The following is a 69,153-nucleotide window of genomic DNA, read 5'->3' as shown; positions in this document are numbered from 1 at the left end:
CTAGTCACCAGATTTTGCCTCCTTGAGAGATTTCCTAAGAAATGGATGGGGCTACTTCAATGAGGGAAGTACTGTTAGTTCATTGCATACAGTCATCTAATGCCTTCCCCATATAGCCATGTAAGGCCTTCCTAATAAAGACTGTGCTGGTATGAGAAGGTACACGATGAATTAGCTATTCTCCCCACCCACACACTATACTGTAAGACAAAATATGATATAGTTTTGAGCCGACGTTGGAATGGTCCAATGCCTGGAATGGTCCCATGCCTGGAAAATGCATCATATGATACCTGGCATGTGGTAAATACTCAATACAGTTAAAAAAAAAAATTCCAGATGATGCAAAAGAACTGTATTATTCTAGTGAGTGAAGTTGTGTTTCCACTACTCCCAAGCCAAGTGTCCGTGAGCATGAGGACCCTACCTGTTGTCCTCCATTCCTCTTCATATGTTCCTCCCACCAGTATCCCAGCTCAACTCCTTGGCATCACTCAGCTCCAACAGTGGTGGTGCCTCCAATCTCTTCCCTCTTCCATCCTTCTCCCTCTGTCAAAGAACAAATAGGATCATGGCATTCTCCTGCCTAAGGGCCTGCGATTTTAGAGGATAAATTTGAAATGCATATCACATTCTAATACCAGTTCTCCTGTAAACCACCCCCTCCCCCAACACACACACATTCTCTTATCTTGTGCCTTGTTCCTAACCAGGCCTTCTTGTGCAGTATCTCTACTCATTATCCATTTCTTTCTTACAAAAATAGAACTTTTTAAAAAGATTTAGTTCAAAAACCATCTCCCTCTAGCCATATGACATTTATGTGTCTAGAGCACATGGCTATAAATTTTCACTTACAGGTTATAGGTATGTGTGTATGCATTCGTACATGCATGGGTGTGTGTGTGTGTGTGTGTGTGTGTGTGTGCATGGATGCATGTGTGTGTGTGTGTGTATGTGTGTGTTATTATATGGAAAAGTTACTGAAGATAAAGGTGTTCCCATTTGTATGCACATTGAATTCTGGCCGTCAATGCATTCTGATGAGCCAAATTATATTGCCCAGGTCACAAAGGGAAAACAAAAGGAAGATTACAAATTAAGTTATTTGATTCCTAGCAAGCTACCTAACTTTCCCTTGACATAAATTTTCTATTAGAGATGTGATGTATTTTAGATTCTGCATTGAATTCTTTTTTCAGTGCTGGGGCATTGAATACCTAGAACAAACATTCGCATTTACTACTTAGAAAGTGAGGTGATGAGGTTTTGGAATCCCTGTGGTGGTGAGAGTGGCAGATCCCTTGTCTACATTGTGGTTCAGTTTAGCTAATTCCTTCCTACCTCCAACAATTGTCTGACTTTCTCAGAACTAGCTACACCATGCTGAAAGTAGTCCTCAAAGTTTCTTGTCATCGTCACCACTGTGTGCCCAGCATATAGAACAGTAGATTTTCCATATGTTTATTGAAATATTTTTTTGTGACCATCTTCTCATCATCAGCACGTTCTAACACTAGTGAAAATAAATTTTGCTAAAGGGCAAACTACCTTCCCGTCCCTGAGGAAAAGCAACTAAGACACACTTATATCTTAGAAATTCAAGAAATAATTCTTACGGGTTTGCCAAATCCAAGTTAATTATTTATAAATTTGAGAGTCAAGCTTTGACTCAAGAAGTATCTTGAGAAACCAGAAGCAAGAAAAGTGCAGATCTCAGAGCTTCCTCTGACTTAGAGTGGGACATCACTCTGTAACAGGACACCATGGTGCTCAAGAGCATGGCCAGGAGGAAGTTGAGAGTGGAAAGAAAAAGACACTTGTAGCTTTGAGCCTGGGAGACTGTGACTCTACCGCACTGTGAGCTGGTAATGTGGCCTGAAGATAATACAGAAGACAGAGACGCCTGTTCTGCTGTTTTAAGGAACAGACCCACCCAGTGAATGGCGGGCAAAGCTTAGTAAATAACCAGTCAGCTATGCTTCTGGGTTTTTGGCTTTTGGGAAACGTCCATATGCCTTCTTTTATTTCCTCTGACCTGGGTCTGGGTTTCAGTCTGCGAACTGAAATCTTAGAAAGTGAGATCCTATTTTTCCTTCCCGGGTGGGTCCTCTGTCCTCACCTTCCCCTGTCCCTTACTACCCCAATAGCTATAGAACAGCGTAAGTCACTTCCGCTTCACTTTTTAAAAAATAGAGCAGATAAATGCATCATCCAGCTGCATTTTTAAATTAAACACACAGCATAGAGTCCTCATGTAAAACAAAAGAAATAGTGTTGACAAGACAGGAAATGAAAACCAGTGCTTGGCATATAGCTAGTATACTAAGCAGAACACTGTGAGCTTATTTTATTAAAAAAGACGCACATCTTATTTTATAGAGGAGTATTGCTGTGTCATGGCTTTGGGACATACTCTTTACTTTCAAACCTGTTGGGTATGTTTTAAATTCTAGGTACATATGAGACTAAGGAGAAGAGTCTCACTGGTGGCCCTCTGTGGGTAGTGACGGTGCAAAGGAAAAAGTCAGGGGCTATTTTGTGCCACTCTTTAGCTCCTTTGTGACAGTACCCTCATGCCCCAGCAGGAAATCTGGACATTGCTAAGAGTTTAGAACTGTAGAGTTTCTACTAGCTGCCTCTTTTTGTTGTTGTTGTTATATTAGGATTCAGGAGAGAGGACAGAGCAGAATATTGTTTCTTTTGCAGTTGACAAAAATTAGAGCAAGTTTGCTGAAATATTTGCACTATTTTTTAGAGTGTGGTTTGCAGACCATCTGCATCCAATCACCTGTCATGTTTGTCCAAGTAAACTCCCCCATGGAATCAGAAACAAAAGGACGACTGGGAGGAAGGATGGCAGCCTTCACTTTTCAACAAGCTTCCCAGGCCACTTGTACATCCTCTAAAGGTTGAGAAGTATTGATAGGGACTTACTGACTGGGTCTATGTGATGGCTTGGAGGTTTACGACACTTAGGTATTTTCAGCTTTCTTCTTCATATAAGATGCATTAAATGCTAGAATTGTACCAAAGAGTTGAAACACACAGTTAGTAAAATTCTATACTTTCAGTAAATGAACCATTTCAGAATGTACTCTACTCCATCGTTCCTACTCACCACGTGGAGGTGAACCAGAGGTATAATCTTAAGATATGATTGTGGGACCAGGACAGTTAGTAAACAATCAATAAAAATTAACTGATTTTGCTACATAAATGTGGCTAGCCAATAAGATGCATCCAAATTATATGGCGTATATTCAAAAAATAAATCAAGATTGTCAAATCTCCAGAGACGAATAGGAGCAGAGAGGCCAAGAGTAAGAGCATCTGGTGTCTCTGTCCATGAAGTGACAGCTCTTTGGCCGCACTATGCTGATGTGTGGAAGCCGTATCAGGTAGGGTGACAGGTAAGGTTTGTAGGGTGACCATCATGGCCAGGATGTTCAGAGAGGCCTATGAAACAGGAAAAGGATATGCAGGAAGAGTCAAGAGTTTTCAGTTCAAGGTGTGTTTCCATGGAGGAAGGGCCAGTTGGAAAACTTCTAGGAATCAAAAACATGAGGGGAACTCCTAGGGAATGAGATGTTCAGAAAGCCAGAGGTGGAGGACAGGGGGTGGTTGTCAACATACTAGCTTCAGTGCAAAATTACCAGTCAAATCCAATAAAAGGAATTTATCCTAAAGAAGTAATATAATGGTACAGGGGTGCCTGGTGGCTCAGTGGGTTAGGGCCTCTGCCTTCGGCTCAGGTCATGGTCCCGGGGTCCTGGGATCGAGCCCCGCATTGGGCTCTCTGCTCCGCAGGGAGCCTGCTTCCTCCTCTCTCTCTGCCTGCCTCTCTGCCTAGTTGTGATTTCTCTCTGTCAAATAAATAAAATATTAAAAAAAAAAAAAAGATAATGCTACAAAGATCCCATACAAGGGTGTTTGTCTCAGTGGCATTAAATATGTGGATAATTGGAACTAAATCAAATGTTCCATAACAGGAAGTAAATGATTTATAATATGTTATTGTGATAACAGTGTACAACAATTGAGGGTAATGTATAAAATGAGCATAGGTACTGACTCGTAGTCAGGAAGACATGAATTCAAGTTGTAGTTTTGTTCTCACTAACTAGGTAAACTTGGAAAGTCACAGAAGCCTCAGATTCCCTACATACAAAATGGGGACAAAATAGGAATAAATGAGGAAATCGATATATAGTTCTATCTTAGTGTTTCACTCCTGAATTTATCAATAAATGATAGCTACTAACATTTTTATGGTAATGATGATAAGGGAATGTCATGAAATCATTTTATTTTGAAGGCTAATTAAATAAGAAGGGCATAAAATATAGTGTTAACAAAAAAGTAGAATAATCCTACAGGTCAGTATAATCCCAAATTCATTTAAATATCAGAATGTACGTAATATACTAAAATATTGAACAATAATCTCAAGGTGATGGGAATATTTCTTCATATGTTTCTGTGTTTCCATTTTACAATGAGTATTATTATTTATAAAATCAGGGGAAATTAATGGAATGAAATTTAGAGAAAAAAAAAACAACAAAAAACCTCGTAAACTTTAGGATTAAGATTTGCTGACCTGTGTAGAAAAATCGTAAATCTAAGCCTTACTATGTCAAGCCTACAATGAACATCTATCTTATACTCATAGCAAATGACTGAATTGAAGCAAAAAAAAAAAATTCATCATCTTACATTATTATAATTATGTTTTAATGTTTTCTTTTACAAAGTTTTTAATAAACATCAGTTAAATCCCTTTATTTGCATAACACATAGAAATCATATAAAGATCATTTTAAAAAACCTTCTACATAATAAAATATTTCTAAAGCTCTATATGATTCTTTGCACATGAGGCTTCAGAAAATAAACTATAGGAAAAAGAAGAATTTGGATAGTTTCCTAGAAATCAGAACAGAGTTTAACTTGCAGATACAGTTTTGTTTTTGACAGTTATAGTTGAACATACCATTTCTTCCAAGAATAATAATAATTTAAACCCTGCCAAAACATTTTAGTTTTAAGCAGAAAAGAAAAGAAAAAAACAGCAGTATTACTTTCAACCATTTTGATTTTGATTAACTCATTCATTTATCTCTGTAAAATTTATCTAAGAGAAAGGAATAGGAGTCTAAAATTCTGGGGTTTTATCTCAACCTTCTTATTTTCAGGTAAGTCACATAACTCCTTCTTTGGGTATCTATCTTTCCTCAGTAAAATCAGGAGTTGTACTAGATTCAGCAGAGAATCACTTTCAGTTATAATTTTCTATTGATTCTATTTTATTTAATTAATTTATTTTTTAAAGATTTTATTTATTTATTTGACAGACAGAGATCACAAGTAGGCAGAGAGGCAGGCAGAGAGAGAGGAAGAAGCAGGCTCCCTGCTGAGCAGAGAGCCCGATGCAGGGCTAGATCCCAGGACCCCAGGATCACGATTCAAGCCGAAGGCAGAGGCTTCAACCCACTGAGCCACCCAGGAGCCCCAAAAGTTCTTATATTTTAAATAAAACAAGTCATTATTCTAATTGCTAGTAGGATAAATGAAAGATGTCAAACACAAAAGCAAAGATATCTGCCACCCTTTGGTTGACTTAAGAGTATCCCTGGTGACTTCTAGCCAACAAAATGAGGCAGAAGTGTAAGAATATCACTTCTGATACTGGATTAAAAAACAACCGTGGCGTCCGCTTTGGTCACCTTATACCTTGCTGGTTTTGAGGGAAGCTAGGTACCCATGTTGTGGGCTGCCCTGGAGAAGATCATGTGGCAAGGAACTGATACCTCTGGCTTACTGTCATCAAGGAAAGCCAGTCAAAAGTCGCAGAAGTGAACTAAGACACAGATCCTGTGGAACCTTGAGATGGATGCAGCCTCAGCTAAATGCCTTACTATACAGTCTTTATAAGAGCTCCTGAGCCAGAGATGGCTAAGCCACACCTATGTTCTCCAGAAACTGTGAGATAACCCATTCTTGTTTTAAAACACTAAATTGAGGAATAATGCAGAATTGACGTCCAACAGATAAAAAGAGGTGCATTGATAGATAACAATGTGTGATGGCAATACAGTGTGTGATCCCATTTGTGTGAAATTACAAGGAAGTCAAAACTACTCTGTGATTGAAAGCAGAACAGTGATTGCCTCCATGTGGGGATGGGTATTGACTTGGGTGAAAGAAATGTTCTATATCTTGATTTGAATGATGGTTAACACCAGTGTATATACATACATATTTGTCAAAAGTTACTAAAATGTCCATTTGAGGTCTATGAATTTTATTCTATGTAAATTACACCTCAGTAGAGAAAAATAAAAGGGTCTAGGAGCATCATTGCTTGACCAGCTAGGGGAGGTAAATTAGGACCTACTCAGGTGGTATAGATCAATGACATGGTTGGAGCAAATCGATAACAAAAAATCTTTTAAAAATTTTTATATTTTTACAAGATGGAGAGGCCAGAGATTATAAAATGACATAGGACAATGATGTCAAATACATTAACAAACAATTTAAAACTTTATTTAGAATCTCTAAGCAAATTGGGGTTAGAGTACCCAGGTCAGGCTGACATGTATTTTTGGTTTGTTTACTTTTCTTTATTTTCTAAATAATCTCTATGTCCAACATGGTGTTCAACCTCATGACCCTGAGATCAAGAGTTGTATGCTCTTCTGACTGAGCCAGCCAGGCACACCTTGAATTCTTGTTATTGTTGAAGTGGTTTTCTTCATTTTACTATATTATGTCATTGCCAAAACAGTCTTTTTTGTCTCAACAGTGGCAAAGTACAAAGATTTTTGTGAACTAAAGAACATTGCCCCCATTTGTTCAAAAGCAAAAGAGGGATTAAGGGGAGAAGTGAACTAGAGGCCTTTGGACAGACTTGGGGGGAAAAGACCTAGCATATTCCTGGCCAATTGCCATAATACAGTATGTCCTTCTGTGAATAGATGAATTTGGAAAACCGTCATGGGAAAGCCTAGAAGAGCAAAGCTCAGACTGCCTTATTCTCAGGGAACCATTTATATGTTATCACAAGGGAACATGACAGAAAATAAGATGTCCTTTGTCTTCCATTATGTCATAAAAACTCGTGTGTGCCTATCACTTCCCAGTATCTCCGGTGAGAGAAAACATGAATCTTAGGGTACCAAGTGAGAAAGGAAAAGTTGAGATTGGGCAACACTGTTCTCAATTATTTTGGAAATATAGAAAGGCAGGTCACCATAAAAGAGAAACGATGTCAAGGCCACATCCATATAGCTTGTTCCATCCCAGCTTCTTCTTGTCCATCCATCGTGGATGAGAGGAGTGTGGCAGACAGCAGTATCTCGTCTCTGCCTAGACCTGTGGAACAATACAGCAGTTGAGATCAGATAATTCATCATTAGATGGTTGAGAAGCTGTTCCAGATCATATCTGATTGCCGCTTACTGTTCTCTTGAAGAGGAAATAAAGAATTTCTTATGGATGCCTCTGAGTTTAGAATCATTTATTCTGACATTTATTAAAAAAAAAAAAAACATTTATTACTTTGGGGGCCTGGCAAGGAGATTTAGATCTAAGATTATCATTTTAAAAGTAAAGTGTTACAGTTAAGATTAGACCTTCCTCTGACCACCATCTGAGCAGAACTTGGAATCTGGGAAAAATAACCAGTTTTATTGAACATGTTGAGAACTCTGCAAAGTTAGTAATAAATGGAGGAGGGAGTTCTAGTTGGCTCAGCCGGAAGATCATTTTACTCTTGATCTTGGGAGTTGTGAGTTTGAGGCCCAATGCTGAGCTTACTTACTTAAATAAATAAATTAAAAAAAAAAAAAAAAACCCAAAGTAGAAGATGACAACGAAATAGGTTTCTTGGTACATGCCCATATGCCTATTGGAATATTACTAGCTCTTCAGTTTTTGCATTTTTGCTTTTGTAAAGGTTTGGGTAGGACCCTTGCCTTAGGGTTGTTTAGAGGAGTAAGAATCTGGCATAAACTTACATAGGTACGCATAAGTTACCAGTTTGGAATGTGAGTAGCTTATAACATTGAAAGACAAACACAAATATGACGCTTGAAAACTGCGCAAGAAAAGAACCAATTTTTATGGTGGCATCAGTTAAATAATTTAGTAAACACTAAATAGCTCATTGGTGGAAAACCTCATCTAATGACAGAAAGGCTTGGGAAACCGGGCAGGCTGAAAAGAAAAGACAAATCAAGAATAATAAATCTTAAGTAAAAATAATGACTAGATAATTGATAATACAATGAATTAATAACATAAATGAATAATAGTTGAATTAAATAATTTACTGCCCATAGGGAACTGGTGGGAAAGGCTCTTCCTGAGCTAGCTGATAGGCATTTCGGCCGGGGAATACACTGCTTCCCCAAGCTGGTGTTGAGAGACTGTCCTAAACGTGTGGGAGAAAAGAAGGCTCATGGGGCAGTGAATCAGACAATGATGTGGAGATAAATGACACATGGGATCTGGAAGTCAGCCCACTCACACCTGTAAACCTTCCTGCTTGGGCAATGCCCTTTGAACAGACAGATGCACACAATGAGCTCCTGGGGACATGAGAATGTTCAGGAGAAACTACAGCCTCACCCACTGGGTGGAGATTTCCACTCTGAGGAAGACTAAAGTGAAGAATTACGGGATGATTCCACAATGAGAGGGACTAAAATTTCACCCTGAGTCAGGGCTTTGTTATACTGCTTTTGGCCAGTTCCTGGTGGAAGTTATCACCCATACAATGGTGTTTTGTTTTTTGTGTGGAAATCACCGTTCCTTCTGGTACAGTGAGAAGTCACTGGAAGACCACTTATTGCCTTAAAAAGGTCCGTTTGTAGAAGATATTTGTAAGGGAGTCTGAAGATTTTAGTGGAAGAAGAATAAAACTGTTAAAATAGTTCTTGATTCATTAATTAATAAAGACAAACTAAAAGGAACTTTTCTGAGCCTGGCACATTCTAACTAGCTGGACGATTGTCATGGTGTTATTTATATTGGATAATTCTGAATTTGAGAAATGTACACGTCTGAATTTTGTATGACTGTTGCCAAGGTTAGAGTAAAAAGCCACACCTCTGTGGATGGGAGTGAATTTTCTCCTGAAGGGAATGTAGAGTCCTTCTTTCAATTACTCTGGGTAGAAATTAATCCTTGAGTGTCACCTGAGGACCTTACAGACCTCACATAGAAAGGGGAAAGGGGACACTTCTCTGCCTTGGGAGGCCAGGGTCATTTTGGTCTAGACATGAGGTTCTCTTAGCTTCCTGGAACATTTCCATGAGGGTGGAGATAGAGCTGGGAGGTGTACCTGCCATGGGAAGACAGGAGAGGAGGGAGGCAGACAGGGATTCCCGGATGGCTCTTGTCCTGGGCAGCAATGCAGTATTAGAGGTTCTTCTTCTCCTCCTCCTTCTCCTCCTCTTCTCTGCTTCCCTCCCCTCTACTCTTCCTTCTTCCTCCTCCTCCTCCCTCTTCGTCCTCTCTTCCTCCTCCTCCTCTTTCCCCTTCCCCTCCTCCTTCTTCTCTTTCTCCTCCTCCTCCTTCTCCTCCTCCTCTCCCTCCCCCTCCCCCTCTTCCTCCTTCTTCTTCTTCTCCTCCTCCTCCTTCTGCTCCTCCTGCTACTCCTTCTTCATCTCCTCCTTCTTCCTCCCCCTCCTCCTCCTCTCCCTCCTCCTCCTCCTACCCCCCTCCTCCTCCTTCTCCTCCTCCTGCTCCTCCTTCTCCTCCCCCTTCTCCTTCTTCTCATCCTCCTCCTTCTTCTTCTTCTCCTCCCCGTCCTCCTCCTCCTCCTCTCCCTCCTATTCCTCCTTCTTTTTCTCCTCCTCCTCCTTCTTCTCCTCTCCCTTCTCCTTCTTCTCCCCCCTTTTTCTTCTTCTTCTTCTTCTCCTCCTCCTCCCCATCCTTCTCCTCGCCCCTTCACATTCTTCTCCTCCCCTTTCTTCTTCTCTTCCTCCTCCTCCCCCTCCTCCTCCCCTTCTCCTCTTCTTCCTCTTCTTCTTCTTCTTCTTCTTCTCCTCCTCCTCCTCCTCCTCCTCTCCCCCCATATCCTCCTCCTCCTTCTATTTCTTTCTGCTCCACCTCCCCTCCCCTCTTCCTTCTTCTTCTTTGTCTCCTCCTCCCCCTCCTCCTCCTCTCCCTCCTACTTCTCCTCTTCCTCCTCCTCCTTCTTCCTCCACCTCTTCTTCAGTATTATAGGTTTTTCTTGACTTCAATTGCCAATTTATCCCCAAGTCTCCAGCAGTCTTTTCAACGGACCAAAAAGTCAAGGCTGCTCTCAATGGTGTTCTGGGAAATTAGCTGAGGGCCTCTAGTCACACTTTGGAAAGGTGATACAGGAAAAGCAGCACCTTCTCCTGGAACCTGAGTGGCAGGAGCAGAGATGGTTACTCCTGGAGGAAAATTACTGCTTGGTTCCCAAGTATGAGGAAGGAGTCTCTCTCTGAAAGAGCAAGTGGGTAGATTAAGGAGAGCTAATTTCCAAAAATAAAGTCTGCAAGGTCTTCTGGCATTTGAGCACACACATGTACAGTATTCCTCACTGCTGGTCCAACAAATAATTTGCCTGATTACTGCATATTACCATGACCATTTATTCAAAGCAGTATTCTCAAGCTACTATATCATGGCAGAACTGATTTTATGTCTCAAGAAGGATTATTCAAGATGAATCTTTTACTTGATTTTAGTTTAAGGTTCTTTTCACAAATTTCTCTTTCTGTACTAGCAGGTTTACTCCAAACATCATACAGTTGCCCTGGTTGTATTTTATAGGCGTGTTTGGGGAGACCCACACTTGCCATGTCACCGCCCACATAAGCCACAGAGGCAAGTAAGTGTGTGAGATCAGCACCTGTTGGCATTGAGTTGTGCAAAGCAGGTTTCTCAGTGGGTCTGGGGTTAGCTCCTGCCTCTTAAGGTCATTACCCCTTCTATGGCCAGAGGTTCCTCCTAAGTACAGACAACTCTTCTTAGTAATCTTAGGTTTGCTTTCTTCTGAAAATTTTAGAACTTACTTGGGTTGCTGAAGTTTTGCACTTCAACCTAAAATCACTTCCCATTTTGATCCTTTATTATTGTTGCTCTTACCCTTCAAACTAAGAAATAACAAGGGACTATAATATGTTTCTTTTCCATTTTTGTACATTATCCTACTAGGAGTGACTTCCAACTGCTTCGGAAGTTTGGGAAATAGGGTATTAAAAGAAAGACATTTCAGAATAACTCTTTATGCTTTACGATGTCTCATGATGATATAAAGTTAACTTTATAGAAGGATTCAGTTCTCACTATACTCAAACTGAGGCTCATATTTTAAATAGATTTTCAACGAACTCATTTCATATTATAATTTACATAGGAAAAAGCAAAGCAATTTTAATTTATCCTCAAGTCACATTTATAATTTTAACTGCCTAGGATATTCCTTCTAAACTATAAAAATGCATTTTTCCTTCGAACTTAGTCTAATCTACTTATGATGGACAAGCACATGCTGTAGCAAAAGAGGGCATAACAACTCAGTGACTAAAACTACACCCAGTTATTCAGTATTCTTATTGCACTGAAGATTTGCAATATAAATGGAATATATCCCCAATATGCTTTCTTACAGGATTTCTGGAATAGGCTCCTATAACTTTTATTTTGTAGAAGCTAAAAATGGAAGCTCAGAGTACTGTTCCAGAGTCCGTAGGCTTAGCAATCTCCTCAGTCACATTGCACAGCTGAAACAACCAGATATAGCTATCTCATGGTTTTAGGCATTTGGATGACAGTAATGAACAGGTCGGACTCACGCACATGAAATTGAAATCATTGAAAAGTAGGGCCACTTAGAATAGAGAAAAACATTTCAAAGACTTTTATTCCCTAAGTATGAAGGGAAAGCTGTGTGAAGACATAAACAGGTTGTGAATGAAGCTAATGAGTTCATTAACTCACCTAAAGTGATGATTGCGTAACTGTAGTTAGTAACCATTTCTACAGGTTGAGTAGAAGGTTCTTCGCCTGTTCCGGGATGAAATTCAACTCCTCAGCGTAGTTTGTTATAAGCCTACCTTTCTAACCTAACTCCCAGGCATAGAACTTCTGAACGCCAGGGATTCTGAAAAATTCCCTTTCTGTTTCCCCATGAAGGAAACTGTTACCAGATTCTCTAATGCTTCAGCACAGCACTTGCCTTTTTGTCTGGAACAGGCTCTGCCCTCTGCTTTTCTCTGTTGGTTCTCTCTCTCTCTCTCTCTCTTTTTTTTTTTCCCCTCTGTTGGTTCTTATCTCAAGCATTAGTTCTTAGTTCTGGAGGCTAAGGGTCCAAAAGTAAGGTGTTGGTCTATTTGATTTCTGGTGAGAACTCTCTTTCTGGTTTGTAGACAGCCACCCTCTCACTGTGTCCACACATGGAACAGAGAGAGAGAGAGAGATAGAGAGAGTGTGTGCAATAGAGAGAGACAGAGACAGAGCTAGAGAAGGGGAGCTCTTCTCATAAGGATACTAATTCCATCAGATCAGGAGCCTACCATCATAACCTTGTTAATGTTAATTACTTCCTTATAGGCCCTATCTCCAAATACAGCCATATGGAGGTTAGCTCTTCAACATACGAATTTTGAAAGCACACTGTTCAATGGGATCATCTATGTTACAGGAAAGCCATGATTCATTTGTGTTTCTAAAGGCAGGCTGGGGCCAGAGGAATCCTCGAGAGACTTCCCCTGAGGTCTTGGGTGGGTGAAAATGATTGGAGTGGAGAGAAGTTTAGAGACCTTTCTCTGAGACTGGGAAAGCTCTTTCATACAGAGGTCCTCTAGAGGTAAGACAGGATTTTCTTTCTTTCTTTCTTTCTTTTTTTTTTTTTTTTTTAAGATTTTATTTATTTATTTGACAGAGATCACAAGTAGGCAGACAGGCAGGCAGAAAGAGAGGGAGAAGCAGGCTCCCTGTTGAGCAGAGAGCCCCAGATGCAGGGCTCAATTCCAGGACCCTGGGATGATGACTTGAGCTGAAGACAGAAGCTTAACCCTCTGAACCACCCAGGTGCCCCTAAGACAGGATTTCTGATGGGTGCCTTGAATGCCTCAGAGATGGGACTGGATGCTGAGCTTACTGTCCAAATTTTAAGAGCCTGTGAATCTCAGGCAAGCCCCAGACTTCAGTCAAGCAGCCTGCTGGGATGACCAGGGCAGGACGAATGAAGGCCCTGGCACCTTTCCTGATTAATCTGGAGTATCTGAGGAATCTGACCTTGGAATTTATACACGAACTTTGAGGAGCAGCAACACATCCAAGGAGTTCCTTCTCAATCTGCCAAGTGGGGGATTTGAGGACACAAAATTTCATCTAGAAATGAAAGAATGTGCTTACATGTTGTTGTAAGTGGCCTCTCTATTAAAACATTTACCATGTTGGGCTGTAATGCTTGCCTTTATTCCCTTCTAGACTTTGGGTTACTTGGGGGCAGGAACTGGGTTTTGTACCTTCTCTTTCCTCTAGCCCCCTCACTCAATGCCCCTGGAAACTGAGCCTTGATATACTTTTGTTGAGTCATATAGGATTGCAAGCCTCCTTTTAGAGTAAAGGGTTTTGTGTGATAGATTTCCCTTTTAGGGCAAACTGAAAAATGGCACCTTAGTACAATTGCCGTGTAATTACTAAATCAACAATTCACATATAAGAAGAAATTCTTAGATGGCTCATATAAGGTCACCAGATTGACAGTAAAGAAAGCTCTAAATGTAATCATTCATATTTTAGTTACTTAAAATGGCCAGATATCAGAATTTCTTCCACTTGGTTTTAATTTCTGGTATACCAAATACCAGCTTATTCATGCCGCTTGGGATAATTCTCCTTCCGTCCTTTATCTTACCATGTTAGTCAAATTTGGAAAGAATATATACATGTTGTATTAACCAAGAGACGCGGCCCAGCATTTGATCAGAAGCTAAAGGGAGGCTCCCCTGATCCAATCACAAAGGTGTTCCTGGCACCCCGGAGCGCCGGTGTTGGGGCAGGAATACCTGCCGGCGGACTTGGTTCCTGCCGCGGGAATGCACAAGCAGCGCGGGTAAGGGGTCCGCCCCGGGACAATCCGGGAGGCCTGGGCCAGGCGGACCTGGGCGGGGCGGGAGCGCCGCTGGGCAGACGAGGGGCGTGGGAAAGCGGGCCGAGGGTGGGGCTGGGACCGCTTTCTCGCCAGCCAGCACTCGGCGCTGGCCCCGGGGGAGCGGAGGGGCAGGCTAGGGCAGCTCCCCAGCTCCCCGCGTGATAAAACTTGAGAAATAACCAGGAGGGGCGGCCCGGCGTCTCCTGGGTCCAATCCCGTCTCTGGAGCGAACGCGCTCCCGGGCAGGAGAGCCTGACGGAGGCCTAGGAGACTTAAAGAGGAGTGGCAGCGAGGCAGGCTCGCACCGCGCGCCGCTGAACCTCCGTGGGCTCTCACCTCCGGCCTCCTGCCCGGCGCCTGGGTTCCCCCTTCCCGCCCTGCGCCGCGATGGCCACCTCGCAGCCTCGGATCCCCCCGCGCGGAGCCCTCGGCAGGCTGCTGCTGAGCCTCGCGGTGAGTGGGAGCCTGGGCGGGAGCCGCGCCGCGGCAGGGCTGGACCCGCCCTGGTCCCGCCGGGAAAGCGGAACCGGGGCGAAGCGGACAGGGAGCGGACGGCCGCGGCTCCGCTCAGTCCTGCCTGGCAGGACAAGCCAAATTTGGGCTCGGACGGGTGAGAGCAGAAAACGAGCCTTGGAGGGACGACTCGGGCTGAGTTTTGTGTTCGGGACTTCACGTCCGACGGTTTGAATTACGAGTGGCGCTCCGGCGTGGCTGCGCTCTCCTGGTCCTTCGTGGGCGCCTAGGGCTCGCCCTCTCCCCTGGCTCCCCGGGGTTGGGAAGACGATCCGGGCACGTCTGGGTGGAGAGGGTCGAACAGTACTGGGTCAGGTATTTCAGGATCAATGAGTGAGTAAAAGACGTGAGTTGAGGTTCAAGAGGCTGCTCCACCCCAGGGTAGCCTGGGATGGGGACGTTAGTGAGCGGAGGGGCTGGAATGGTGCCCTCGGTCCCCGCGTGGAATTAACTCTGAACACCGGCTTCCAGATTGTCACAAGCCTACCTTTCTAACCTAATTCCCAGCTTCTGCTAAAGGCTATTCAGAGCTCACCCACGAGTCTCCCGGTCCTGGGCGAAGCGTGCCTGAGGCACAAGGGCGTGTGAAGGCTGGATCCGGACTCGGATTGGGCGGGGGAGAGGGGCTGTTGGGGTGCAGCGGAGAGGCCAGAGTCGGGGTGGGTGGGGGGGTGGGGTAGGCGTGGGTTTGAGTGGTACTTTGTGTCTCTCCGGGAAGGACTGCGCAAGCCCGGAGCCCAGCTTCGGGTCTTCTGTGTCCTGGAAACCCGCAACTCAGAACGAGATTCACCTGGAGAGGAAATTAGGGATAATTCTCCGAGAATATGGGAGACATACAGCGAAAAATCCGGAACTCCGAAGGCGCGATTACGCTTCAGACTAGACCAGGGTTGCTCTCGGGAAGGGCCGTGGAGAGGAGCCGCAGACCCACTTCCTCGCATTCAGGGATGGTCGTGTGGTCCCGCACAGGGAGGACCTGCCTAACTCGGGAGTAGGTCAGCTCTGGCTACAAGGATTCCTCTGCCCCCAAGCAGGGCGAGTGGATGGATCAAAAAGCCTTGTCTTCTCTTTGAATCAGCGAGTTATAAATATTGGGTTGGTACTTATGATCTAAGAAATGTTTAGGGACAATGACTTGTACAAATGAGGACGTTGATTTGCAAGGCAGCTGTTCCAACAAAAGGAGCTGATGAAATGACTCTTTACAAATGGGACCTGGCCTTAAAGTGTGCTCTTTTGTGATAAATTTGGAAGAATTTCCAGTTTTTATGTTTAAAAGCATGAATTGAGTGTTTTGTGTTTTCTCTGGGAAAGGGATTGGGGAATGGGGAGAAGAAACTGCAGAGGTACTGTGCTAGCAAGATCTCTCCTGTATTCCCTGGAGGGGAGGGTGTGGAATTCAAGCCACTGTCATGGTGACAGGAATGGCGGTGCAGGTGTTGGGGCGTGGCAAGGCAAGAAAGCGCGTCTGTCCAAATGGAGATAGCGTCAGCTCTAGTATTAGACATACTCGTTTAGGATTATTTAAAAAAAGAATTTCCTTAAGTTTAGACTGAATGGGATTATCTGGAGACTCGAATACTGGAGAGTGTACATAGTATAATTTCTTTAATCCAAAACCCTCAGTGCACAAGTACCTTCAGTTTCTGCCCTAATGGGTAAAGGAAGACCTCTGTTGACCATCCACTGTATTTCCCTTTGACTCACAGGACAGTATAGTATTAATGGTGTAACACTTTAGAGACAGTTTTCATTTTATAGACACTTTAATGGATCTCTCAAAAACAATTCCTTGTTTGAAGTGAGAGCTCTTCAAAGCAAGTCTTTAACACAAAACTGGTAGTTTTAACAGGTTAGCCTTCCCACTCAGCTGTCCCATAAGCAGAGGCATCGTCCCATTTGCACCCTTCTCCTGCATCTGCTTCCCTTTCAGAACTCTCTATTCTCAGTACATTCTAAACTACTGTCACAAAATTAATTCCCAATAGCCTCCCCACCCCCAAAACACACACACAAAAATAAAAGAGTAGAGAAGCTAGGCCGGAACTAGAAAGTAAACACATCAGACCATCCCATTGTTGTTGAAAGTACTGAATGTCTGTTAAAACACTTCTCCTCTGAATGCAACTAAAATTGAGAACTAATTTGCATTAGGTCAGTTGCTCAACTGTCCTACCACATTGCAAAGAATAGTACCTTTCAAATATATGTTTAATATTGTTCAGCATACCCAATCCACTTTGGGAATTGTCATCGAGTATATTTTAAATAGTATGTTCCTGAGCATAGTGAATCTTCAATTTTGCTAAAAGGACTCTTCAGAAGGAATTTAAATTGTGTTTTCCTTTCTAGCTTAACATACTGTTTTCCTTTGGAGTATCAGAATCCTATCTGCACCTATGCTGACAAATGGGCATTCTATCTTTTCAGATTTTATTGCATTAATTAACAAGAATAATGTGACTCCTTTAGCAGACTTTTTGTTGTTGTTGTTCTTGATGACATTTGACGTATGAATCTTTTAAAAATAAGAGTACAATAATTTCTATTAATTTTTGCATTAGTGACATAAAGGCTAAGGCAAACAAAAGAAGTAACTATTTTATTTATTTTTATTTATTTATTTGACAGACAGAGATCACAAGTGGGCAGAGAGGCAGGCAGAGACAGAGTGGGGGAAGCAGGCTCCCTGCTGAGCAGAATGCCCGATGTGGGGCTATGATCCCAGGACCCTGGGATCATGACCTGAGCAGAAGGCAGAGGCTTCTGCCACACAGGTGCCCCAACTAGTTTATTTTAAAACCACTTCCCTGAGAAAGTCAGAATTTTGATATCTATTTGATGGGTGCATTATCAGTTAGCTTTTTAAAAGGAGATTGTTGATGTTCATTTTGAGATACAGCTAGATCCTGAAACACCTTCTGAATCACTAAATATATGTGAACCTATGCACATTTTTGTGTCCTGTTGTAATCCCCTTGGTAGTTAGCGTTCCATATATGGAATCTGTGGTCACCTGCGGTTAATCATGCTTTCCATTTAACTAGAATTCCTGTCTTACAAAGAGTTTGGTTAGAAAGAAATTTATTTGCATGATCTAAGGAGTGAGAGTACAGAGGTCAATATTTTGATTTACCTATGAGCTGGTAAGAATCTGAAAGGTAATATTTCCATTTTGCAGAAGGCAAGTGTCTACAGGAAAAATGACAGTTTTAAAATTTCAAAACTGTTATGCTCAGCTAAGTTGATCTTGTTTATTTTTCAGACTTTGCATGAATTTCCATTGTTTAGCTTCTTTTCCCTCTTGTTGAAAAAGGGTGTCATTTTAGAAAGCTTACCGGTGTATTCACAGTAAAACTATACACAGAAGAAAAGTAAAACAATTTCAGATAACTCTTCTCATTTTCATTCTCCATTTGGCATTGGATTTTCTTATCAGGATTTAATTATTTGTATGATAAGCTTTCTATCACACAATAAAATTTGAATAATACTATAAAATGAAACAGGGTAATTAATTTTTCTCAGACCACATGGACAATACTTTATGTTATCATTTTTTAAAACTCAATTTGTTACAGTTTCATTGAAAGTTCTGTAGCTCCAGGCTTTATAAGTCAGATATTTAAAGCTGACCTGGAGTATTTTCCATTAAAAGACAGTCTTAAAAAAAAAAAAAAAAAGACCGTCTTTTATACTTCAAATAGTCAATCCATAATTCATTAATCTTAAAATTATTTTTGGATGTTGCTTTTTTTAGTGGGCATTCTTCTATACAAAAGTTATTTTTAAAATACCTTTAAAGGTCATTAATTTGCCATTACTAATCAAATGGTGGCTTTACATTTTTATTTTATTTTCCATAACATAGCCAATCTCCACAAATAGAAAATCTCCACAAATAGTTATAGTGTCAAGAAGCATGACATAACTGAAAATCTATATATGAATATGATCCTTTTCAAAAATTATATTAATGAATTAATTGTACATTCTAATGATGTACTATATAGCATAGAATATGAATGAGCTACTACTCTAAGCCCAGCATGGATAAATTTCACAAACATCATTTCAGTGAAGAAATGAAGTAGCAGACAATTAGCATGACTGCATATATGTAAAAGCCAAAAATTGACAAAATAAACCTGTATCTTCTTTAAGGACACATATACATGAGATAAAATTAAGCAGAGGTGGGAAAATAAATGGTTAACACAAAAATTATCCATTATTTTTAGGGGTTGTGGGAACAAAGAAAATACACCTCAGAAGAGGTATATAGAAACTTTGAAAATAGTAACATTCTATTTCTTAACTTTGAAGGTGAGCACCCTAGTGTTCTAGTAAAAAAAGTTACTATTTTTTAAAACATATGTACTAATTATATACACACACACACACACACACACAAGTGTGTGTGTGTGTGTGTATAGTACATATGTTTTAAAACATATGTGTGTGTATGACCTTTTGTATTTATGTCTTACAAAGGATGTTAAAAGAAAAAAGCAATAGAGATGATCAACAAAACCAAAGCTATTCTTTGAAAGTATACATAAACCCTGCTATGGTTGAACAAGTAAGAAATAGAGAAGCCACAGATGAAGCAATATTAGGACTAAAAGGAGACATAGTCACAGAGAAGACAGATCTTTTAGATAAATAAATAATAATATTAATGTATTACTTCAATTAATTTGAAAACAGAATGAGCAATTTCCTACAAAATACAAATTACCAACTGGCCTTAAGCCAGGTATACAAAACCTAAATAGACTTAAAACCATTAAAATATTGAGTTAAAAGTTAAATGTCTTGACCCACAGACACCTTCATATCCATCAAGCCCAGGACTATGATAGGTAAATTCTTTCATGATTATATGGAACATATAATCTCTCCTGTATATAAATTGTTTCAAAGAACCAAAAAAGTGGAATAGTCTTTAACTCATTTTATAAGGATTGTATGATATTGAAGAGTTGTAACCTGATTTCACTTATGGACATATATTTGAAGTACCAAAATAAATAGCAGCAAGCCATACCAATAATATATTTAAAAGTTATCATGTCCATGTAATATTTATCTCAGGAATGGAAAGATGGTTTTCTATTATCAAATTTATTATTGTTTTGTTTGTTTGTTTTTAGAGAGAGAGAGAGAGTGTGCGAGGGTGGGTACATGTGCATGCATGAGCCAGGGTTGGGGGGGAGAAGGCAAAGGGGGGCAGAGAGAATCCTAAGCAGTCTTCACACCCAGCACAGAGCCCAATGCAGCTTGATGGCACGACCCTGAGATCATGACATGAGCAGAAATGAAGAGTTGGTCACTTAACTGACTGGGCTACCGGGTGCCCTAGAAAACCATTATTGTATTTTAACATAGTAATGTATTTAGAGAGAAAAACTCTATGTTTCAAAATAAGTGGGAAATTACATTTATTGTTATAAAATATTCTTAGTAGACTAGGAATGTAAGAGAATGAACTTTTTTTTTTTTAACTGAACCTACCAAAAAATCAATGAATTAAGAAAGACAGGAAGAAAGAAAGAATGGAAAAGAAGAGAAGAAAGGGAAGGAAGGGAGAGAGGGACAGAAAGAAGGAGGGAGGAAAAAACTAACTCTTAATGAATGGTGAAGTGATAAAAGCATTATCTTTAAAGTTAGAAACAAATCCATAGTGGTCACTATAACTACTTTGTCCTATTCAGCATTCTACTGGAGGTCTTAACAAGCACGTATCAGATAAAATATGTAATAGCAATAATGAAAGAGGTTAAGGATTTGAAGAAAGAAATCTGACTGCCATGTTGCTAGCTAGAGGATTAGCTACATGTGAGATCCTAAACTATCTTCACAAACAACTGGAACAAGTAAAAGTAAACAGTTTCCCAGATAAAAAATGTAGAAAGATTTTTCATGGAATTGGTCAGATGATCATAAGAATTTTTTGAGAGTAGGAAGCTTACAAAGCAAACCTAATTTAAAGGAAGATAATAGGGATTGGGGTCACCATAACAAATACTACAATCTGTAATAAAGCTATAGTAATTAAAACTATATAGTTTTGATGCAGAGATAAACACATATGCTGATGAAATAATGCAGAGGGCCCAGAAATAGATTCTATAACTGGGGTCCATACAGAGGTTGTATGCAGCTTTATCATTTTTAGTTAAGGGAAGAGTCACTCAGTGATGGTTCTTTACAGTTGTCTATCCATACAGGAAAGGGTAAGATTAGATATCTACAGTGACTCACACACTAAATACATTCCTGATGAGTAAAAGGTTAAAATGTTGAAAGTAACTTTAAAATTTTTATAAGAAAATACCAGATAATATGTTTATGACAGGGTAGAGGGGGAGATATTAATAAACAAAAGTATAAGCTAGAAGAAATGTTTAATGAAATTGACTACTTAAAAAAACTAAAGGAGGGGCACCTGGGTGGCTCAGTTGGTTGAGTGTCCAACTCTTGGTTTTGGCTCAGATCATGATCTCTTGGGCTGTGAGATGAAGCCCTGAATTGGGCTCCACACTCAGTGCGGGTGGTTCAAGATTCTCTCCTTCTACCTCCTTTGTGCTCTCTCAAATAAATAAATAAATAAAATACATGGGGGGTTAAGGGGGTAGGAGAAGAATAAATGAAACAAGATTGGATTGGGAGGGAGACAAACCATAAGTGACTCTTTTTTTTTTAATTTTTTTTTTTAAGATTTTATTTATTTATTTGACAGAGAGAGAGATCACAAGTAGACAGAGAGGCAGGCAGAGAGGGTGGGGGGGAAGCAGGCTCCCCGCTGAGCAGAGAGCCTGACGCGGGACTTGATTCCAGGACCCTGAGATCATGACCTGAGCCAAAGGCAGCGGCTTAACCCACTGAGCCACCCAGGCGCCCCCATAAGTGACTCTTAATCTCACAAAACAAACTGAGGGTTGCTGCGGGGAGGGGGCTTGGGAGAAGAGGGGTGGGGTTATGGACATTGGGGAGGGTATGCGCTATGGTGAGTGCTGTGAAGTATGTAAACCTGGTGATTCACAGACCTGTACCCCTGGGGATAAAAATATATTACGTTTATAAAAAATAAAAAATTAAAAAAAAGAAACTAAAGGAGATGCTTAATAAATTTGACTACTTTAAAACAAGCACTGTTTATTAAAAGGATACTACTAAAAGAGTAAAAAAACAACCTACATAAGCTTACAAGCAAAATATATTTTAAAAAAAGACAATAAATGAAATGATTAAATGAAATGAATGGATGATTTATGGAAGGTAAATGGAAAATTAACACAAGAAACGGTACTCAGTCTCACTAGAAATTAAGGAAATGCACATTAAAGTGACAATTTAGAATTGGCAAAAATTAGAAAAGCCAAATATAATTAATCGTAGTAGAGGATATGAGAAACAGAGGGATCTAATATTCTGGGGACATTAATATAAATTGATGTTAGTACTTTGGACAGCAATTTGGGAATTGAAGTAATATATTTCTGTCCTAATACTTTGCAACTGAAAAGCTGTATCACAGTGTCATTTGTAATAGAGAAAATGGAAAACAAGAGTAAGGTTTGTCTATCATAGGGAAATGAGCAAAAATAAACTGTGGCGAAGTTATAGAAAAATCTTAAATATATTCTTGAATGAAAAATGCAAGTTGCAAAAGGATACATAAAGACACTTAACTGCACACAGTATCAGCTCCTATTTTATAGGTGCATACATATATAATAAAAGCACAAAAACCTACAGAGGAATTTTGAATGCCAACAGAGAGAAAACTCTTCCTTCAAGAAGAGAAATGGAAATGGAGTAGAACATGGCCGTATGTGAAATTTTAATTTAAAAAAATGAAGTAGTGGGGCAACTGGCTGGCTCGGTTGGACGAACATGAAACTTTTGATCTTGGGGTCATGAGTTTGAGCCTCATGTTGGAGGACTTGTTAACTATAAGCACTATATAGTAGATTTGTAGGATTTGTTTTTCTTATCTGAAACTTCTTCTTTATACTGTATTAATGTGCCTTTTTTTTACTTCTAGGTCTTCAGTTTTGCTTGTGAAGGCTGCGAAAAGGTGACATTTAATATACCTTCCAAACTAGAGGCAGACAGAATAGTGGGCAGAGGTGAGAAATTTCAAAACAAGTGTTTTTAAAACAGAAATTCAGTTTATTTATGCTGAAAAGAGCATATTATCCAAACATTGCCTTTTGGAATTAGCCTTAATCTATTTTTACATAGATGTAATTCAAGATAGTTTTAAATATATATTCTATTCTTTATAACTCCATTGAATTCTGTGGTTAATACCCATGCAAATGTTCTAAATCCCCATTTTTGTAGTCATTCATGTTTTAACAGTTTAAAGAGTACATAAAGGGTTACACATAGGGGGCACTTGGGTGGCTCAGTCAGCTCAGTGTCTGACTCTTGATTTCAGCTCGGGTCATGATCTCAGAGTCCTGAGATCCAGCCCCACATTGGTCTCTGGGCTGGGCATGGAGTCTGCTTGGGATTCCCTCTTTCCCTCTCCCTCTATGCCTCCCTCCACTCTCCAGTGTGTGCTTTCTCTCTCTCTCTAAATAAATAAAATATTTAAAGAAAAAATTACAAGTGGAATGTAACGCTTTCATTACCCTAGTATTCTAAGCATTAGAGAAGTATAGATAAGTGGCTGAGAAAATCAGAACAGGTTTTTTTTTTTTTTTTTTTTTTTTTAAATCAGTGCTAGAGCTGGATTGAGGAACATCACAAGGTGAGCCATTCCATCCAATCTGAAATTAATGAGCCATTTTTACATGGAGAAACTGGGGGACTTTATAAACTTTCCCAGCAGCTGGGAAGTTTTGCCCAGGTGGTCTTTTCATGTGGTCTAGGGAGTATAAGAGGAAAGCATCGTGTTTTGTTTTGTTTAGAGAGATATAACTTGTCCCAGACATGCCAAATTTACTTTTTCAGTGAAGTGTCTCATATCTGGTTAAGTGCCTCATTTAATTTGTATTAAACAAATGTCACTTTAATTCCTATGGGAAGGAAGAAAAAAGAGGATGTAAAAGAGAGGGAGTGTTCCTTTGGGGGATAGACAAGAAGTTATCATTATGCTAAAAATGTCAAGATGAGAGAAATATGTCATTGTTCCTTAAAGATGTTCATTTCTTTTTAATTCAATGTTTCCATCTGTGACGAATTGGATTAAAGTGACAAGACTTTACATGGGTAGCAGTAATCCTTTGAGAGGTTATTACTTAAGGGCACATTAATATATCAGTTTGGTTGTTGTTAAAACTGACAGTTGAAGAATGAGATGAATTGGATACTTTTGATATAAGTTTCGAAACAGTTCTGTTGGTATTTATATCTCATTACTTCTTACTCCCAGGAGGAAAACTCCCAGGGAGAGAAGACCCACATGCAGAGTTTCAGTGAGGAACCCTGGAAAGCTAAGACTAGGAACACAGAGAAAACTGTGGCACAGGGGGAGCTGGTGGTAGGTGGGAGGCGGGTAACAGGAGTGCCAGTGGGAAGATTTCAAAGAGAGACATTCCTTACTTGACTACTTGCCAAATTCATACCCCCTGTTGCTCTTTGGGCTCAGGTGTGTAACTTCTGGCTGAATCTTAAAAGACTCACACTATAATGTTCAGGGAAAAACCTTCCTGTTTGTTTATTCAGCTGTGTGTAGGGGTGTGGATATTGGCTTTGTCATGATTGCAGCACACATGCCTCATTAATAGGAAGATCATTTTCATAACCCTCTAGAAATATATAAAGGTCTAAAAACACCTTACTTGATACATGTATACAATCAAGAATTATTTTTTAACTGAAAGTTATCATTTTTTATACATGTAAAGAATCTAAAATATTTGGTAAATGCAAAGTGATTGGTTTATTTGATTCTACTTCTTGATTTTGAAGAAGATGTATACATTGTTTTAACACTTCTCTTTTTTTTTTTTGCATGTGTTTCTACTCTGCAACTTGGAAACTTTTGCTTGCAGTTAATCTGAAAGAGTGCCTCAGGTCTGCGGACCTTATCCAGTCCAGTGACCCTGATTTCAGAGTTCTAGATGACGGGTCAGTATACACAGCCAGCACTGTGGTGATGTCTGATGAGAAAAGATCATTCACCATATGGCTTTCTGACACCAAGACACAGACACAGAAAGAGATTAAGGTGCTCCTGGAACATCAGAAGAAGGTATTCAAAATACATTGATATGTTCAGGCATGCTTTTCTTTTCATTTAAATCTTTCATTAAAAATTGTAAAGGGGGGGGTGCCTACATGGCTCAGTCAGTCAAGTGTCTGCCTTCGGCGGCTCAGATCATGATCCCAGGGTCCTGGAATCAAGCCCCTCATAAGGCTCTTTGCTCAGCGGGAAACCTGCTTCTCCCTCTTCCTCTTCCCCAGCTTGTGTTCTCTCTCTGTCAAATAAATACATAAAATCTTAAAAAAAAAATTAAAAAATTAAAAAAATTGCAAAGAGGACAAAAGATAAATTAGTTTTTTATTTTCTCCTTTTCCTTCCCCTTCAGTTTGCTCTCCCTCCCTGCCTCCCTCTGTCTCTTACCCTTCTCCCCCAACCAACAGTGGCTAACCATTGGCTTTGGATTTTGCTTTGTTAAACCTAAATGGCACCTCCTCCAGGGAGGCTTCTTCCACCTCTAAAGTCCAACTAACTGCTTTTGTGTGTCCGTGTCAGTTTGGCTATCCCTCTTTTATAAACATTTGGAATTTTTTTTATTTGTACAAACAACTTATCTGTAGTTGCTTGACGGCACGAATTGATCCCTTTTGTGCTTATAGCCTTGATAATAACCTAACCCAGAGTCGATAGGTATATGTTAAATTAATGTTAAAACAGGGTTTCCAGTGAATAAGAGGCTGATTTCAAGGGTCACAGTGATTCCGATGTTAAAATAGGATGGGAATCCTGCAGTGTGTGTAAGTATGAATAAAAGGATACGTGGCGTTGTACCGGCTATCATTCGCTGCAGTTCTAGATTTTACATCGTGAGAAATGCCATTTTGAAGGTTGTCACAAAAATGATTAAAAGTTTAGACTGGGTTACAACGAATCAGTGTTAAGTGAATTAATGAGAAAGTTAATTTAAATGACTATTTAGCACATTCATACATGTTCAATAAAATTATTTCTTAAGAAATTGTCAGGAAATAAAATAGCTTCCTTGCACCACCATGCAATGAGATGGAAATCACTCAAAAGCTCAGTGGAATTTTTGTGATGGTGGAAATGTTCTATAATCTGCACGGTCTGATATGGCAGCCAAATATTAACGGCTAATGAGCACTTGGCATGTGGCTAGTGTAACTGAAGGACGGCATTTTTTATTTTATTTAATTACAATCAATTTAAATTTAAATAGTCACATATAGTTGGAGCTACCATATTGGAGAGGGCAGATGAGGGTGTTAAGGCAATGAAGAACTTACCTTTTCTTGCTCTGGTTCTCCTGAGCGTGTGAGGTTTTAGCAGAAAAGAACACTCTGTCTTCAGTATTATGAAGAAGACACATTGGCTTTCTCTATGTGGGGGAAAAAAGAAGAAAAACTAAGAGTGCAGTGATGATTTTCCTAACCTGAAAGTATGGTCAGTGTTAGAAGGGTATACAAAATGAAATTCTTCAGTTTATGAAAACTTTAAACTGTGGATGTGTTCTTTCTTCCCCATCTAATGCAAAAAGACCTTATTATCTGTCATTTAGCTTCAGCTTGGAGAGTTGTGAACTGAGCCTTCTGGGCGAAGTGAGGTTGATGGACTGTCCACTTCTTTGCAACAAAGTCAGCTGTGATACTTTTATCTATTTAATTTTCTTTCTCTAAATTCAGGTACTGAGGAAAAGAGATGCTAAAGAAGCCGTTCTCAGACGTTCCAAGAGGAGATGGGCCCCTATTCCCTGCTCAATGCAGGAGAATTCACTGGGCCCGTTCCCTTTGTTTCTTCAACAAGTAGGTTTTACATTCTTTCTGACTGGGAGTGTTTTAAGTCCCAGAGTCTGCTTTGTTCAGGTTTTGTAAACTCTTGAGAGATTTAAAAAGAAACATATTTGATTGAAGATATTCATGAAGTGTAATCAAAGTAAGTTAAATGAGAAAATCACTAAAAAACTAATAATATAAAAAAGACTACAGCCATTAAAGGATGTTTATGAGCGTATTCGTTCAAAAGCCACTAGCTATTGAGCACCTGCTATGTCCCATGAAGGCACTGCTCTAAGTACGACCCTAGAAATAAATTTAGCCAAACCCTGGCTCTCATGTAGGTTATGAGCCTAGTAAGGAAGGCAGAGATAGGCACACGGTTATGATACTGGGTGACGAGTGCTGTGGCAGAGATGGTTTGGGTGATCTGAGAATTCATGGGATCCATACCAAGTCCTGGTTTGAAATGTGCAAATCAAGAAGAAACTTAGGGAAACATCCTTTAGGACCTAGGACATAAAGAATGGTAAAGCGTCATACAAGTAAGTAGCTATGGAAGAAGAGGGAGGAACAGAGGGTGAAGGCGAGCTCCTTAGTGGCTCCCAGGTAGCTCAGTCCTCCTGGTTATGATGGGGCTGGAGCAGGGAGATAAGGGAGAAGAGGCAGGTAGATGTCAAACCATGAGGGACTATGTGTGTTCTATTAGGGAATTTAACTTTTTCATCAAAAGAAGAAGTTTTTAACCAGGTCAGGTTTACTTTTCATAAAGATCTAGATGGGACGTATACAGTGAAAGCAGTTGCTGCAGTTGGACTCTGGCCCAGTGATTGCCTTTTCCTATTACTGTGCTTGATGTTTCATCCTGACTGTGTGACCTGTCTCCTCCCTTCTAGGGTCTTCCATGCTCCGGTGCTAGACTTTGTTTCTTATTTTCACATTTTGTACTTGAAACACGCAGGAGGCATATTAAGAAATGGTTTCTGATTACCAGTTATACTGATCACAGCTAATATTAACCTCTGCATCGCTAAGCCGGTCACTACCTCTTGGTCCTCCTTTCCTTGACCTGTGTCCCTTTGACATAGCTTACCCTTTCCTCCTCCTCCAAGTACTCTCTTCACTGGGCTTCTAGGACACCACTCACCTAGTTTCCCACTTACCTCACTGGCCATTCTTTTCTTAGTGAGTTCTGCTGGTTTTTCCTCATTCCTATGCCCACCCTTCCAAAACTTTGGAGAGCTCTAGGCTCAGCCTGTGAACCTTGTCTCTTGTTTATTTGTATTCACTCTCTTGCTAATCTCATCCAGTCTTATATCTTTAAGTACTACTCTCTATTGGAGACTTAAGGCCTTATATTTCTGGGACAGACTGCCTAATTGATATTTCCACTTGGAAGCTTAATGGACATTTCACACTTAACATAGGCAGGGAAAAAAAGTTAGGGTATTCTCCTAAAAACACCCCCCATCTCAGTTAATGGCACCTCCATTCTTTCAGTTGTTGGGGTATTAGAGTCTCTTGGGTTTTAGTTGTAGAGAACATACTTCTCTTAGCAGTTAACAGATAGGGATTTATTACACCATATAAGCAGTTGACAGAGTTGTTGAGGGTACTGAAGAAAGGAAATTTAGATTGAACTTTCAGGAATGAATCCCCAAGCTACATTGCTAATCCACAACCAGGGCACATGTTTTCTCCATGATGGGACAGTCTACTAATTCAGGAACTTATGCCACTAAGTGGCATAAGCATGACAGAGATTTATTTATTTTATGTGAAAGTGTGATTTGGTAAAGAAATTCTAATCTGAAAAATCACCGAAGACCTAGACTTCTTTCTTTTTTAGCTTGACCTTGAACTCTGCAGGTTCACGATGGCTCCTTATTGCATCCAAATGGGGGAACACATCCCTTCACTTTCTAGAGTACAGTTTAGGGCTCGCATATGTTATTCTGCTTATATCCCATTGACCTGATCTTTTCATGTGGCCATACTTAATTGTAAGGGAGCCCGAGAAATGTATCTCTTTTGGGCAGTCTTGCACTCAGCTATAAATTCCAACACAAAGGAACATGGGCAGAATAGATATTAGGGGATATCAGCACCCTCTGACATAGTGTCATCTTCACACCACACATCCAACCCGTAGGCAAATCCTACCGGCCATACCTGCAAATTAGACCCAGGATCTATGCATTTCTCACCTTCTCTACTGCTATCATGAATTCTTGCCGTAACTAAATGGTCTTCCTGCTTTGTTGCTTACCTACCCACCATGTTTAGTCTTAACAAAACACCAAATATTACCTTTTTAAAGTATAAATTACATATATTACTCTTGTCTAAATTTTCCAATAGCTTCCCACCTGACTCCAAGGAAAAGTCAACACCGTTGGAATCACTTATGTGATGTGGTCTCATGTCCTACTTCTTGCCCACTACCTTTCTCTGCTCCAAGCATAGTGGCCTCTTTACTGCTCCTTGAACACTTTGGGCACAGCCCTAACCCGGTCCCTTTGTACTTTGTGTTTCCTCTGCCAGGAGGAGTTGTCCCTGTTTATTCTCCTATGTCATTCTTTTAATTTTTGCCAGATCTCCTCCCTAAGAAACATTCAAATTAACGTTCCTTTCACCAGTATATGAGTCTCTGATGGTCTGGCTCCTACTAAAAATGGGCATTATTGTTCTTTTCCATTTGCCAAATCTCTCGATGGGAAATTATTGTTTATTGTTTTTAATTACATTTTCTTTTGTTACTTTTTATGTTGGACATTATTTTCATTAAATCTGAGGTTTAAAAAAATCTTTTGCCGAATGCTCCTTATTGTTCCGTGTGCTGATGAAGTGATAAATGTGATTACTATTTTATTAAAGTCTCTTTAAAATAAAAATGATAGAAATGCATAAGCTACATTTAAAAAATAACATTTAAACAGATTTTTAATTTAAAATTTTTACAAATATGTTTTTTTCCTCATAGGTTCAGTCCGATGCAGCACAGAACTATACCATCTTCTACTCAATAAGTGGGCGTGGAGTTGACCAAGAACCTTTAAATTTGTTTTTCATAGAAAAAGACACTGGAAATCTGTATTGTACCCGGCCTGTGGATCGTGAAGAATATGATATTTTTGATGTAGGAGTTTTGTTGATATATGTGATTTTAAATGATTAAACTATGTTTCTTCTGATACTCCTTGTACTCTTTCCTGTCTTCTTGCATTCTTTCCTTAGAGTCAAAGAAAATAGGTTGTGGAATATTTTGGAATATTGCTCTGCTCTTTATTTTAACTCTGGTAGGTAAGCTTAAAGTGAAGCAAAGAGGTTAGTTGTATTTGGATATAAATTCCAGTATATTTTTAAGAGTTGGTTTTGTTTATGAAATACTTTCTCTCTCTAGTCATACATTTTCCTCTCTCCAGGACATGGCCACCATTGATTGGAAGGGTCTTCGTCCCTCTTCTGTTCTATTTATTTATTTAAAACTTTTTTTTTCATTCTTCCTTCTACATATGTGATTCTCTGATAGTGTCTGAGAACTAGATAAGAAAGCAAAAGTGGGAGACCAAACCCAATCAAGGTCAATAAGCCAGGCTTCTGTTATGAGTGCGCTTACAGTCAATGGGGAATAATTCAGACGATTTTCAGTGTAATATGGTCAGTTCTGTGGGGTCATGTGGTCCTCACTGTGGTGAAGGAGGGGATGTTTCTCCATGAGAAAGAGGGATTCTTTTCCTAGAGAAGGAAGGGATGCTGGTAAGCAGACATAACTGATGTTTACCGCATGACATTGCTTTTGGTTAGAAAATTTTCAACTTGGTGTTGTAATCATGCTCTGAGTAGCAATACTCTATGTTGGCTGATTGAATTTAAATAATAAAAAAAAAAGAAATACATTCTATTCGACATTATATTGTCCTTTGATTAATTGGCAATGCAGAAACTGGTAAATGTGTTCTGTTAAAAAATCTCTTACAAATATGTGATCTATTAGGCAAAACAATAAAAGGTCTTGTTAGTTGCAAGATTGAGAATCATGGCTTTCTTTAGGTAATATAATAGGGATCGTTCCCATTGCGTGAGTTTCATTGTTCTCCCCAATATAACGTTCTGATTATGGAGAGAATAAGAACTATACTCTGAGTCTAATGGACAAAGTTGTCTCTGACTTGACTGTACTTTGGAGTTTTATTTGAAGTGCATTTTTTACCAAATACTGAATTCCTCTTACAGCACTTAAAAGTGTTCTTCTATTTGATGCTTTGATGATTAAAAAAGAATTGAATAGAATTTTTTAAGTCATTAATTACTGGAAAGATTTGCAAAGAAGGTAGCAGATAAAGCATAGTATTCTCTCTTGCTAGAGCCAAGTATTAATGGCTTTGCTTTTTCCTGTTTTCCAGTTGATTGCCTATGCTTCGACTGCGGATGGGTATTCAGCAGACTTACCTCTTCCACTGCCCATCAGAGTGGAGGATGAAAATGACAACCACCCTATTTTCACAGAAGCTGTTTATAATTTTGAAGTTCCAGAAAGTAGCAGAGTTGGTAAGATAATTTTTTTAAATTGAACTTTTCTGTATGTGCTTTCTTTTGCCATTTATATTTTTTCTCCTAGGAAATGTATGTTCATTTCCTTTGCTCTTACTTTCCTTGGTGTTTATCTTGCTCTTAACTGTTTTTTAAATCTAGTTAAAAATGCTTTTTACATAGTAAGGATACTAACCTATTGTCACATTGCCAATATTTTCCCAGTGTATTGCTGCTTTTCAATTCTGTTAAAGCTACTTTTTTGAGGTAAAGAAGTTCAGGACTACCATTTAGTTAAATCTATCCTTCCTTAGACCCATAAAAGCCTATTTCTTTCATACTTTATGGTAAGGAAGTTTTATTTTTTTACTTATGTTTTTAAGTTAAATGCAGTTAATTAACATACAATGTATTATTCGTTTCAGAGGTAGAGGTCAGTGATTCATCAGTCTTATATAATACCTGGTGCTCATTATATCACGTGCCCTCCTGATTGTCCATCACCCAGTTTCCCCATTTCCTCAACTCCTCCCCTCCAGCAACCCTCAGTTTGTTTCTTAAGATTAAGAGTCTCTTATGGTTTCTCTCTCTCTCTCTCTCTGATTTCATCTTGTTTTATTCTTTCCTCTTTGCACTATGATCTTCTGTTTAGTTTCTTAAGTTCGACGTATGAGTGAGATAATATGATAATTGTCCATCTCGGGTTGACTTATTTTGCTTAGGAAAATACCCTCTAGTCCCAGTCACGTCATTGTAAATGGCAAGATTTCATTTTTTTGGTGGCTGAGTAATATATATATATATACACACACACACACATATATATATATATATATATATATATATATATATATACACATATATATATATATGTCACATTTTCTTTATCCATTCGTCTATTGATGGACATCTGGACTCTTTCCATAGTTTGGCAATTGTGGACATCGCTGCTATAAACATTGGGGTGTAGGTACCCCTTTGGATCACTACATTTGTATCTTTGGGATAAATAACTAGTAGTGCCATTGCTGGGTTATAGGGCAGCTCTATTTTCAACATTTAAAAAAAAATATTTATTTGATAGAGAGCATGAGCGGGGTAAAGGGGGCGACTCCCCAGTGAGCAGGGAGCCCAGTGTGGGACTTGATTCCAGGACCCTGGGATCATGACTTGAGAGCCGAGGACAGATATTTAACCGACTTAGCCACCGAGGCGCCCCTATTTTCAACTTTTTGAGGAACCTCCATAATGTTCTCCAGGGTGGCTAACCAGCTTTTATTCTTACCAGTGGTATGAGAGGGTTTCCCTTTCTCTTCATCCTTGCCAATATGTAATTTCTTGACTTGTAAATGTTAGCCATTCTAACCAGTGTGTGGTGGTATCTCATTGTGGTTTTAATTTGTATTTCCCTGATGCTGAGTGATGTTGGACACTTTTTCATGTATCTGTTGGCCATTTGGATGTCTTCTTTGCAGAGATGTCTGTTCATGTCTTCTACCCATTTCTTTCTTTCTTTTTTTTTTTTTTAAAGATTTTATTTATTTATTTGACAGAGAGAGATCACAAGTAGGCAGAGAGGCAGGCAGAGAGAGAGGGAAGCAGGCTCCCCGTAGAGCAGAGAGCCCGATGCGGGGCTCGATCCCAGGACCCTGAGATCATGACCTGAGTGGAAGGCAGAGGCTTTAACCCACTGAGCCACCCAGGTGCCCCTACCCATTTCTTGATTGGATTATTTGTTCTTTGGGTGTTGAGTTTGATAAGTTCTTTATAGATTTTGGATACTAGCCTTTTATCTGATAAGACATTTGCAAATATCTTCTCCCATTCTGTCTTTTGTCTTTTGGTTTTATTGGCTGTTTCCTTTGTTGTATGAAAGCTTTTTATCTTGATGAAGTCCAAATTGTTCATTTTTGCCTTTGTTTCCCTTGTGTAAGGGAACTTTTAAAAGTAAAATGTATTATATTAAATATTTTTGTTTACATTTTTTGAGACGTTGGGTTTTTTTTACTCAAGACCAGATTATCTTGGGATGATACTGAACCAGTATCTATTTCCCAGAAAATATGAATCCTATCATATCCAAACAGAGTGTAACCTACAGGGTAGTACAGGAATCTCGTGTTGTCAATATGATACCAATTAATTATAAAAACAGATAACAGTTATTTAAGCTTTGAATTATATTTAGTTTATATACCTTATTTCACTTTGTCATTTTGTGGGCTTATCATTATTCTCACCTCCAATAGAAGACATACAGAATAAAGTCACAATAAAATTAAAATTAATATCAATATTTTTATTAGGTTTTATTTAGGAAGGTATTAAATAACACCTATTGAAAACACAATTTTTTAAAGCTCTTATTTTTATTATCTCCTTTCTTAAAACTACTACTATACTACTTCCAATTTAGAATGAATACGGGGATAACTTTAGAGACAGTTATATCACATGTTCTAAACACTTGTTCAGACACATGGAAAACCAAAGTATTCAGGCTAGTTGGCCCTTCAAATGTGGCATTATGATGTCTTCTGAGATTCACAATATGGAAAATAACCATTCACAATAAAGTTGAAAGAATGTGGACTCATTCATAAAGGATGACTTTGCTAACTTGCCTATTAAGTTTCAAGTAGTTACTTAGATCTTCACTAGATTTTTATATCTGCTATTCCTCTTTATATTTTACTTTGATAATTTGATGTCATAGATGTTAATCTCTTTATTACTCATATAGTACAATTAAAAAAATAAAAATTGTTGGTTTGATGTTTAAGAAACCTAGTTTTCGATTTGGGGTCTGTTGTTAACTCACTGTGGGAAATGGTGGAAGTCCCTTTGAGTTCTCTGATCTGTAAAAGGAGCTAATTACATTAGATGACATATAATATTTTTAGCTTCACAATGGCAATGACTCTGGTACTATTTTCTTTTTTTTCCAAAGAGAGATTATTGGTTGCCAAGTCTTTCTCGAGGATTCTGTTCTCTATGATAGTGACAGATAAGAATCAAGGACAAATTCTTTGATGCCCTGATTAATCTAAGGCACTTGAAGCCTCTCACATGAGAAGGTTTGAGGCAGTTTGGGCTGTGATACTCTGAACTATTAGGTGTTCCTTGACTTTGTCTTAACTCACACACAGAGATTTGGACGAAGGGTGCTCAACTAATATTTAAGTTTAGCACTCATGAAAAGGACTTTTGAAGTCAATATTTTAGGAAGATTTTTCTGTGTAAGTAATGCAGTTCTTACCCAGAGAATTAAAATAGTGTTTGTGTCCTGTCAGTAAAATTGCAAGAAGAAAGTATTCTGCCTTACAAAGATTAGAAACTTTTTCTATGCAAACATGGATAAACATTTGTTTTCTTATCATAAGATGATTACTTCATGTCTTTGTATGGATCTGCTGCAAAAATCTTGTCATTATTTATAAATAGGTAATTGGATATTCTCTACTATTTTTATATGTATGTGTATATATACATTTGTTTATACACACACATATGCGCAGATTTTAAGGACATATATTGAAAAATTATTTAAAACTAATATTTTCTTACATTAATTGGTTTTTATTTCAACAAATCCGTATATGTGTGTGATATGTATATATGTGACTGTATCTGTCTATATATTTTTCCCCAGGTCAGTCTTACCTACAGGGCTATAGGCAAAGTGGATCTATGTATTATATTTTCATGGGCACTGGAACACTGTCCTTAACACTATACAATACCACCTGCTTTGATAGCTGTAATCCTTTACCAGAACAATTTTCTTACGTTCTGTACAGATGACAAGTATTAATAGCTCCAACTGAAGAAACAGTTGACTTAAATTCCTCCTGAAGGGTGAATAGTATGAAATTCCTTCCTGAGGGTTAAGTGGGGCTGAGGGCAATGAGCGTTGATGCTTAGCAGGTGAGAGAGAACGAGACACGTCAGAGACCAGTAAAAAACATCAGAGAATGGAGATTAGACTGTGAAAGGTCAGCTTGGCCATTTATACAATTATATGCCAAGTCAGTCTCGATTTATCTATTAGTCAGAAATTAAATTTAAAAATTTGATTTATGTAGGAAATCAAATGGTTTCTCTCTCCAGCTAGATTTGTTATTGAAGTGTGTGGAAATATGTGTTGAAATTCTTCTTTTTTTTTTTTTAAGATTTTATTTATTTATTTGACAGATAGAGATCACAAGCAGGCAGAGAGGCAGGCGGGGTGTGGGGGGAAGCAGGCTCCCCGAAGAGCAGAGAGCCCAATGTGGAGCTCGATCCCAGGACCCTGGGATCATGACCTGAACCGAAGGCAGAGGCTTTAAGCCACTAAGCCACCCAGGTGCCCCGAAATTCTTCTTTTTTTAAAATATTTTATTTGAGAGAGAGAGAGAGCAGGAGTGGGGCGGGGGACAGTGGGAGAGGGAGAAGCAGGCTCCCCACTGAGCAGGGAGCCTGATGAGGGGCTCGATCCCAAGACCCTGGGATCATGACCTGAGCAGAAGGCAGACGCCCAAAGACTCAGCCACCCAGGTGCCCCATGTTGAAAATATTCTTGATTGCCTTTAAATAAGTTTTTAGTAATTTACTGTCAAACATTTTTAACAGTGAACAGAGTAAAAGTGCACTTTGATTCCCAGCATCATAGGGTTTTACATTAAAAACCTGAAGTCCTCTTCATTGGTGCTCTCTAAAGATGGAATAGCTCAGATAAGAAATACACTTAAAATTAGATTGCCACTATCATTGTTAAAATTTGAAAAATATAAGTACTCCTAAATATGTTTTGTAGTTCTTGAAACTAAAGGCTTTTTTTCTTTCTTTTTTAACATGTAGGTACTACAGTGGGAGTGGTTTGTGCCACAGACAGAGATGAACCAGACACGATGCATACACGCCTGAAGTATAGCATTTTGGAGCAGAGCCCAAGGTCCCCTGGGATCTTCGCTGTGCATCCCAGCACAGGTGTCATCACCATAACCTCTCATTATCTGGACCGAGAGGTAGCTTTCCGCTCCATGGAACATCATTTTACTGGGGGTTGAGATTCCTACCCCATTTACTGCAGTTTGCTCTCCCGTGGTCTTAGGTGTTTCTAGACATAAGAATTCCTGGTCTTGTTACCTGTTTTTTTTTGTTTTTTTAAAATATTACTTCTATTTTCTTAGGTAAGAGAAGCCATAGGATTACTGCAGATCAATTGGTGCTTAGTAGGAGTAGGAACAAAATATATTTCTTATGATAGTTGCTGTTGTTAACTATTACTCTATTCCTGTATGTGGCTAGATGGTTCCAGCTCAATAAAGGCTTCAGTTCTCATGTAGGACAATTAATTTTGCTTGTTGCATGAGTTTAGATCATAGACTGACCCCTGTCCAGTTATTGTTGATGGGTGCTTTTTAAGAGGAATGAATTAGTTGATATTAAGTTGATAGATTATTAGGAAACCTGTCACACTGTTTGGATAATAGTACTAGCATGTTGTCAGGTAGGGAGCACTTTAAGTTCAAATTCTTGATGCATAATTCTATGCAGTCTATAATTTCCTTGCTTGACTAGATAGGTGTTCCATCCAATCTATAGAGGACAAATGTGACAGTCATAGTGATTCTCCTGAATCAAATTACTGCTCTGAATCTTCTGCTTTTTGTTATTGTTGCTCTGTCTATATTGTCAGCCTATGTTTAACTCAAAGCCCTGAATTATTGGCTGAGGCAGATAAATCGATTTCATGTGCACTAAAGAGCTTGATTACCACACCTCCGTGGTTCCCACTATAACCAGATTAACACAAATAGAGAGATCAGTATGACATGGAGAGATAACATACAGAAGAAATCAGTGGAATTTGATGCCAAAGAAAAAGGGAAGGGACGATGAGAACCCATGAAAAGAAATCAAAAGTAGTATAAAGGTTCTGTTGGTTATTATTTTTATTTTTGTTTGTGGTCCGGACATTATATGTGAGAAAGCACAGGATGGTAATAACAAATGGGCAAGTTTGAAGGGTCAACATGAATGTGTTTTTGTGTATGTGGGATAGGTAGTCTATGTAGTAATCAAGCAAATATAAGCATCTTCCCTCATTTTTTGCAGGTGGAGAAATGAGGCTTAGAAAAATTAAATAATTTGAGGGTACACATCTTGTGAGGTACAGATCTGTGGTCAAACCCAGGCCCGTTTTCCTGATCAAAAAAAGGCCAACTGGATTTTTCGGGGAGCAACCTCTAAGAGTGTTGTGAAAACAACACAGAAAATAAAGAAATGAACAAGGGAGATAAAAACAAACAAAAAACCCAGTGCATTTAGAGGAAGAAAAAGCAGGGTATCAGACATTGGGGCCTAAAGGAGGAGCATTTCAGGGTGAGAATGTTGGTTTCCAATGTGGAAGGGGTATAAGCAAAATGAACACCGGAGGAAGAGACAGCAGGAAATTGAAAATGAGTGAAGTCAAAAAGTGAAAACAAAACAAAAAAAGGAGTGGCTACTGGATAGTAAGAGAGGAGGGAAAGGTAACAGAAGTAATTATGTCATAAAGTAGTGAGTTCATTTCATCATCACCACACCAGTTGCAAAAACTCTTCCCTGAAGTCCATGGTGACCTCCTAATGGCTATGTCCACCCATTGCCTGGAGCCCCTGTCTATTGTTGGCACCTAATAAAACTCTTCTCTTTCCTGGTTCTTTTTCCGGTTTCTCTGATCTTTCCATTTTAGTATGTATAGCTTAGTGCTCTTACTTACCCTATTCTTGAAATGCTGCTGCTGTTCCTATTATCCTCAGCTCTTCCCTTACCCTCTCCTAGATAGTCTGATTCCTGCTGTAATTTCAATGACCATCTACATATTATTGGCCCCCCAATTGGTATTTCTGGCTATGAGCTCTCCCATAAGTATGGGTCCATACATCCAAGTGCCTTCTGAACCTTTCTCCTTAGATTTCCTGTAGGTGCATAAAATCCAGTATATGCCAAACACAGTTCTTTCCTTTTGGCCCTCCTTGCTAACTTTGCTAGTGTTCACCTCAGTGGAGAATGGGCTCTCAGCATTTGCTACGTGACAGTTGATGATACACGCCCTCTGCCTGTCTCAGTAGGATGGCTGAACATCATACTCAACTTTCTCTCTTCTCTTATGTTTTATATGGAACCTACCATTACATCCTACTGCATGCTAACTCCCAAGGAACTTGCCTGTCATTCTTTCTGTCTTCGCAACTACTGCCTCACATTTGGATCACCCGTCTTAGATAATTTCTTTGATTTTCAGCTCAGTTTACCACAAATGATACTAAATCTTGAAGAAACTTCTTTCTAAAACTCAGATGTTCTTATTTTGTGCTCCCCCTAGGATTCCCACAAAACTTTTCCTAATTATCTGCTACTTAAGTGTAAATCTAAATTCTTAGTATGGCTTTTTGTAACTTAACCCATATTTACCTTTTCAGCTTCTCCCTGTCTTCCAATTTCTTAAAGTGTATACAAATACAGAATCCAATAAAAGCATGGATAGAAGAGTGTACAATTGAGGTTTCATTTGTAAGTCAAAGCATATGTTTTCAAAACTAATTAAATATTTGCTTTGTTTTCAGACTGTAGAAAAGTACTCACTGATAATGAAAGTACAAGACATGGATGGTCAGTTTTTTGGACTGATGAGTACATCAACCTGTATGATCACAGTTAAAGATTCAAATGACAATGCACCGACTTTCAAACAAAATACCGTAAGTATTTAATTTCAGAATATGCCTCCACTTGTCAACTGTCATTTGTTATTTAATATGAATTAACAAAATATATATCATACTTTGATGTTTATTTTTTATGAATAAAATTAAAGTTTAAATAGCTGACATATAATTCTTTTATTTATTCGTAGCAGTATTTATATTACCTCCTTCTAATAAAAGCAGGTAACATTCATCTTCATTTATCATGTAGTTCTTTCATTTCAAGGATATTCCTTAATGAAACAACAGTCCTTGTAATTCATGGCTTTAAATAAACTAGATAAAAACTATAAGAACCAGTATTCTTGGAGTGGAAGAAATATTTTATTTCCTTTGTAGAGTTCTTTTTATAAAGTAAATTTTTAATGAGTTTTCTTCTGTTTCAGTACGAAGCATCAGTAGAGGAAAATGCTTACAATGTGGAGATATTACGAATGCCAATAGAAGATAAGGACTTAATTAACACTGCCAATTGGAGAGCCAATTTTACCATTTTGAAGGGCAATGAAAATGGACATTTCAAAATCAGCACAGACAAAGAAACTAATGAAGGCGTTTTGTATGTTGTAAAGGTACAGTAATAATGAATAATTGACAACTTCAATCTAATTCATTCAACTAATGGTTTAATCAACTAAAGAGTTTCAGATCAAGGACTCCAGAAGTTGGAATAGAGCTTAGTCTGTTTAGTCCAGCTGTTCCCTTCTAATGCTGTCTTTCTTCTATAATTTTATTGCCAGTCATTAGTTACCAAGCTTATGCTTGGACATTCTCAATTCTAAGGATCTCCATATCTCCATTGGCAGCTGATACCGTATTTGGAAAGCTTTGATTCTCAGAAGTCCTTACTTCTACTGTGCCCAAATTATTCTCCTTATATCCCCTGGTTCAGTCTCTAATGGTCTGAGTTCCATCTCTCTTAGAAGAAATAGAATTCTTTTGGAGGAGGAGTCAAGATGGCGGAGAAGTAGCAGGCTGAGACTACTTCAGGTAGCAGGAGATCAGCTAGATAGCTTATCTAAAGATTGCAAACACCTACAAATCCAACGGGAGATCGAAGAGAAGAAGAACAGCAATTCTAGAAACAGAAAATCAACCACTTTCTGAAAGGTAGGACTGGCGGAGAAGTGAATCCAAAGCGACGGGAAGATAGACCGCGGGGGGAGGGGCCGGCTCCCGGCAAGCGGCGGAGCAACGGAGCACAAAATCGGGACTTTTAAAAGTCTGTTCCGCTGAGGGACATCGCTCCAGAGGCTTAACCGGGGTGAAGCCCACGCAGGGTCAGCGTGGCCTCAGGTCCCGCAGGGTCACAGAAGGATCAGGGGTGTCTGAGTGTCGCAGAGCTTACAGGTATTAGAACAGGGAAGCCGGCTACAGAGACAGAGCCGAGGAGTAAGCTCTAAGCTCGGGGTTACCTTGAACCGGTCGCAGGCTCGGTCAGCTCGGAGCGCGGCCGGAGGCAGGGTGACGGGAGTGGATCGGCGCTGTTCTCTGAGGGTGCACTGAGGAGTGGGGCCCCGGGCTCTCGGCTCCTCTGGGCCGGAGACCGGGAGGCCGCCATCTTCATTCCCGCCCTCCGGAACTCTACGGAAAGCGCTCAGGGAACAAAAGCTCCCGAAAGCAAACCCGAGCGGATTACTCAGCCCGGCCCCTGGTAAGGGCGGTGCAACTCCGCCCTGGGCAAAGACACTTGAGAATCACTACAACAGGCCCCTCCCCCAGAAGATCAACAAGAAACCCAGCCAGGACCAAGTTCAACTACCAAGGAGTGCAGTTTCAACACCAAGGAGAGCAGCGGAATTCCAAAGGAGGAGAAAGCAAAGCACGGAACTCATGGTTTTCTCCCCATGATTCTTTAGCCTTGCAGTTAATTTATTTTTTTTCTTTTTCAATTTATTTTTCTTCTTCTGCTAAATTTTTTTAACTTTTACCCTTTTCTTTTTTAACGTTTTTTTAACTAGTTTATCTAATATATATATATTTTTCTTTTCCTTTTTATATTTTTTCTTTTTTTGTTTTCTTTTTTTTTTTATTTGTTTCTTTCTTTTTTTTTTTTTTTCTTCTTTCTGAACCTCTTTTTATCCCCTTTCTCACCCCTCACAATTTGGGATCTCTTCTGATTTGGCTAAAGCATATTTTCCTGGGGTTGTTGCCACCCTTTTAGTATTTCACTTGCTCCTTCATATACTCTTATCTGGACAAAATGACAAGGCGGAAAAATTCACCACAAAAAAAAGAACAAGAGGCAGTACCAAAGGCTAGGGACCTAATCAATACAGACATTGGTAATATGTCAGATCTAGAATTCAGAATGACGATTCTCAAGGTTCTAGCCGGGCTCGAAAAAGGCATGGAAGATATTAGAGAAACCCTCTCCGGAGAGATAAAAGCCCTTTCTGGAGAAATCAAAGAACTAAAATCTAACCAAGTTGAAATCAAAAAAGCTATTAATGAGGTGCAATCAAAAATGGAGGCTCTCACTGCTAGGATAAATGAGGCAGAAGAAAGAATTAGTGATATAGAAGACCAAATGACAGAGAATAAAGAAGCTGAGCAAAAGAGGGACAAACAGCTACTGGACCATGAGGGGAGAATTCGAGAGATAAGTGACACCATAAGACGAAACAACATTAGAATAATTGGGATTCCAGAAGAAGAGGAAACAGAGAGGGGAGCAGAAGGTATATTGGAGAGAATTATTGGAGAGAATTTCCCCAACATGGCAAAGGGAACAAGCATCAAAATCCAGGAGGTTCAGAGAACCCCCCTCAAGATCAATAAGAATAGGTCCACACCCCGTCACCTAATAGTAAAATTTACAAGTCTTAGTGACAAAGAGAAGATCCTGAAAGCAGCCCGGGAAAAGAAGTCTGTAACATACAACGGTAAAAATATTAGATTGGCAGCAGACTTATCCACAGAGACCTGGCAGGCCAGAAAGAGCTGGCATGATATATTCAGAGTACTAAACGAGAAAAACATGCAGCCAAGAATACTATATCCAGCTAGGCTATCATTGAAAATAGAAGGAGAGATTAAAAGCTTCCAGGACAAACAAAAACTGAAAGAATTTGCAAATACCAAACCAGCTCTACAGCAAATATTGAAAGGGGTCCTCTAAGCAAAGAGAGACCCTAAAAGTAGTAGATCAGAAAGAAACAGAGACAATATACAATAACAGTCACCTTACAGGCAATACAATGGCACTAAATTCATATCTCTCAATACTTACCCTGAATGTTAATGGGCTAAATGCCCCAATCAAAAGACACAGGGTATCAGAATGGATAAAAAAACAAAACCCATCTATATGTTGCCTACAAGAAACTCATCTTAAACCCGAAGACACCTCCAGATTTAAAGTGAGGGGGTGGAAAAGAATTTACCATGCTAATGGACATCAGAAAAAAGCAGGAGTGGCAATCCTTATATCAGATCAATTACATTTTAAGCCAAAGACTATAATAAGAGATGAGGAAGGACACTATATCATACTCAAAGGAACTGTCCAACAAGAAGATCTAACAATTTTAAATATCTATGCCCCTAACATGGGAGCAGCCAACTATATAAACCAATTAATAACAAAATCAAAGAAACACATCGACAATAATACAATAATCGTAGGGGACTTTAACACTCCCCTCACTGAAATGGACAGATCATCCAAGCAAAAGATCAACAAGGAAATCAAGGCCTTAAATGACACACTGGACCAGATGGACATCACAGATATATTCAGAACATTTCATCCCAAAGCAACAGAATACACATTCTTCTCTAGTGCACATGGAACATTCTCCAGAATAGATCATATTCTCGGTCCTAAATCAGGTCTCAACCGTTATCAAAAGATTGGAATCATTCCCTGCATATTTTCAGACCACAATGCTCTGAAGCTAGAACTCAATCACAAGAGGAAATTTGGAAAGAACCCAAATACATGGAGACTAAACAGCATCCTTCTAAAGAATGAATGGGTCAACCAGGAAATTAAAGAAGAGTTGAAAAAATTCATGGAAACAAATGATAATGAAAACACAACGGTTCAAAATCTGTGGGACACGACAAAGGCAGTCCTGAGAGGAAAATATATAGCGGTACAAGCCTTTCTCAAGAAACAAGAAAGGTCTCAGGTACACAACCTAACCCTACACCTAAAAGAGCTAGAGAAAGAACAAGAAAGAAACCCTAAACCCAGCAGGAGAAAAGAAATCATAAAGATCAGAGCAGAAATCAATGAAATAGAAACCAAAAAAACAATAGAACAAATCAACGAAACTAGGAGCTGGTTCTTTGAAAGAATTAATAAGATCGATAAACCCCTAGCCAGACTTATCAAAAAGGAAAGAGAAAGGACCCAAATAAATAAAATCATGAATGAAAGAGGAGAGATCACAACTAACACCAAAGAAATACAGGCAATTATAAGAACATACTATGAGCAACTCTACTCCAACAAATTTGACAATCTGGAAGAAATGGATGCATTCCTACAGACATATAAACTACCACAACTGAACCAGGAAGAAATAGAAAGCCTGAACAGACCCATAACCAGTAAGGAGATTGAAACAGTCATCAAAAATCTCCAAACAAACAAAAGCCCAGGGCCAGATGGCTTCCCGGGGGAATTCTACCAAACATTTAAAGAAGAACTAATTCCTATTCTCCTGAAACTGTTCCAAAAAATAGAAATGGAAGGAAAACTTCCAAACTCATTTTATGAGGCCAGCATCACCTTGATCCCAAAACCAGACAAGGATCCCATCAAAAAAGAGAACTACATGCCAATATCCTTGATGAACACAGATGCAAAAATTCTCACCAAAATACTAGCCAATAGGATTCAACAGTACATTAAAAGGATTATTCACCACGACCAAGTGGGATTTATTCCAGGGCTGCAAGGTTGGTTCAACATCCGCAAATCAATCAATGTGATACAACACATTAATAAAAGAAAGAACAAGAACCATATGATACTCTCCATAGATGCTGAAAAAGCATTTGACAAAGTACAGCATCCCTTCCTGATCAAAACTCTTCAAAGTGTAGGGATAGAGGGCACATACCTCAATATTATCAAAGCCATCTATGAAAAACCCACTGCAAATATCATTCTCAATGGAGAAAAACTGAAAGCTTTTCCGCTAAGGTCAGGAACACGGCAGGGATGTCCGTTATCACCACTGCTATTCAACATAGTACTAGAAGTCCTAGCCTCAGCAATCAGACAACAAAAGGAAATTAAAGGCATCCAAATTGGCAAAGAAGAAGTCAAACTATCACTCTTCGCAGATGATATGATACTATATGTGGAAAACCCAAAAGACTCCACTCCAAAACTGCTAGAACTTGTACAGGAATTCAGTAAAGTGTCAGGATATAAAATCAATGCACAGAAATCAGTTGCATTTCTCTACACCAACAACAAGACAGAAGAAAGAGAAATTAAGGAGTCCATCCCATTTACAATTGCACCCAAAACTATAAGATACCTAGGAATAAATCTAACCAAAGAGACTAAGAATCTATACACAGAAAACTATAAAGTACTCATGAAAGAAATTGAGGAAGACACAAAGAAATGGAAAAATGTTCCATGCTCCTGGATGGGAAGAATAAATATTGTGAAAATGTCTATGCTACCTAAAGCAATCTACACATTTAATGCAATTCCTATCAAAGTACCATCCATTTTTTTCAAAGAAATGGAACAAATAATCCTAAAATTTATATGGAACCAGAAAAGACCTCGAATAGCCAAAGCAATATTGAAAAAGAAAGCCAAAGTTGGTGGCATCACAATTCCGGACTTCAAGCTCTATTACAAAGCTGTCATCATCAAGACAGCATGGTACTGGCACAAAAACAGACACATAGATCAATGGAACAGAATAGAGAGTCCAGAAATAGACCCTCAACTCTATGGTCAACTAATCTTCGACAAAGCAGGAAAGAATATCCAATGGAAAAAAGACAGCCTCTTCAACAAATGGAGTTGGGAAAATTGGACAGCCACATGCAGAAAAATGAAATTGGATCATTTCCTTACACCACACACGAAAATAGACTCAAAATGGATGAAGGACCTCAATGTGAGAAAGGAATCCATCAAAATCCTTGAGGAGAACACAGGCAGCAACCTCTTCAACCTCAACCGCAGCAACATCTTCCTAGGAACATCGCCAAAGGCAAGGGAAGCAAGGGCAAAAATGAACTATTGGGATTTTATCAACATCAAAAGCTTTTGCACAGCAAAGGAAACAGTTAACAAAACCAAAAGACAACTGACAGAATGGGAGAAGATATTTGCAAATGACATATCGGATAAAGGGCTAGTGTCCAAAATCTATAAAGAACTTAGCAAACTCAACACCCAAAGAACAAATAATCCAATCAAGAAATGGGCAGAGGACATGAACAGACATTTCTGCAAAGAAGACATCCAGATGGCCAACAGACACATGAAAAAGTGCTCCACATCACTTGGCATCAGGGAAATACAAATCAAAACCACAATGAGATACCACCTCACACCAGTCAGAATGGCTAAAATTAACAAGTCAGGAAATGACAGATGCTGGCGAGGATTCGGAGAAAGGGGAACCCTCCTACACTGTTGGTGGGAATGCAAGCTGGTGCAACCACTCTGGAAAACAGCATGGAGGTTCCTCAAAATGTTGAAAATAGAACTACCCTATGACCCAGCAATTGCACTGCTGGGTATTTACCCTAAAGATACAAACGTAGTGATCCGAAGGGGCACGTGCACCCGAATGTTTATAGCAGCAATGTCTACAATAGCCAAACTATGGAAAGAACCTAGATGTCCATCAACAGACGAATGGATAAAGAATATGTGGTATATATACACAATGGAATACTATGCAGCCATCAAAAGAAATGAAATCTTGCCTTTTGCGACGACGTGGATGGAACTAGAGGGTATCATGCTTAGCGAAATAAGTCAATCAGAGAAAGACAACTATCATATGATCTCCCTGATATGAGGGAGAGGAGATGCAACATGGGGGGTTAAGGGGGTAGGAGAAGAGTAAATGAAACAAGATGGGATTGGGAGGGAGACAAACCATAGGTGACTCTTAATCTCACAAAACAAACTGAGGGTTGATGGGGGGAGGGGGGTTGGGGGGGTGGGATTATGGACATTGGGGAGGGTATGTGCTATGATGAGTGCTGTGAAGTGTGTAAACCTGGCGATTCACAGACCTGTACCCCTGGGGATAAAAATATATGTTTATAAAAAATAAAATTAAAAAAAAAATGTGAGCATGAGCTCTCAGTAAGGGACAGAATATTCACAATTTTTTTTCTCATTTAATCTTCCCTTATAGTTCACTTCCCTCATAGGATTTTATAGAACATGATCTATTTTATGCTTGAGAAAACTTTATTGTTTACCCTCTCTGTGTGTTCTCCTATTTCTCATATTAATAAATTGATATCAAAATTTAAAAAATAATAAAAAAAAAAAAAGAAGAAATAGAATTCTTTTGAAAAGATTGCTATGTTCTTTTGAAACTTACCTTCTCTATGGTAAATGTTCCTGATTCCTTTATTCTTTGCATGATACAATTTAGAAACCCATATTCTTTTTATTCTCTCTCTCTCTGGCATATGCCTGGTTGTATCCGATCCTTTATAGGGGGTACTGAGGGTGAAATAGAGTGTTGTATCAGACAGCACTGAAGGAATTTACTCTTTATTTTATATATAGTATTTTTTTTAAAGATTTTATTTATTTGACAGAGAGAGAGAGATCACAAGTAGGCAGAGAGGCAGGCAGAGAGAGGAGGAAGCTGGCTCACCGCTGAGCAGAGAGCCCGATGCGGGGCTCGATCCCAGGACCCTGAGATCATGACCCAAGCCGAAGGCAGAGGCTTAACCCACTGAGCCACCCAGGCGCCCCTATATATAGTATTTTTGGTTGCATTGTTTTATTCTAGGCTCCAGGTTATGAGGGCAGAAAAGGCCCTATTTGGGAAGGACGGTTGGTTTTAAATTCATAACCCAAAACAAAAAAGAAAATTGCCATATAGGCAGGTAAAGGAGTCATCCATTAATAAAAGGATGCTTTCCTGCCAACAACAGTAATGGTGGAGACTCGAATACATAAATATCTATTTCTAATTATTTCCTTTGTAAAAATTTCCAGAGATTATGGAATAAGCCTCAGCAAGTTCTACCCAGATGTGAATAGTCAAATATATTTGTTCCAAATTACTCTCAACATCAAATCTCTATATTTCAGTTTTCTCTAATGTGGTCTGCTCAAGTTGAGGACTGAAACCAACTACTTAAGAAAAACAAAACTTTACAGCTGATAGTAGTAGGAAAGAAAGTAAGCAGATGGTACTGATTGTTTTTCCTCCTTATTGGTCCACCTCCATCCAGTCTTCATTTGGACTCTCCAGAAGGCAGCACCCAATACAAGGAACCCAGTGGAGGCAAATATTTAGAAAGTGGATCCCAGGAAGCCAGAGTGAAAATGGGAAAGAAAGACAGGAAAGAATGAAAAGCCAGTCAAGTCTGCGTTATTGACTTAGTCACCTCGGGTGTTCAGTCCTGCAATGAACCATGAGAATGTACTTCAGAATTACCTCCTGAAAATGTGGTACCTGGGGCATATCCATCAACTGCCTTTGTTGATATCCATGTCCCTCATCAGTTGAAGGTTGCCTCCAGGGAACCTCAGCTCTCCTGCACTTCTGAGCTTCCCTGGGCCTCGTAGGGGGAGAGCACCCTGGTTTTGGAGCAAACTTTGAATCTGAAGAGCTGAATATTTGTGTGCTTGAGATGTAAATCTATCAGCATACATGGGGGCATGTCCACCACAGCTGCAGCTGAAGTCGGGTAGGCTGAGGGTCTATGGTGTATCATTGTAAAAAGAGCCACCATGCGTCAATTTCCAAAGTTATACACAACTACATAGTGCAGGCATTTGTCTCAAAATTGATGATTGCCAATAGATGTTCCGTAAAAGATTTCTCCCGGACACCTCGTCTATGCACCCCTCACTCTCACCTTGACTTCTTTCTAGAAATAAGTCAAAGAAATAGTTTGAGATCTGAGATGGATAGATTATGCAGTAGTTCATGTTAAAGACCCAAGCTCAGACCTTTTAGAGTTCTCCCAATCTGCTGCTTGATTAGAAGGCTGCTCCTCTCTTCTCTCTCATTTAAGTCCATTACTAAAGACCCATTTTTGCTATTTTTTGTTTTAAAGATTTTATTAATTTATTTGACAGAGAGGGAGAGATCACAAGTAGGCAGAGAGGCAGGCAGAGAAAGAGGAAGGGAAGCAGGCTCCCCACTGAGCAGAGAGCCCGATGTGGGGCTCGATCCCAGGATCCTGAGATCACGACCTGAGCCAAAAACAAAGGCTTAACCCATTGAGCCACCCAGGTGCCCCATTTTTGTTACTTTTTAACTCTCAGGGATTTTATCTTGTTTCAGAAGGCAAAATTTAAGTAACACTAGAATTATATTTTTATTGTGAGTTTTTTTGACCAATACAAAATGAATTTTAGTATACTTTTTCAAAAGAATGTATTCTTAAAAAAGAAATCACAATTATGTTAACACATTCCATTTTGTTTTCCATATTCAGAGTGCATTTTTTCCCTCAAGGAGTGTTGATCACAGAGACATTAAGAAAAATGTTTCCAAATATTTTCAGAAATTATAGCCTGTATCCTGGAATATTTCTCACTCTGTGTGACTAATAAACATCTGTTTTATTTCTGATGAACAGCTTTTGGGTACCATCTCAAGATTCCCCAGGAGGGAGAGCAATTAGACGGTCATACTTTATTTTTTTGTCTTTGGTTCAGTTTAAGTTAATTTCACATATGAAAAATAAAGAAAATCCCCCCAATAAAATTTTTATGCATTTATTCCCGTTATCTTTAAATATAAGGTAGTCACATTTATATTCTATAATTACATCCTAGTTCTTATATCTAGGAAATGCTTTTAGACGTTTAAAAGCAGTTTTCAAGTACTGGTCACCTTTCATGTCTGTCACAGGGAATGAGGCTAAGCACCATAGGTAGATTATAGCTGGTTGTCATATCCCTTTTAAGACAAGATATTATTATTATCCTTTTTTCACAATTAAAAAAAGATACTTACAATTTTCTTTTGCACAATTTCTGTTAAGTTTTTTTTTTTAAGACTTTTTTAATTTATTTAACAGACAGAGATCACAAGCGGAGGGGAGAGGGAGAGAGAGAAGCAGGCTCCCCGCTGAGCAGAGAGCCTGATATAGGGCTCGATCCCAGGAACCTGAGATCATGACCTGAGCTGAAGGCAGAGGCTTAACCCACTGAGACATCCAGCCACACCCCCCCCCTTCTGTTAAGTTTTTATGGCAGTATTAGGCTTGGCTTATAATAATAACTTATTTTGCTTCTTTTCCCAAATTCTGAAATTGTAAACAAAACAAGGATACTAGATTCAAAAGATTTATTTTTAACCTTTGAAATGACCCTGTGGTTATTCCTGTCATTCTTTCCCATTTCTAGATGAGGAGGCTGAGTCACAAGAAGTGACTTGCCCCCTTTCCTACAGATGGGAGGTGATGGAGCCAGGATGTAAATTCAGATGCTCTTGATGCAGAATCTTCCTCAGAACCACTGAGGACCCCTGGGTCATGTTCCCCTTGTCTCTCTTCTTTTCCATACTAGGGTTACTTGGCTTGATAAAACAATGATTTTAGTCACACAAGGGGTCTTTTTTTGGAACTTGAATTAATTTCTACTTCTGTGAGTTTACTTTTTTAAAATTATCTCCTTCCTCTGTCATTATTAGATCCTTGATAATTTTACCTTCTCTCTTTCTTTGAGCCATTCATAATAGTCTCTAACATTTTGGACAATAAAATTTGCATTTTCCATGATATATTTCCCTTTCCATATTTTATGCAAACCCTTAGAAAACTTGAATTCCTTACACAGTTCCTTTGGTGGCCACAGTGGTCTTTAAAGGTGTCTTATTCTTTTCTGTGCTAAAGATTTGTGTTTGTGTACTCAAGTTGTATCTTTAAGTACTTTCTAACTTTGAGGCATCTTCTATTTTAAAATCAAACACTGGGAGCATCTGAGTGGCTCAGTAGGTTAAGTATCTGCCTTCAGCTCAGGTCATGATTCCAGAGTCCCTGAAAGGGAAACAAGCCCCACGGAGCAGTAGGGAGTCTGCTTCTCCCTCTCCCTCTGTTCCTCCCTGCTTCTTGTGCTCACTCACACGTGTGCTCTCTCTCTCTCAAACAAATAAAGTTTTTTTAAAAAGTTTAAAATCAAACATTGTATGATCAAGGCATTCTGAAATCTATCATTCTCTCATGTAGGCTACTTACACAATGATGGCTAGGAATGAACTTTATTCATCTCTTTAAACCAAAAAGAATTAAATAATCAGTAAGTTTAGTTAAACCAAAGATTGCTCAAATATACTTCTTTTATCTGAACAAAGCTTCCAAACGTTGCCTTGTTAGTTGGTGTCTCCCATTATTGAATTATATTAACTGTTAACAAAACATAACATCACTTTTTTCTTTCAGTTGCCTGTATGACAGCCTGAGAGATTCTCATAACCTATAGTGGAAAACACTCACTGTGGGCTTACAGTGTTAAATGTTATTCTTATCACAGTTGTGCAGGAGACAAAACTTAGTCTCAGAGAGATTAAGAAACTTAGCCAAAGTGGCACAGCTAGGGTATAGTAGGACAGGATTTGAACCTGGGTCTCTTTGATTGCAAGTACCTGCTCTTAAGCACTAGGTTAAATTGCTTTGTGTAGCTATGTGATCTTGGAAAGTTAGCCTCTCTATTAGCTATAAAACATTAAAAAAAAAATACTTCTCTCTTCCTCCCTAGTAGCTATTCCATTATAACAGTGAAAATGAGAACACTTGGTAAACTGTATTATTATTCTGTTTTTAGAAGTCTTACATGTTCGTGGGGCTAATGTTAAACAATTTTCCATATTGGATAACTTTTCTGCATCCATAGAGCATGAACTGATGCAGTCTTGAGCTCAAGCCTGAGTAATCTTTCCATCCCAGCATTTCCTTTCTAACAGGTAGTGCACATGGGCTTGAGTGAAGAAGATATTGTTCTCAGCCATTCTCAACGTGGAGGTTCCATGACAGAGCAGTACTTCATATTCTAGGGAGCCATTAATATCTCAGATATAGGACATTTTTGAGCTTTTTTAAAAAAAATTGGTTAAAACATAAAGCTAACTTGTGGTGGAAGAGAATTCCTGTTTTTTCATTAATCACTGATTTCATCCCACCAGATTTCCATCTTGCAGAGTTTTAAGCCTCTAAAGCAATATCCAGTGTAAGCCTCAAAAAATTACATAAAGCACTTCTAAGGCTTTAGCAAGGGGCCCTGGCTGGAATAACTACACCTCCTCAGAGCAGCAGCTGTTTTGTGAATTTCCATCCAAGTCTCATTGCCAGCGGATGCTCTCATTCTCTGCATGATCATACCGACACATGTAATTTGTGAGATAGTATTCATTAGTAATAGATAAACAGATATTAATTCTTTTTCCCTCTTGACTCTCCATTTTCTGGAATGTTCATAAAAAATAAAAAAGAGTTTCACATATATTTCATGGATTCTAAGATTTAGAAATTTCCTTGACTGCCTAGTGGACTTACGATATTAGTATCTCAGCTTGATAATAGCTAGGTATGGGGAAAGTTTTAAAATAAAAATTTGACTCCTCCGTTTTGATCTTTCAATGATCAGCCAATGATGGTTTTAATAAGTAGAAAGAAAAAGAAAAAAAAAATGCTTTAAGTTTGCAAAACAATTATGGGCTTTGCTTGATTTGCTGTCTAAAATTCAATTTTAATCAACAGATTCATTAAATATTCTTAGAGGTTGATGAACCAGTTAAGCAGTATCGTATAGCAGAGGGATTATAGTGTGGTGGTTAAGGAAAGGAACATAGGCAGTAGGAAGCAGAAAGTCAAACAAAATTGCATTCTCCTGGAGTTAGATGCCCCTTACACTGGTCCTTTAGTGCTCTAAAGCAGGGCCGTAAAAACACTTTTTTTGTTTTGTTTTGTTTTGTTTTCCCATTATCTCCAGGTTCAGAATAATTTTTCCTTTATAAGAATAAACTATAAAAGTATTTCAGCAATTATTTTTCTGTAACTCCATACGACCACCTGCAGAAACTTTCAGACCACTCTTGCTAAAGGCTTTGTGAAGAATCACCTCTCTCTTTAGCAAAGGGTAAAAGTCAATATTGATTGAATGGGAACAAAGAATTTATGCGGCACTGTTCATATTTACAGAAGGTCACTTGTTATTTGAAATACTGTATGTATTACACTGATGCTGATATCCATGTGCTTTTTTAAAAAGCCACTGAATTATGAAGAAAACCACCAAGTGATCCTGGAAATTGGAGTAAACAATGAAGCTCCGTTTACTAGAGATGTTGCACTCAGAATGGCAACCATGAACCGAGCCTTGGTCACAGTTCACGTGAGGGATCAGGATGAGGGGCCTGAATGCAGCCCTGCAGCCCAATCTGTACGGATTAAAGAGAACTCAGCAGTGGGGTCAAAGGTCAATGGCTATAAGGCGTATGATCCTGAAACTAACAGCGGCAGCCACTTAAGGTACAAAGAAGTCTGTAACCACATAGGAATAATATATTTGTAATAATTAAGATAGTAACTTACTTTAATATGTTTTAGATTACTGAAGACTTTTTATTTTATATTAATAGGTACAAAAAATTGCATGATCCTAAAGGATGGATCACCATTGATGAGATTTCAGGGTCAATCATGACCTCCAAAATCCTGGACCGGGAGGCCATGACTCCCGGAAATGACGTGTATAACATTACAGTTCTGGCAATAGACCAAGGTAAGAAAAAAAAATTTTTTTTTAAGTTTTAATGTGGTATTTTAGAAAGGAATTGGAGAATAAACTGCAGTTCTTATTTTGCAGACTTTTTTTTTTTTAAAAGATTTATTTATTTATTTATTTATTTGACAGACAGAGATTACAAGAAAGCAGAGAGGCAGGTAGAGAGAGAGAGAGGAGGAAGCAGACTCCGTGTTGAGCAGAGAGCCCCATGCGAGGCTTGATCCCAGGACCCTGGGATCATGACCTGAGCCGAAGGCAGAGGCTTTAACCCACTGAGCCACCCAGGCACCCCTTGCAGACTTTTTTTGATAAATATTTGGAATTGTTAGAAATTACTTTTAAGGCTATTCTTATTTCTCTTAATTATCTAACAAGGGTGAGCCTTGTAAGGTAAGCCAGGTCTTACTTCTCTTTATATCCTCAGGGTGGGATCTCAAATGCTTATCGATCCATGTTGGAGGGCAAAGACAACACTCAAGTCTAGGCTCAGGTGAAATGGCCTCACTAGACTCTTCTATATCTCTTTATGCCACTTTAAATAGAATCTTTGAGAAACTCAACTGATTATTAGGTCAAAGTGATCCTCTCCTTGAATTCTGTTGCTTAAAACAACCCAGAGGTTGTTAACCCCAGCTTCATATTAGAATATTAGAATAATTCATAATTAGAATAATACTCTAATTCAGTTAGAATAATAATAATAATTAACTTTGGACCCTTAAAAAAATCATTTTGTAGACATGACTTGGACACACTGAATCAGAATCCTGGGTTAGGAAACCCAAACATCATATATTTAAAAAAATCTGCCCAAGTGGCTTAAATGTGTATCAGGATTAGAATAACTTTCTGTAACCTTTTAATGTTCATTCACATCTATACCAGAAGGAACCCGCCCTGAAACACAGAGTTTGCAATTCACACACTGATTTTTAGTGTTTGGTAATAATCCTGGCATAAGGGTTATTGGCAGTTGTGGCTGATATTATCAATGGTGGTTCTCATTTTAGATGATCTGTAGGTTTCATTTATCCTTCTGCATTCTTATTTCCCATTTTCTGTAATCATCAGCTTATTTAAGAAAACTTATGTCATATATAGAATGTTGTTAATTCGTTTTATTAGGAAACTGTAAAAGAAGGCAAAAAGCGACACTGAACCTTTTCTCTTTCTTCCCAGATGGTAGATCATGTACCGGAACACTTGCGGTTAACATTGAAGATATGAATGATAATCCACCAGAAATACTTCAGAGTTACGTAACAGTTTGCAAACCAAAGATGAAGTACACTGACATTTCGGCTGTCGATCCCGACGAACCTATCCACGGTGCTCCATTTTATTTCAGCTTGGCGAACAGTTCTCCAGAAACGAACAGAATGTGGACCCTCACCAGAGTTAATGGTATTTATTTACTTGTTTATCTTTAATTATTTATTTGAGAGAGAGAGGGAGGAGAGTGTGTGTGGGCATGTGAGCAAGTGGGTGGAGAGCAGAGGGACAGAATCTTCAAGCAGACCCATGAGCTCATGACCTGAGCCAAAACCAAGTATCAGACACTTAACCGGCTGAGCCACCCAACCACCCCAAAAATATTTAATAAAAAGTAATGATTTATATGCTCTAAAATAAGTGGATTTCCTTGTTTACTGTAATATTCTCATTAATATATTTGAGGAGACTAAATCTTTTACAAATATTATAGGGGGTCTGTGTTATATATTGCATATAAAATGAAAGAAATAATTTTTATGAAGGCAAAATTTATGTTTACAACAGACAAAAAACTTTACTAAAATATTGCAGCTTATCATTAAGAAAGTTTTTTTTTTGGTGGGTTTTTTTGTTTGTTTGTTTTTTGGGTTTTTTTTTTTGAGAGAGGGTGGGTGGGGGAAGGAAAGAGGGAGAGAGAGAATCAGGCAGACCTCAATCTCATGAACCTGAGATCACGACCCAAGCCAAAATCAAGTGAGACGCTTAGCCAACTGAGCCACCCAGATACCCCTGGCGTATTTTTAAAGTGACAGCAGTGAGGTGAGGTGGAACAGAGATGGGCAGTTTAAATTTTTTTGGGGTGCCTGGGTGGCTCAGTGGGTTAAAGCTTCTGCCTTCAGGTCATGGTCTCAGGGTTCTGGGATTGAGCCCTGCATTGGACTCTCTGCTCAGCGGGGAGCCTACTTCCTCCTCTCTCTCTCTGCCTGCCTCTCTGCCCACTTGTGATCTGTCTGTCAAATAAATAAATAAAATCTTTAAAAAAAATAAATTTTAGTGTAAGTGAACTCTAGAAATGAGGATACTGGGTGTAGGAGGCAAGCACTCTATAGTATTCTGGAAGGAAACATGGTGGGATATGCACAGAGGTGTGACGTTGGAGCCCTCAGAACAGCCTCCTGTGATGGTGGTTTCTGGCGGGGGGTGCTGTATTCTATATTTCAGCCACCCTTCACTGCTATTTTGTTACTGTGTCATGCTCTTTCATGCAAGTGGACTTTTGGTGTATGCTATCCCTTCTGCCTAGACTACCCCTTCGCATGTCATAGTTCAGTAGTAACTCATGATACCTGGGGAGCACTTCCCATCCACCACGCACTGTTCCGACCCTGCAGATATGTGCAGAGATTAACAAGACAGACATGACCCCGGCTTAGATGCTCAGAGCTATGAAGTCTTTCTTGAAGCAGAAGTAGCATCATGACCTTTTCTACCTTTATGATAGCTCCTTTCATGTTGTATTATCATCTGTTTACCTTTCTCCTCCAATTCATGAGTCTACCAGGATGTTTATGATTCATCTGTGTATTTCCAGCATGTAACCCAGTGCTTAGTAGATACCAACAGCTTAAGGAGTGTTTGTCTAATCGATAACAGGTTAATACATATGCACAAATGAAGGAAAATGCTGGGGGAATAAGTAAACCACTGTTGTTAGTGTTTAGGTTTTAGCAAGAATGCCAAGAGACTGGGTGGGAGGATGGACGGAATCTGGTCGTGAGGGGCCTGACTTTTGTACAGTTGGTGACAGCAGGTGTGCACTGGGAAGTTTGCCAGGAAGGAATGCTGTGCCCAGATTTATGTCTTAACAAGTTGGCATTGGTGGCAGGATGGTATGAAGAGGGCAGAGTGGAGTGGCAAGGACGTCACAGGCTGCTGCATTAGTATGAATAAATGAGATGTGACTACAGCTGAGCTTGCGGTCTTGAGGGAGGAGAGGAATTTGAAGGATTTATTCTAGCCACACCATGATCTGGGAGGGTTCTACCTAAACCTTAGTAGTAATTCACATTCCTTTGGGGAGCTTTACATCTGAGGTGCAGCCAGAAATTTTTGCAGTTCTTATCAGCTGTAACAGCGCATTTAAGAAAGGTTTAGAAGTTACAGGTGGCTTCCAGAATGTGCATTGAGCACCTGTGTCATTTCACTTACTGCAAAACTTGGAAGGTTGTAATTGGCAATTGAAAGTGCACAGAGCTTTTGGTCAGTTGATAATGAAGTCATTAAAATAGGTATCAAGGCTATTGGGGAAATAGCATAGTTGATAAAAATGTATTGTTATGATACAGATACATCCGTTTTTATGTAAAGTTTATTTCTGGCCTGGGTGACATTAATTAGCTTTCTGATATTGAGACCACTTCTAGAGGGAAGGCTTTCTTTTTTTTTTTTAAGGTTTTATTTATTTATTTGACAGAGAGAGAGAGACCACAAGTAGGCAGAGAGGCAGGCAGAGAAACAGGGGGAAGCAGGCTCCCTGCTGAGCAGGGAGCCCAATGCAGGGCTTGATCCCAGGACCCTGAGATCATGATCTGAGCTGAAGGCAGAGGCCCAACCCACTGAGCCACCCGTAGAGCGAAGGCATTTTAACAGTGTTTATTGTACTTTGAAAAGTTACCTTATGTGTAAAGATAATGGACAGTTACCAGAAAGTAAAGGAATAAGAGAATGTCAACTTAAGACATACTTTGTGCATTAACCATTGCTGTTAATTCTTTATGAGTACCATAAACTGGTACCATAGAAAAATGCTTGAGGTGTCTGTCAAGGGCCCATCTACCATCACTGGTTTTTAAATAAGAGAAAGACAAGGAAATATTAAATATTGCTGAAATGCTACTGGATCATTCCAAGGTCAAATTATATCTCTCAGCCTCTCTTGTAAAAAGTTACAGTGGGCATACATGGTAATATTAGTGCTGAGAAAGGTTGAAGGTAGTTCTCCATTTTAATTCATTTTCATGTGGCAGGTGGTCCCTTAAGAATTAATATGTGTAGAAACAAGTGCGGCAAAACAAATGTTAAGGGAGAGATAAATGTCCATTAAAGAACTAATTCTTTCCTTTTCTTTCAGATACAGCTGCCCGTCTTTCGTATCAGAAAAATGCTGAATTTCAGGAATATAGTGTTCCTATTACTGTAAAAGACAGAGAAGGTCAATCTACAACAAAAACTGTGAGAGTTAATCTGTGTGATTGTACTCATCCAAGTCAATGCCTGGCAGCTCGAAGGAGTGCAGAAGTCACACTCGGAAAATGGGCGATCCTGGCGATCCTGTTGGGTATAGCATTATTATTTTGTAAGTCCTTTTACTGACGTAAAGTTAAAATGTATCATAAATACCTGAGTGCAAGAAAAGGCCTCTAAAAAGTAATCTTGTCCAACTATCCATCAGGGGTGGGCAATTTACCAATTGCTTTTGTGTTATTATCTAGTTCTAATGGAATATTTCCAGGGAGAGGGAGCAAGATCCTTTTTGAGATACGATTTCATACTTGCACAGAGCTGTTTAAAATTCCTTAGACTGTACCAAATCTGTCAACACATAGTTTTCATTTTTGGCCCCGATACTACCCCCTTTAGGGCTAAATAAAACAATCTAAAACTTCTGCCATATAAAAGTCCATGACAAGCCACTGGGATCTCTTCTCATCCTTTAGCCACGGCCTTATGGGAATGACTCGGATCATGGCAGTATCTCTTTTTGGGGGTGTCTCTTGCTAGTTTTGATTTTTTTTTAACCTCCTCCTTGCTGGTTGTTTAGTTCCCAATGACATCATATTTTCCCCTCCTTTCTTCCATCTACTCCTGCAGCCTGGATTAGCGGTTGTTCCTTTGTTCTGTGATAGGACTAGCAGTTAAGAGCAAGACTCTGGAGCCAAACTATCTGGGTCTGTAACCCAGCTGTATCATTTGCAAGCCATGTGACCTGGGGCGAGTTACTTACTGTGCTTCAGTTTCCTCATCTGCAAAAGGGGGATATTTGGAGTAGCCTGCTTTATGGGGCATCACTGAGCAGTAATTGAGTTAATGCATGTGAAGAGCTTAGAATAGTACAATGTTCAGTATTTTCAGCAGCTCCACAAAATACATATCTACTGAAGACCTACAATATACCAGAAACTGTCTAGGTGCTTGGGGGTCATCAGTGAACAAAACAGACAAAACCAAACATAAACACTGTGCTTTGTGACAGCAAGCTAATAAAGAAACGAAATGCTGTAGAGGAAAAAATTGAGCAAAATAATTAGGAACTGTAGTCCCGTGGAGTGTATGTGGGTGATTGTGGGAGATAACGGCGAGTGACTGCAGCTTTTGATGGGTGGTTTGGTTGAGGCTGACAAGGTTATCTTTTCTAATTCTTTTTTTTTTTAAATATTTTTAAAAAGATTTAATTTATTTATTATTTATTTGACAGACAGAAATCACAAGCAGGCAGAGAGTCAGGCAGAGAGAGAGAGAGAGGAGGAAGCAGGCTCCTCGCTGAGCAGAGAGCCCAATACAAGGCTCGATCCCAGGACCCTGAGATCATGACCTGAGCCGAAGGCAGAGGCTTAACCCACTGAACCACCCAGGCACCCCCCCCTTTTTTTTTTGGTCTGAAAATGTCCCTTTCCTAGTTTTAAAAAATTTTATTTATTTATTTTTCATTATGCTCAGTTAGCGTACATACAAGGTTATCTTTGATGATTTTTGGGAAAGGTGAGAGTCAGCCAAGTACTGTACCTGGGGGAAAAGTTTTCAGTCAAGGGGAGAATCAGCTTAAAGGCCCTTAGGTAAGAGGGTGCTGGAAAAGTCAAGGCATGGCAGGGACACCCGTGTGGCTGGAGTGGAGTGCATTGAGAGAGCGGGATTGGACATGGAACCAGAAAGGTAACAAGGGGCCACATAGAGTGGGTGGGCGTTGTTACCTTTTTTCTATAAAGGGCTAGATAGTATGTATTTTACATTTTGCAGGCCATGTGGTTTCACTGCCCTTCTAGTAGGAAAGCCACCATAGAACATTTTTCAGTGATGGGCATGACTGGGTTCCAATAGAACTTTATTTATGGAGGCTAACATTTGAATTCCATATAATTTTCACATGCAATAAACTTCTTTTAATTTTTAAAATTTATTTAGAAACCATAGCTCATGGGCCATACAAAAACAATGCAGTGGACGGGATTTGGGGCTGCAGTTTGGTCACCCTTGATTAGAGGGGCTTGTAGAACATAGTAAGAATTGTCATTATTACAGCTAATTTTATTATCACATATTTCAACCTCCCACAGGTATGATGTAGAATGAAAATTCTGAACAGACAAAATACAGAATAGTTTTATTTAAGGTACTTGGAGATAAATCTGTTCTGTTGAGAAAAGTCTATCGTGTTTTCATATAGGCAAACCATTCTTTTGGGAATCAGTAAATCTCTTTAAAGTCTCTGTCTTAAATAAACATCATTGAATTTTTTGAAAATTTATTACTTAACTCAAAATTGTATATACTTTAACATTGTAGAGACAATTCAAATTCTTAAAAGGAGCTATAATCAAAATATACATATAATTAATTCCGATTTTAGAGTCTAGGCTAAATCATGGCCTATTAATTTAGGAAAGCCAAGGTAACTCAAGATACATGCTTAGTGGCCTTGTTTTCCTCCCATGTACTTGAGGTAATAAAAAACAAAAGATGAGTATTTTATTCTATGTATGTTTTTCTTTTTTTTTTAAATGCAGCTGTATTGCTAACTTTGGTATGTGGAGTTGTTGGTGCAAAAAAAAAAAAAGGTTTTCCTGAAGATTTAGCACAGCAAAACTTGATTATATCAAACACAGAAGCACCTGGAGATGATAAGGTGGTAAGTAATTTTTTAAAATGACTGTTTATCTGAGTATCTCCCATGATTTCTTTTACTGATTCTCATGAAGTCATTTTGTAATTTAGGAGTTAATATTTGTATTTTTAGTTTGGTCAGCTTTCATAGGCAGAAGTATTTTATCTGTCAATATTCAAATTTTTATGTAGGTGGCATTTATAGAACTTTTTAAATCAGATGTGTTGTTTTAATTATCATTCTTCCACTCTCTAGTGTTATGATATGAAACTTTCTCTTTGATGTTGTGAAATTATTATAATAACTGTGTTTTAGCTGCTCTCTGCGGTGTACATTTCCAGATATTACTTGTTTATCTGACTCTGACCACTTATCATAGGAAAAAAAAACCTTATTAAAAGTTTTCAAGATAAACTAAGAACATATCAAAGAGATACATATATTTTTAGAAAGTGTGGGGGAGAACAGATTAGTCAGAAGATATTGCCACTCTCTTTCCTTATGTGTTTCTTGAGACCTCTGAGGTGCTTAGTACTGGGCTTCTTGTTTTGGGGGATGTGTATTTAAAAAGTTCTTACAGGGCATGTTCTTCCCTCAAAAAGATTTCAAACTATTTATGAGAAATTGGATCTACTTTTATGGGAAAAATAAGTAGGAACATGCCAGTATACCATTAGCACCAATGTGATAGTCACTGTTGTTCAAAGATACTTGCGGTACGTAAGTGTGTTCCTGATGTCTGGATGAACCGGAAAGGCTTAATGAAAGAGGTACACATTCCTCGCTAACTTAAAGAATAAGAAGGGTGAGAGAGTGGAGAAATGGTGGGAATAGCTAATGAGGAGGAAAACAGCCTTAAGGACATAAAAGGAGATGGCAAAATTTGGAGATTATTCCACAAATAGTAAAGAAATTGATTTGAAATGGAAGAAATGATGTTTCACAATAGAAGCTTGACATTAAGTTAGGCTTTTGTGGGGAGAGGGTGTAAGAGAGGAGTAGGATATGGGACTGTCGTATGCCATATTAAGGATTTGGGATTTATTCTCTAGGTCAGGAAGAGCCAGTGAAGGCTTTTCTGCACAGAAGGGTATAAAGGGAGCAGCGTGATGCTGAGTGAGTAGGGTGATCAGTGAGAAGAGGAAGATGTAAGGGACAGGGAAGATAAAGGATTAGAATCTCAGTGGTTGAAGCAGTGGTCAACCTGATGCAGTTGAAGCAGTGGTCAACCTATCAATGACTGATAATAGTCATTGGAAATAAGGATAATAAATATTTCAAATGCATAAATGATAAGCTTGTTAGCTTTTGAGTAACAAAATAAAAATGAAGTCAAAGTGACAGAGGCCATAACTAAGGACTTTATATCAAGCCTTTTCTGTATCTTGGTGTGAAGGGATCTAGAAAGAATTCTTTTTTTTTTAAATTTAATTTTATTTTTTCAGTGTTCCAAGATTCATTGTTTATGCACCACACCCAGTGCTCCATGCAATACATGCCCTCCTTAATACCCACCACCAGGCTCACCTAGCCCCCCAGCCCCCTCCCCTCCAAAACCCTCAAGTTTGTTTCTCAGAGTCCACAGTCTCTCAGTTCATCTCCCCCTCTGATTTAGTCCAATTCACTTTTCCTTTTCTTCTCCTAATGTCCTCCATGTTATTCCTTATGTTCCACGAGTAACTAAAACCATATGATAATTGACTTTCTCTACTTGACTTATTTCACTCAGCATAATCTCCTCCAGTCCCGTTCATGTTGATACAAAAGTTGGGTATTCATCCTTTCTGGTGGCTGCGTAATATTCCACTGTATATATGTACCATATCTTCTTTATCCATTCATCTGTTGAAGGGCATCTTGGTTCTTTCCACAGTTTGGTGATTGAAAGCATCTTTCTTATTGACTTTATCTCTTTAACCACCTCCCACCATCAGGGAAAATCATTGCCCACCTCTGCCTCACAGGCCTACATATGGAACCCTGTAATTATTTCTCCATTCAGAAAATACATTTAGTCCCTTAACAGTCCTTGACTCATAGTAAGTTCTTATTTTATATCCGAGAAGGGAATTATTGAGATGTTCATAATATTTGTTCTTGGCTATTTGATGCCAGAGCTGTAGCATTAATGGGCCTCTCCACCATAATGTACTCATCCGTATTGTTATCTGATCTCTGTTAGAAACACTTATTGAAAGGACTCAGAATTATCAGTTTAATTTTAGGTATATTTTTATAAAAGGTAATAACATTTCTTAGTGGATGTGTAAGCTCATTTTAGTACAATGAGTACAGGTGATGATGACTTTGATTCTGGAGCTAAATTTAAGTCAGAGACATTCAGGTGGGGTTAGGAGCTGGTCGAAAAGTCAGGACCAGAGAAGTTAAATCTGCAAATCATTGACATGGAAAAGGAGTTGTTGATACCTTGTGAGAATAAGCTTTGGGCAACACACGTGGAGATGGTCAGGAAGGAACAGAGAATAGAAGGATGTGAAACAGGGCACTGTGGGCTGAGTCTTGGTTTTGGTTAAACTTCAATTTTCCTGGTATTAGCTTGTATGACCTCTGAAAACGTGTTTATAATGATAAAAATTATACCATCAACGATATTTGATAATGAAAGTTTTTTGTTTTGTTTTTTAATGAAATTTCACTGTAGCAGCAACCTAAGCAAAAAATATAGGGTAGCAGTGCCACCAAATGGCTGCTTCTCAGTTCTCATTTCTGGTATAATTTTCCCAGGCAGTGAGATACCATGTACGACATTTATAGATACATTTCAGATTCTGAAATATCCAAAACTCCAAATCATCTGAACTTAAAAATCTTCCGGTTTAGTTAGAGACTCTGCATATTAAATAGAAGAAAAACAAGTTGGTAACAAGATGGCACAATGGAGCCTGATTCTAATGGAGGTCTTGCCTGACAGTTGCAGTTCATAATTAGAACTGACACGCTTGAGTTTACTGCTCTAACTTAATGTCTCACCGGCAGCCCAGAGTTCCATATGAGGTTCCCGCATTAAGTCGATGCTTAGTCAAGTCTTTTTTTATCTTCAAACACTCCCTCAACTGTCCTCCTCTAGTTCCCTGCTTGTCTCTTTTTCTTTGAAACTGGACTTGAGAGATTTATACTTAATTTCTCTATGATATTACTTTCTGTTTATTCAGCACTTCTTGGAAATTCTTTTGACAAAGATCACCAATGGCCACTTTTTTGGCGTGAACCTCATAGGTGGATTATTTTATTCGAACTGGTTCTTAAACCACTTTGATGTTTTCTCCTTCCCATAATCCTCTCTGTGTGGCTTCAGAGTTGTGCCTCTTGGATTCCTCTATTCTCCAGAAGCTATTTCATATTTCTGTCCTCTGATTCCCTTAACCACCCCGTAAAACGTGCTTTTTTTTCTTGTGGTTCTATTCTTAGCCTTCTTTTCGTTTAGTCTACCATTTTCTCTGGGTGTTAGAGTTGATTCCCGTGGCTTCAGCTATCTCCTGTGTGGTGGTGACGTCTGAAATTATGGCTCCAGCTCGGCTCCCCCACCTGAACTCCAGCCCCACATATGCATATACTCATTTTGGGCATCCATGGGTTTCTCAAATTTACCATGTCCAAAATGGAACTGTTCACCCTCCTCTCACCCGCAAGTGTGTCCTTCATCCCTGCTTAAGTGAATTATACCATTTATCTACTTGCACAAGCAGAGCACGTAGAAATAATTCCTGACTCTTCCCTTTGCTGTTTCATCCATCTGACCATCAGTAAACTTTGTATGGAGTCCAACCACTTTGAATCATTATTGCTTCTCCTATGGCCAACGTCTTTATCACGTTTCACCTAGAACGATGCAATGACTTCTCTGATATTCATGACACTCAGCTTGTCTTCTCATTTGTCTTTTACATTATTGCCTAGAATGGTTTTTAAAAAATACATCTCTTTCCTGTTATTAAAACCCTTCTTGGAGTCCCCATCATCTTCTTGATTGTCCAAATTTTTTAGCATGGCATATGGATCTTCATGTTCTCTGGCCTTTTGTAAACCCACCCGCCACTTCCTCTCTCACCTTGAACTCTAAGTGGTAGCCATTCTCAGCAGACTGAAAGTTGAGGACGCTTTGTGTGTAAACCTTCCTGCAGATAGTGCTTTCTTCTTCACATTTTTCAAGTATGAGTCCCTCAGTACAGTGTTTTCTATCTGTTCCACTTACTCTGTCTGTGCTTGGATTTTAATGCTTTTTCCTATAGCATTCTATATTCACCTATGTATACATTCTTACAGTAATTACCTATTTTTCTGCCTCATTGGAATAAGAGCTTCTTGGAGCCACTGAGGGATAATGTCCATCTTTGCATCCCTACACTGGGCAGAGAATTTGAAAATATAAGTGTCCATGAATGAATGGATGAATCAATGAAAGGTTAAATAAACGTTCTCTCTTCCTTGTCTTCTTATGACTTTACTTGGAATCTGCTTCCTTTCAATACAAATGGTCTTTTTAAAATTTTATTTCAGTGTTCTGGCAATGGGTTTATGACCCAGACAGTCAACAGCTCTGGCCAAGGCTTTTGCGGTACTATGGGATCAGGAGTGAAAAATGGAGGGCAGGAGACCATTGAAATGGTGAAAGGCGGACACCAGACCCTGGATTCGTGCCGGGGAACTGGGCACCATCACACCCTGGATTCCTGCCGGGGAGGACCTGTGGAGGTGGACAACTGCCGATATACCTACTCCGAGTGGCATAATTTCACTCAGCCCCGTCTTGGTGAAGTGAGTTTCCCTGAGTGTTTTGCCTCTGCATTTAAATGCCCAAGTGTAGCACAATAGGAAATTGCAGTTAACATAGACTTTCAGAAGCTGCTTTTCCATATTTTTCAATGTATCCTTTCTTTTTCATTCTCTGGTCATTCCCTGCACTCCCCCCAACCCCCACTCCATGCCCTTTGATTTTGTTACATTCTTTAACATAAAAGAGATTTTATTCCATCTGTCCTATTTCTTTTAGTTTCTAAAATCTTGGGAGAACTGGAAGTTTTTAAAAACATAACCCTATTAAAGTTACATAGCATTTTTAGATGTTTTTACCTCATTAACTAGTTTAATGTAGAAGAATGTGAAAAAACATCTCATTCCCTACAGTCACAAAACTCCTCAATCCCATCCGCATGTCTGAAAACAAAACATTTGTACACAGTTCTAGAGTGAACATTCCCTAATATGAGCTACAGGAACTCTGTATGATGTAAGAAGTACCGTTCAAATCCGAAGTGTTTTTATTCAGGGCAAAGCAAGGATAATCAAAGAAAAGAGGGATTAAATTGTGGATTTTCAGTCCGGGCAGCATATCAGAATCCCCTGGGGAGCTTTGAAATGATGCTAATGCCTGTGCTCTACCTGGAAGGATTTGGATGTAACTGGTTTGGCTTATTATTCTTATTATTACTTTTAAATCCCCTCAGGTGATTCACATGTGCCACCTGGGTAGAGAAGCACTGGATTCAGTATTCTATCTGGGACTAAGTTGTCTGTTTATCAGAGTGTACGGGTACTGTTGTAACCCCCCCCACAGTGGACCAGAAGCCCTAATCCTTTAATGGGACTGCAGATAGACACCAGTCCGTGACACGGCTGCAGCAGATCACATGTCCATAGCGTATTTTGTTTCCCTATCAAATTAAAGTATTCATCTTTGTTCTGTTTCTAGACAGTCAGCATGCATGTAAGAACAGGTTGGAAAGGAGTGGAGCTTAAGAGGTGTTCTTAGGGGGTGCACTAACGTGTGCCTCGGGTAATGGAGTCTGAGGCTGAAATGATCCCGAAGAAAGACACCTGGTAACATAAGTCAAAGAAGGACGCCATGGATCGGAGAGGGAATGGGACCCCAGGGGAGGAGGGAGGAGGCACAGGAGTTCCGACAGGTTGGCAGCCAGGCCGGTAACAGACGGTGAGGCTGGATGCTCAGATGTGGCTGAATGCTTGGGCGCTCCATTCCAGAGGCCTGGTTTCTGCAATGAGGGTGATGTTGATTATTCTTAATTTCGCTAAAATGCTTGGTGCATCTCTCTATTTTGTCACATTTTGGCTCTCTTGGAAACTTGATTCTGAAGCCAATGTGGTAATTCTTGCCTACTTTATAACTGTATGTTATAGTGGTTTTAGTTCATGTTTATTGGATATTTACTACGTGCTGGGCAAAATAAGAGCATTTTTGGTGCATTATTTTTTCATCATTATCGTGAGATAGTCACTGTGTATATTCCCATTTTAGACATAAGGAGAGTTAGAAGTGAGACTTGAAGATGCTTAGTAACCTGCCCAAAGTCATAGACATAGTTGGTAAAGCCAGAGCTTTGACTCAAAATCAGGACTATTTGAATATCCAGTATCAAATTCTTAACCTCCATACATACTGTCACCATTTTGTGGACTAGCCTGACCTCTAGATTTAAACTTTAGGGTTAAGCATTTAATGATAATTTAAATGTGCTTAAATATGACATTGGTATATATATATATATGTATATATATATATATATATATGATTTTTTATTTTGTATGGATTACTAGAAATGTAAGATATACTGACTTTGTGGTACGGTTATGCTATCGACCAATCATGTGCATTTTTTGTATGTAGGACTCCATTAGAGGACACACTGGTTAAAAATTAAACCTAAAAGGTAAATAAAAAATAAATTTTATGTTTGTATGTGTAAGAGTGTTTAAAACAATAATAGAATTCTTTTTTTTTATTTTACAGAAATTGCATCTGTGTAACCAGAATGAAGATCACGTGCCATCTCAAGATTATGTCCTTACATACAACTACGAAGGAAGAGGATCTCCAGCTGGTTCTGTAGGTTGCTGCAGTGAAAAACAGGAAGAAGATGGCCTTGACTTTTTAAATAATTTGGGAGCCAAATTTACTACATTAGCAGAGACGTGCACAAAGAGATAATGTTAAAGTGTTACAATTAGACATGTATTTGCCAGACATCCTGGAGGTTTCCAAAAGGCATGAGATATTGTAATGTTCAATTTCAATTTCTAATACATATATGGATATATATTAGACTTTTAATTTCTAATATATATATATAAAACTAGAAATATATAGATATTTTTAATATATCTATACATTAGAAAAAATATATAAGTTTTCTAAATTTTGAATTGTACTATTTACCAATTTGTATTTTTATAGCAATTTGTTGCTTCTGTTTTCCAAGGAGTTTGAAATGTTAAAATGCATTTTGTCTTCTTTACTGCCAGGTAAGGAGACAGCTAGAAAATCTTATATGGTATCATTGGAATTAAGGTCTATAAAGGACCTGCAGTGAATGTGTTGAGTTAGTATTAGTCCAATGATAGCTAAACTGTACTTGATTGGATATAGAATAGCTATTTGGGCTAGAAATTCTGTTCTTGTTCCAGATTTAAATTTAAGTGGAATAGGATTATATCAAACATTGTGTTAAATTATATTGCATTTTTTAGTTCTTCAAAAAATCAGTACCACTGAGCTGGTAGCTCCAAAGACTACTAGAATTTCATTTTCCTTCTAGTTAGCATTTAGATCACGAAGAGCAGTTCTATCCACTTGATTGCCCTAATAAGGTCTTAAAAAATACATAGCTATGGTGTTAAACTACACCAGGGAAGTGTAGACCAAAAAATTGTGTTGTTTTTATGCTTTTGAATGTGTGCTTTATGGTTTGCAAAAGGATTATTATGAGGAATATATCTGAGTTTCCTTATTTTCAAGAAATAACTATATTCACTATACAGAGAATTATTGTCGGCATTTTAATGAAAAATGCCAAAGATCTATTGAGATTGTAATCACAGGTCTTGACATCTTTTCCCCTGAGATTCAGGACTACTATTGATAACTTGCAGTAATGAAAATTATGCTGAGGAAAGAGTTACATTTTTTTGTTTTTAATATTGTACTTGCATATTTTTATTTGCAGGTTTAGCACATATGGAGTTTTATTTTCTCTCAATAGCAGTTATTTGCAATTACAATATGTTATCCTTAGGTGGATTGTGTCATGCCCCATATTCTGAAGAAGCAGACCCCATCATAGTTATGAGATGAGTGTGCATTTCTATTCACTACCATTTTCACGCAAATTCCTCCTTATTAAGGTAGATAAATATTTTAAAATACTGTAAAGAATCAAAAGAACCCCTTGGTGCAATTTAATATCTTCCATAATGTTGCTTAAGGTATAATGGGTCTCAAATTTGTTCAGTGATACAGTCCTTGGAAGAACTTGCAAAATATCCAAAAGCAATGGTGTTTAAACTTAAAATAATTAATACCTAATTTTATGATGAATCTAATATCACATTATTGTATACTCACTTCAAGTGTTAGCTTAAAAACAGACAAGAAATATGAAATATCACCAATTGAAGAAAATTTTGGAAGACAAGACAAAATTAACTTAAAAATTTTGCAGCTTTTTGGGACTTACCCAAAGAATTGGGACTTACCCCTCCACCAAACCCCTGAAACTCTTTATTTGACTTTGAGGCAGAATTTGTGACCTAGCCCATGTAGTGGCAAAGTTCAGTATGAATATAGGCTTAACTGACTTTCTCTTTCTCTATACAGAGACAGAGAGGGAGAAGAGACAGACAGTGGTATCTCCCACTTTTCAAAATTTTGTGTTTCACGAAAGACCTACATTAATACCTGTTTTTGTTAACTTAAAGATGTCTGAAGAAAATTTTTGCTTATGTGAAAAAAGACAAAAAGTGAAAATAGCATTTACCAGTTGTTCTGCAGTGAGCCCTTACAGAGGCAACCCTTCCCCCCAATCCAGGGCAGCGGGACCCCCCCAACCCCCCCCCCCCAACTGTCCTCTGCTTCTCCACATCCAGCTGACAGAGCTCTGAATTGTTGCCTGTGAGCATCTATGTTTTATCTCCATTTATTTTGTGTATCCCTCAGTAAGATATGTCTTAAGGTACCAGAAAAGCCAAAGAGAAGTTAATTTTGGGGTCTGGAAACACTCAAAAATTTTCCATGTAAATGAATGGTAATTGCTTCTTTGCTTTATGCCATTTCAGCTTCCAGAAATTTTCATAGGAATGCTATAAGGGTAAACACACACACATACACACACACACACACACACACACACACACACACAATGTAAATATATACTTATATAAAACTATTACTCAATGTCATGTATAAAATAAAATGAAAACCAAAGGGGAAGATGATAACATA

General features: G+C 38.9%; 1 protein-coding gene across 1 annotated transcript; it reads left to right on the top strand.

Moving 5' to 3' along the window:
• Nucleotides 1-14,533: 14,533 nt before the first annotated feature.
• LOC111142719 (desmocollin 3) lies at nucleotides 14,534-66,864 on the top strand. Its single transcript, XM_022496001.1, has 16 exons — nucleotides 14,534-14,599; nucleotides 22,713-22,797; nucleotides 24,673-24,872; nucleotides 26,525-26,644; nucleotides 29,598-29,753; nucleotides 31,021-31,165; nucleotides 35,987-36,153; nucleotides 38,740-38,874; nucleotides 39,267-39,452; nucleotides 52,292-52,551; nucleotides 52,662-52,804; nucleotides 53,987-54,211; nucleotides 57,153-57,377; nucleotides 59,803-59,924; nucleotides 64,419-64,676; nucleotides 66,667-66,864. The coding sequence occupies exons 1-16, from the start codon at nucleotides 14,534-14,536 to the stop codon at nucleotides 66,862-66,864; spliced, it is 2,691 nt and encodes an 896-aa protein (XP_022351709.1).
• Nucleotides 66,865-69,153: the final 2,289 nt, after the last annotated feature.

Source organism: Enhydra lutris, unplaced genomic scaffold (assembly GCF_002288905.1).
Source record: "Enhydra lutris kenyoni isolate GAN:26980312 unplaced genomic scaffold, ASM228890v2 scaffoldscaffold8, whole genome shotgun sequence".
Classification (NCBI taxonomy): domain Eukaryota; kingdom Metazoa; phylum Chordata; class Mammalia; order Carnivora; family Mustelidae; genus Enhydra; species Enhydra lutris.
Note: the sequence above shows the minus strand (reverse complement) of the source record. Positions and strands in the feature narration are given on the sequence as shown.

What these genes read in the sequence shown, in the direction of transcription:
- LOC111142719 (XM_022496001.1), top strand. Translation starts at nt 14,534, where the DNA reads ATGGCCACCTCGCAGCCTCGGATCCCCCCGCGCGGAGCCCTCGGCAGG. An exon ending in GGGTATAGCATTATTATTTT is followed by an intron (nt 57,378 to 59,802) that starts GTAAGTCCTTTT and finishes TTTTAAATGCAG; the next exon opens with CTGTATTGCTAACTTTGGTA. An exon ending in CTCAGCCCCGTCTTGGTGAA is followed by an intron (nt 64,677 to 66,666) that starts GTGAGTTTCCCT and finishes TTTATTTTACAG; the next exon opens with AAATTGCATCTGTGTAACCA.